Here is a 72,089-nt window from a genome sequence, read left to right on the forward strand (position 1 = left end):
GTCTTTATATTGTTGACTGTATTTTTGCACTGGCATCTACCCATCTCTTCCTCCACTTTGTGCAAGTGCTGTCTGTGTCTGAGGGAGTGTCTTTTTGTCCAGTTGATATTCTTGGTCTAATGGGTAACTCTTGGTAAATCCAGGATCTTGGTTCAATCTGTGCTGTTTCTAATAGGTGATGTCATAGGGAGCTGTTTGCTTGGTGAGGTACTGGGGTAAGAGACAGTTGGCAGGTCCCTGGGGCTCCGATGTCTTGGGGGAGGGTCACAGGATGTGCTCCCAGGGACTAGGGGCTAGGGATCTGGTCTGCCCAGTCCAAAGATGGGGACTTACCTGTTTCCAATTGGTGCAGGTTGGGCTTATGACTCTGGTTTTTACTAGTGTTTCAGGGGACAGTTTTCTTGGTAGGGGGTGGGGGGAGAGGCAGCTGGCCAGTCTCTGGGCTCCAATGCCTTAGGGGAGAGTCACAGGACAGATCCCTGGGACCTTTGGGCTAGGGATATGGTCTGCCAAGTCCAGAGATGAGGTCTTACTTGTTCCCAATTGGTGCAGGGTGTGCTTATATGTCTCCAGTTTTCACTGTTGTCAAGAGGGCTGTTTTCTTTGCGAGGGGGTAGGAGAAGGGACAGCTGGCTGGTCCCTTGGGCTCCAATGGTTTGGGAGAGGGGCATAGCACGTGCCTCCAGGGCCTAGGGGCTAGGGACCTGGTCTGCTCAATCCAGAGATGGCCAGAGATGGGGCCTTCTCTGTTCCCAATCTAATTTTCTGAATTCCGAAAAGTGAAACATGTCCATCTGGCAGATTTCATTCCTCTGAGTACCCTTTGGGTTACATCCTGCTGGTAACAGGGTTTGATTATAAAAAGAACAGGTAGGACATTTCCTTATAATTTACTTAACTTGTTGCCTGGTTATGGATAAATCCCTTTAAAAATTTTTACTATTGACATGATCTTTTTTATGAAATTCTGAGGACTTCAGCACATTTCCTATCAATAGTTTATCAATCTTGTTATTACCTTGTGCTAGAGGGCCTGGCAGACATGTATGGTATCAGGTGTGAGTTACATATAAGGGATGTTTTCTATTCTTGATTATATCTTGTAACTGAATAAATAGTGAAATTATTTCTGACTCCTCAGGGATAAATTCTGCAGTCTTAGGATGTAATATCACTGTTTCAGCATACTGAGAGTCAGTAATTATTGAGAGGTTCTGCAAAATCCATTAATACCAACAAATTAGCATGCAATTCCAATTTTTGAACTGAATTATAAGGACTTTGAACCACTTTACTTAAATTTTCTGACTTGTAACCAGCCTTTCCTTGTTTGTTTGCATCTGTATAAAATGTAAGGGCTCCACATCTGGGTGTTTCCTGTACAATGCAGTGCAGAATGCAATCACTTCTCTTCATAAGTTGAATTCTATTGCTTTTGGGATATTTGCTGTTAATCTTTCCCCAAAAATTACTGCAAGCTCTTTGCCAAGGTTCACTTTCTGCCCCAAATTTGTCGGCTTTATTTTTCATTAAAGGTACTACAATTTCTGCTGGGTCTATTCCTGCTAAATGACAAAGTCTCAATTTCCCTTTTAAAATAAAATCAGAGCTCTTTTCCACATAAGTTTTTGATATTTTACTCTGTTTATTTGGTAGAAGTATCTATTCTAATATATTATCTTACCTCTGAATGAAAATTCCTGTAAGATAATGCTTAGAGGGTAAAATAACCAAAATGCAATCAAGCTTTGGATCCACATGATCTACATGTCTTTCATGTACTTTCTTTTCCACCATGGCCAATTCTCTCTCAGCTTCAGCTGATAATTCTCTTGGACTGTTTAAGTCCACGTCACCATGATTTTGAACACATTACTCACTTCATTATTTTTTACCCCAATAACAGTTCATAGATGGGATATGTCTCTGAATAATCTCTGAAAGTCATTAAGAGTCTATGATTGATCTTTCCTAATTTGCAAAATTTGGGGTCTAATCTTTTGTAGACCTATTTATATCCTAAATAATTAATAGAATCTCCTCTTTGTATCTTTTAGGAGCAATTTGCAATCCCCAAGACAAACTTTTCTTTATTTCTTCAAACATTCTTTCTAAGTTATCTGCCATTGAATCAGCTAGTAAAATATCATCCATGTAATGATAAATTATAGATTTTGGAAATTGTTTACATACTATTTCCAATGGCTGTCACACAAAATATTGGAACAGGGTTGGGCTATTTAACATTCCCTGTGGGATAACACTCCATTGATATCCCTTAACTGGCCGAGAATTATTATAAGTAGGCACTGTGAAGGCGAAACTTTCTCTGTATTTTTCTTGTAAGTGTATTGAGAAGAAAGAGTTTTAAATCAATAACTACAAGAGGTCATCCTTTAGGTAACAAAACAGACAAAGGAATTCCAGATTGTAGAGAGCCCATTGGCTGAATTACTTTGTTAATTGCTCTTAGGTCTGTTACCATTCTGCATTTACCAGATTTCTTTTTAATAACAAATACAGTTGAATTCCAAGGTCTGGTTGATTTTTCAATATGCTGAGCATTTAACTGCTCTTCTACCAGCTATTCTAAAGATTACAGTTTCTCTGTTGTTAAAGGCCATTGCTGAACCTATAAAAGCTTGTCTGTTAACCATTTTCAACATATAGCTATTGCTGTCTTTGAAAGATCAGCAGTTGTTGTGCCCTGTTCTTGTACAATCTGGATGACTAGTGACTGCTCTTTTTATTATCTCCTAATATTTCTCTTAGAAACATATTAGTTTATGGTTTGTTTCTGAGGTTGGAGAAATGTTAATCTGGGTATTCCATTGTTGTAATAGCTCAAAGCCCTGTTAATTCATAACTATATTAGCCACATATGGCTTTAATTTTCTTCTCTGCCCTTCTGGCCCTATACAGCTGAGCCATCTTGCATTCTGTTTCATTTGAGATAATGTTCCAATCCCTAACATCTAAACATTTACCTACTGAAGAGGTTGATTTGGATGCCAAAATTCTGGTGCAATTATTGTAACGTCCACACTTGTGTCTACCAGACCTTCCAAGAGAATGTTATTTATTTGTATTTTTAATTTTGGTCTTTGTTCATTTATAGAAGTTTATCAAACATTTGCTTTATGATTTCTCCTGAATTTCCTGTTCTCTCTGCTACAGGTGTTCTATCACCCCAAGAAGTATGGTTCTTTTGCAATAGGCATTTGGTTATTTAATTGCTCTGAGAAGTGGTTTATTCTAGGAGAATTATCAACAGAAAAATCTCAAATGGCTGAGATACACTTAAAGAATTGTTCAAGATTCTTAGTCATCAGGGAAACGAAAATCAAAATGACTTTGAGATACCATCTTACACATGTTAGAATGGCTAAGATCAAAACACTGATAAGAGATTATGTTGGAGTGGATGTGAAGTAAGGGGATCACTCCTCCATTGCTGGTGGGAGTTTAAACTTGTACAACCACTTTATAAATCACTATGGCAGTTTCTTTGAATACTGAGAATTAATCTACCTCAAAACTCGGCAATACCACTCATGGGCATATACCCAAAGGATGCTCAGTTATACCACAAGGACACTTCCTCAACTATGTTCATATCAGCATTATTCATAATAGTCTTACCTGGATTCAACCTAGATGATCCCCAACTGAGGAATGAGTAAAGAAAATGTGATATATCTTAATGGCTTGTTACTCAGAAGAAAAGCAAAACAAAACAAACTAATGAATCATGAAATTTGCAGGCAGATGTAACATAAAAAAGAATCATCCTGAGTGAGGTAACCTAGACTCAGAAAGACAAACATGATATATACTCACTCATAAGTGGATATGAGATATAAAATAAAGGATAACCAGCCTACAATCCACCACCCCAGAGAAACTATGTAACAAGTGTGACACTAAGAAGGGCTTGTGTAAATCACCCTGGGAAAGGTAATAGAGAAAATTTGGAGGGGGAAATGGGACAGGGATGGGGGATAAGAGCATGAGGGAATGGGATGGTCAAGTACAGGGAATGATGAAGAGGTAGAGGAATAAGAGCAATATCTTGATAGAGGGTGACATTATGGGGTTAGAAAGAAACCTGTTACTATGGAAATCACCAGAAATCCACAAGGATGACCCCAGATAAGTCCCCTAGCAATAGTGGAAATAGTTTCTTAACTGGTCTTCCCCAGTAATCAGATTGGTGACCAACCTAATTGTCATAGAGCTTTCATCCAGTGACTGATGGAAGCAGAAACAGAGATACACATATAGGCACTGGGCTGAGAACCTGGAATCCAGTCAAAGAGAATGAGGAAGGATTGCATGACCAGTGGGTATCAAAGTCATGATAGCTGACCCAAGATAGTGGTAGCTCAAGTACTCTGGATTGGTGGCTGGGGAACCTGCAGTGCTTGAACTAGGCCCTCTGAATTTGGGTGACAGTTGTTTGGTTTGGTCTGTTTGTGGGGCCCCTGGCAGTGAAACCAGGATTTATCCCTGCTGAATGAACTTTTTGAAGTTCATTCTCAATGGTGGGATTGCTTGTTCAAACTTGATGTAGGGGGAAAGGGCTTGGTCCTACCTTAACTTGATGTGCCAAACTTTGTTGAATCCCCATGGGCAGCTTTTCCCTCTCTGAGTAGTGGATGGGGGGTAAGGTAGGGGGAGAGGAGGAGGAGTGGGGGGAGGGGGGACTGTGGTTGGTATGTAAAATGAAAAAAATATATAAAAATATAAATAAAAATAAGTTCACTTGTAAATTACTAAAACTCTAACCCTATGAAAGCTATATTATTACTGTTTATCAGTAAAAACTGTTTGAAATAAATGTGGACACTCAGCATTTAATAAAAAAAAAACTAAGGTGTGAAGGGGTGGGAAAAACTGCTGGAATATCAGACATAAAGGTAAGTATGTTAATATTTTTAATAAGTTGTGATAGTAACACCATTTTAATATGGATAATTCTATTAAGTTCTTGCATTAATTCTTAATTTTGTTATTCCTTGCTACATTTTTGAACACACACAATACTGGCCAAGGCTATAAAGTCCCTGAGACACATCTTATTAGATAAAACTTTTAGGATATATCTGAAACTTATTACACCATTGTTAAAATACTACTTCCTTGAATCAGGAACATCATGACCCGGGATAAATTTTAAACTCATTTCCAAATCCAGTGACTTGTCCCAGTATGAAATTAGACTTTTCTGTAAGATAAGATACATAAAATAGTTATTTTCATTCTGAAACAAATACTGGGGAAAGCAAATCATTCCTCTGGGCCCAGTGACTCATATCAGGGATTTACAATATCAATCAAGTGTGGTGACTAATTCTTATATCAATTTCACACAAACTGGAGTCATCAGAGAACAGGGAATCTCACTTGTAAAAATGACTCCGTAAGAACAGACTGTAGGCAAGACTACAGCTTATTTTTAAAATAGTGATTGATGGAGAAGAGCCTAGTCCATTTTGGTTGAAGACTCTTCTGGCTGCTGGTCCTGGGTTCTATTAGAAAGGAGGCTGAGAAAGCTATAAGGAACAAGCCAGTAAGACACACTCCTCTATGGTCTATGCATCAGCTTCCTTCTCTGGGTTCCTGATTTATTTCAGTTCATACCTTGTTTTCTACCAATGGACTGTGACCCATGATATGTAAGCCAAATAAACTCTTTCTTCCCTAAGCTAATTTTTATCATGGTGTTTTATCATAGCAATATAAATACAAACTAATACAGATAGATAGATAATAATACTAATACTTAGTACTATAAATGAGGTATAGCTTCAATAGAACTGAACATTTGTTTTTGGAAGATTTGCAGAAGGACTTTGGAGCATTGGGAGTGCTGTGGGGTCCGTAGAATTCTGTAGAATGTTAAAAGATAAGCATGTTGAGAACAATTCAGACAGTATAAGGCATGGTCTGTGAAGTTTCAGAAGAAAGCAAAGCCTCTATTGGGCTATTTTGTGTTAGGAATTTGTAGGGACTGGTCATCTTAAGCTGAATCACCTGTAATTAAAAAGTGACCAGGACTACTGAAGTGAAACTGTTGAAGTGAAAATTATCCTTTAATGGGATAATTGATGCTGGTCAGCTGGAGATGAGAATTAACAGTGATTACAAAGAGACCAGCATCATTAAGGTGAAATCTTCTGGGAAGTGTTTCCTCAGTGTCAACACATAGAAGCTATGTTCTAAAGACAGCTAAGGTTCTACCATGTATTGGTAGTCAAACTTGTCAACTGGAAGAGTCTCCAAGGTGGTACTGGTTCTGAAGGCATGAATGGGTCTTGGAGAAAAGCTGAGGCTTAGCACAGTGAGAAGATAGGAAAAGCCATTGAAAAAGGTGTAGCCTCAGTGACAGTTGAAGCCTCAGGATTAAAGGAGTCATAGAAGTTGAGACCTGGCAATATAAGGAATGCCCAGGAGAGGCAATTGGTGAAAGTGCAGGCCAGTTGCAGCAGGAAACCCCAGAATTCTGGAGATGTCAGAACCATGCAATGACCACCATGGAGAGTAGCAGCAAGTTGGCCTGATCCTATGGGACAAGTTGTACATGTTATGTCGAGCTCTTTAGAGTAGCTCAGATGGTCTTGAGTGAATCCTAAGTGACTTATACTGGCGTATATATTGATGGTTTTGGATTTACTTTGATATGATTGTGAAATAAAAAAAAAACATATTTTACTTATTTGGATTTTAGGAGAGCCCACATTGAGATACTTTAAACACTTAAAGAGGTTTTGGAGTTTTACAGAGGAATTATATTTTTTAAGAGGCTGGGCTTTTAAAGCATTTCAATTTATAAAGAAAGACTATGGGACTTTATAAGTTTGTAATATGCCATATTTTATAATATTAATATTGACCTTTAGAAGGCAATGAGAAAGAAAATGATAGATCTATGTGATGATGTTTTTTGTCAACTTGGCACAAGCTACAGTCATATGTGAGGAGGGAACCTCAATTGAGAAGATGATTCTACAAAACTTGGTTGCAGGCAGGCTACCCTTAAGGTATTTCTTAATTGGTGATTAGTGGGGGTGAGTCCAGGACAGTATTTTTTACATAATAAAAAAGGTTGTATGAGGAGCAAGCCAGTAAGGAACACCCCTCCATGGTCTTTGCATCAGCTTATAGCTCCAGGTTCCTGCCTTGAGTTCCTGCCTTCTCTTCTGTGGGTGGATGTGCATGCCATACAAACCCTTTTTGCCAATGCTGCTTTTTGGTCATTATGCTTTTCAAATCAATAGAAACACAAATTGAGACATCAAGTGACAATTTTCATTCATCATTATAACAATTTATTTGTCTGAGGTCAAGAACTCAAAATGGAATTTCTGTATCATCAGGAGGATTGATTACTTGTCTACGACAAATAGGACAGTTAGATTTTTCGGGTAGCCAATTATCAATGCATTCATCATGATATTCATGAGAGCAAGGCAGAATGCGAATTCTACTGCTTTCTGTGTATTCTGTAATACAAATAGTGCAGATATTTAATCTATCATTTTCACAAAAAGATCTTATTGGTAAACTATTAATCTGTTCCTTGGTAAGTCCTTTAGGGTGATTATTATGAATATCATTGAAGTTGGCAAAATTAGGCAAAAATGGCCAAGAATCACTATCATCAGATTCTTCTCGGCCTGCAAAACGTCTTGCTCGCCTGGCCTCAGAGGGTGTATGAGAAGATAAAATTGGTTCATTATAGCTTTCATTAATTTCAAAAGTAGCTGGTAAATTTCTATCCCTTACAATAGTGGTCTGCAAAACAATAGGGATTTGCAAAATTGGTCGGCGGGGTGTTGACAATGAATGTAATGAAGAAATTGTAGAATTGTTGGTAGAATGTGAAAAAGAACTAGAAACAAAACTAGAAATACTACTTTCACCAGAATGAACTCTTGTATTATTTTGACTTGAAGATGAGTCATGGGCCTCTAAAACGCTCTCAGGGCAATTATCATGTTCTACCTCAACAATTTGTGTCAGCATTTGCCCTGATGTTCCATAAGGAACTGTAGCTAAAGGAAATTCTAAACCAGTATTGGAAGTTTGAGCAACAGAAATTATTTCAGAATTCTGCATACCTCCCTCATTAGAATGTGAAAATATGTTTGTGTGTTCGTTTCTATTAATTTCCACATTGATAAAGTTAGCTGGTGTTACAGATGTAGACTGATCTCTGTGTGCAGTGCATCTTCTTGTTGGAGAAGATGTGAAAGAACGCCTTCTTTGCAACTCAGATATGTTCAGTGGAAAAGCTGGCCTACCATTAGACAAAGGTTCATGCATGTTAAGATGTGGAAAAGTTTCAGGTGATACACAATGATGACCTTTTACTAAAGCCACCTGGTGAATAGGTTGAGGTGGTCTACTTTCAGTCATTTCTCCAACTATCAGAACTTCCGGACTTTCGCTTCTTGTATTTTGTCTATCTCTAGTAAATGGGTCTTCCATTAAAATTTCAGTGGTATCTTCTTCTGGTGTAAAGGGAATTACACATGTAGACTCAGGTTGTTGACGACGCAATTGCTTCTGGCCATTTCTATTACTGCCATGACAGCTAAATCCTGAAAGGAATACGAGGTCATTTTGTGGGTTTGAGTTCTCATTATTAAAGGTCAATCCCACCCCTACACTTATATCATCATTGTTTGTTTTACCCTGATAATTTGTTGTCCAAAACCCACACTCACTTTTTCTCCTATTTTCAGGTTGTTGAATGGAGGGAACATGGTCTCGTTCAGAATTACCTTGAGGTACAACATCCAATGAATTTGCTTCACCTGTAAACATAAAGTGGAAGATAATCAGAAAAGAACTGTCAAAACTATAACAAATGCTGCCTTGACACTGTTGCAAAAAGAAAGAAAAGAAGCACCTAAAGATTCAGATATTTAATCTTAATTTGATTCATATTTCACATAGAATCAATACTTTTGCAAAGAATAAAAACCTAAATTGACAAGGAAAGGTAAGAGGATTTCAAAACTTCTTTTGAAATAGCTTATTCTAGACCAATTTTTGGAAATTTTAAGTGAATTAGAGGGCACTTCTGTTCAATTTTTCAGAATCTTATATAGCCCCTTGGAGAGGCATTTAATCAAGATAGTAAACAACCAAAAATATTTCTCAAAGCTTTAAAAATATTTTGTAAAAGTTTTACTTATATTATGCATGTGTGTATTTGTCTGTGTGAGTGTATGCCACATCTGTGCAGATGGCTGTTGAAACTACCAGTGTTCAGATCCCCTGGATCTAGAGTCATAGGTAGTTTTGAGATACCCAGGTCCTTTGGAAGAACATAAGCTGACCTTAACTGCTGAGCAATCTGTGCTGTCTCAAAGAAAGGTTCTACTCAAGATACAACACTCATATCAAAGTTAAATTTTGCTTATCTTCTAATATTCATTAGTCTGTAACTTTACTTCTAGACTCATGGGTTGCAAGCTTTCATTGGAAATATAAGAAGCCATCTTAAGAAAACAAATCATTATAGTGGGCTTGCACCAAGGGAGAGAAACATTAATTCTTAGTTCTGAGTATCATTTTTAAGTGAAGCACCAACTATATTGAGGGCATCTTGATTATTGGGTAGCATTCCTTGTGTTTATAAGATGGTTGATACCATTCTTGGCCTTGTCATACTTGATAGAATTAACATAACCTCAGATACTACTCATTATCACAACCAAAATTGTTTTGCAGATATTAACAGATCTCCCTGGGGAGGGGAACAGAATTATGCAAAGTTTCATTTGTTGATATAGACTTTCTTTTGGATGACTTCTCAAAAGAAGAAATAAAAGTGACCAACAAATACATGGAAAAATGATTAATATCATTTGCCATCAGGAATGTAAGTGCATATCAAAATTACACTGGGATGCTCTCTTCCTGACTTACAATAGATTACTACCACTATTACTAATTACAATAGCAAACAGTTTATAATTTATTATCAAGAGAAAACAAAATGATAGAGGTTTGTAGTTGGAAGTTTTCCTGTGCCTTGCCCAGTCCTTCAGCTTCTCAGACACACATAAACACACAGAGGCTTATATTATTTTTAAACTATATGGCAAATGGCTCAGGCTTCTCCCTAGCTAGCTCTTACATCTTAAATTAACCTGTGTCTATAAATCCATACTTGGCCACATGGCTTGCGGCTTACCAGTACTTTACATTTTGATTCTTCTTGTAGTGACTAAAAATTTCTCCTAACTCAGCCTTCCTCTCCCTAGAATTCTCTTTGTCTGCTTATCCCACCTATACTTCCTACCTGGCTATTGGCCAATCAGCATTTTACTTATCAGCAACACAGAGCAATCAGAGAAATACACATTCACAGCATACAGAATGACATTCCACAGCAGAGGTTCACTCCTATAGAACCATTATTGTTTATAGTGGTCTGATCACATTCCCACTGGAAAAGCCTAAAAAAGACCTATAGTTTGCAACTCAGATATTCTTATATGTTGAGTAAATGTTTGTGCTGCTATTTACAAAAAAAATCACAGACTCATTTACTGTAAGATGCTCAAAAGACTTAAATAATAAATTATGCAGAAATTTCCAAAGTACTGAATTCAGAGAATTCAAAGGACACTGACATCTCATCCAGTTGTTGGCTTTTGGAAGTCCTGGGCCCCTCCTTCTTGTTCTTTTCTGGGAACTATTATATAACATCAATACTTCACATTTGTGTTCTTTTGATACACCTCGTTTTTTAGACGTTGGTTCAGATTGTAGATATTCCATTTGCTTCTGGTTATTTTTCATATGTTCTCCTGCAAGAAAACACAAACAACTGTGTTCACGCAATCAAGCTTGTATCATACAAGTTAATCTCTACTTATGATGGGACTGTTTGAATTAATGTGAAGTGTTTCTGTACAAGATTGTGGTTCTCTTGTTTCATCATCTGCCATATTTTAATAATATAAAAAAAGAGGTTAGCCAGACTCTTAAAAAATACCACTACGCACATCCTGAAAATGATGGTCTATAACTGTGACTATCAAACAAAAAAAAGATCAGAAAGGAACTCTAAAACAAAACGTCAGCATATAACAGTGTTTTGAAATTTTGCTTCTAAAAACAGTAAAAAATGAACGAAGAGGGTGGTGATCATGCCCAATCAAGGACTGATATAGTTTAAAGGGAATAACTGGGGGATAGCTGGGAGGAGGGGGAAGCTAACCAATAAGGTGAGTGATGCAAGTAAAAAAAAAAAAAAACACGATTGTCAGAAGCAAAAAAAGAAAAGTGAAGAGTTCATTCTGATAGGCTCATTGACAATTGAAGCTACTTCTAGTGTGAATATGATTACAACTGAGAGGTTTGGAGATGGAGATCAAGATGAGCAATGAGTCTCAGAAAATTTTCACAATATACTAAATAACAGAAAATTTTCAGGGGAGAGGGAGTGAAGACAGAAGAGCCCCTGTGGTGGCTATATTAGCAGAGGGAGGAGTAAAGATCAAAGTAAAAAAAATCACAGGAAATAAAACAGACTTAAAACACACAATGAACCCTGAACATATCACTATAAAGATTTGAAGTGCAATGAAATAGGAAATCGAAAGGTGCCCAGAAAATCTTTGTTTTCACTAATTTATGAGAATAGTTACAGGAAGTCATTTTTCAATATGGTTGTTTAAACAAGATGCATCCTCATGCCAATGGGAATAGGGTAAGCCTTATAATGTCCCACCCCTAGATGAAGAGCTATAGGCAATCAATGGATATTGAAAAGGTATGGATAGTTTCTTCTAGGGGTGAGAACCCACTCATAGGTCATCCAATCCACAATCAAAAGTATCAAGTCATATACACATGTATATATGAGCAACAATATATTTACTCTGTAGTTCATATATATATATGGAGTCATGAATATGAGAATGAGTCAGGAATATATAGGTGTAGTTTCAGGGTAGAGTAAGAAAGAGAAATGATGTAAATACAAGTATATGCATGTATGAAGTTCTAAGAAAATTTTAAGTTTGTAAAATAAAAAAAAAAAAACAGACTACTACTGTTGTCCAAAACCCACACTCACTTTTTCTCCTATTTTCAGGTTGTTGAATGGAGGGAACATGGTCTCGTTCAGAATTACCTTGAGGTACAACATCCAATGAATTTGCTTCACCTGTAAACATAAAGTGGAAGATAATCAGAAAAGAATTGTCAAAACTATAACAAATGCTGCCTTGACACTGTTGCAAAAAGAAAGAAAAGAAGCATCTAAAGATTCAGATATTTAATCTTAATTTGATTCATATTTCACATAGAATCAATACTTTTGCAAAGAATAAAAACCTAAATTGACAAGGAAAAGCAAGAGGATTTCAAAACTTCTTTTGAAATAGCTTATTCTAGACCAATTTTTGGAAATTTTAAGTGAATTAGAGGGCACTTCTGTTCAATTTTTCAGAATCTTATATAGCCCCTTGGAGAGGCATTTAATCAAGATAGTAAACAACCAAAAATATTTCTCAAAGCTTTAAAAATATTTTGTAAAAGTTTTACTTATATTATGCATGTGTGTATTTGTCTGTGTGAGTGTATGCCACATCTGTGCAGATGGCTGTTGAAACTACCAGTGTTCAGATCCCCTGGATCTAGAGTCATAGGTAGTTTTGAGATACCTAGGTCCTTGGAAGAACATAAGCTGACCTTAACTGCTGAGCTGATACATTTCATTAACATTGAAACAAAATACTAATAGGATGAAGGTAAGTTCAAAGACATATCTGAGGTATTTTCCATGTGCTTCTTTCAGTTTTGATGATTTTGAGTTGACAAAAATTGCCTGTAATACCAAATCAATATATTGGACCTAATACAGTATATAACAGGGTATTCAGAAGAACCTAAGGCATTCTTGTATGCTCTATTGGATTCATTTAATACCACTTTCATGATGAAAACAGTTTCAATCACCCTTGGCAAGGTAGTAATAACCCATATTTCACACTCTGAGAGAAATATAAGTTCTATGGTTAGAATATTTTTCAACATCAGCATTACTGAATTTATGCTAAAATAATTTCACTGGGGAGGTTTTCTTTGCATTTTGTGAAACTGGAAGCATTGTTGGTTGTTCCACAGTAGATAAGTAATATCATGGTGCCTAAACTTAGCTTCAATGGCTCACAATTATTTCTCAAGATTAGAAGTGTCCCCTCAGATAGACACAATTGCCTGGAACACATTCTTTGGTGAAGAAATTGAAAAAAAAAACATAACATTTTACTCTGTGAATCTGGTGGTGACTTGCATCAGGTCAAAAGGAAATTTCAAGTCTACAAACTCCAAATGTCAGTCAAAATATCAAGAAATTAACCCAACCTGAAGTATAGGGGGATTTCTGGCAGGTTGACAAAAGCCAGCATATCTCAGAAATTTGTGAAGCCAGTTCCCTGACTACAAAAGGAGTAACTTCCTATACTTCTAACAAAAGGTTTGTATGGCTCTTCAGTCAGCATAGCAAGGTCCAGGCTAGCCTTCAGGCTACCCTAGTCCCTACTAACAAGTCTATTTCAAAGCCCCAACACGAGTCTCCTGGTGATTCCCTCCCCCATCTACTGATACTCCTTCTAATCTGGCTTTCTCCCTCTTCTATGCTCCTGCTATTCTCACTTTGCTTTTTCTATTTCCTATCCCGTGCTATTTTTCCATCTCTTAGATAGCCTTGGCCATGTCCAGTGTGCTGGCTATGTTCTCTCTACTTCTTTCTCTGTCTGTTTGTACTGTTCCAAATGCCTCTAGCTGCTCTGTCTCTCATATCTATGGTAAAACCTTTCCATACCAATAGAACAATCATGCCATTTTATACAACTTACTTTCCATCCGTGGTCTTTCTCTCCAATTTTGTTGGCTCCTGCGTCCTTTTCTTGTCCGACTTCGGGTAGACGGAGCTGCTATCAATGTGTCAGTTGCATTTGCTTCTGATCTACTAAGACTGTTAAACATAGACTTTGATTGTTCACTCTCCACTAGCCTCTCATTGTTCTGCATATTTTCTTCTCCAAGAAGTCTTGCAAAATACAAATGGTCATATTTTAGATCCGGATTCTCATAATTATCATTAACACTATCTCCTTCCATGAAAGTATGAACTTGTGACTCGCTCGGAGATGTTCCCATCCAAGATTGGCATTCTCTTTTTTCTTCTTCCATAACAACACATTGTTGAAAAGCAGTTGACTGGTAACTAGCAATATCACAGCTAAGTATATTATGCAAAGGGTCACCTTCACCTGATATCAGAAAAGGGGAAGAAGTAGGAAGGAATTCTAAGAATCAGACCCACCATAAAATATTTCTTAAAACATTTGTTTTATAAACCACATGCACCAGGTCCTCTGAGTGTATTTTATGACTGTTAACTTGGTAATTTTGTGAGAATCCTAACAGTGGGAGCAGATATGTCTCTGAAGTTTTCTTTCCTGTTCATGGGCCTCTTTTCCACCTATTGGGTTTCCTTGTCAAGCTTCAATAGGAGGGTTTTGCCTTGTCTTATTGTAACCTGCTCTGTTGTGCTTGCTTGTTGTCTCTTAAAGGCCTGTTCATTTCTGAAGGGAAATGAATGGGGAGTCTATCTGGAAGAGAGAGTGATGTGGTGGGGAGAGCTAGAAGGAAATGATAGACAGGAAATTGACTGGGATGTATTGTATGAGAGAATAATCCAGTTTTAGTAAAGAAAAATAAACCACACGAAGATGAGCCTGAAGAGTTAGATATTTCATGAAGATTCAATATTTTCAGAATCAGTACATTGGCCAACAACACAATCTATATTTAAAAGTAATAAAGGGATTGTTCAAATTCATAGTAAAAGCTTAACAATTTCCTGGATAAATTTAGGAACATCTAAGAGAAAAGCAGAACATGTATTTTTAAATATTCCCCTTAGGAGTTTTAACAAAAATCAATTTCTTTTAGTCCATGGTAAAAATTTTGACATGATCAAGCAAATATATTACAATTAAAATTCAATACTAGTGCTTTAGTTCAAATTCCAATTTTATCTGATTTTCATTAATTTATATTTTTTATTTCTAGGATCTGGAATGATGTACCTTGATAATGCATGGGATTATTTGAAGTATAAGTCTATTGAAGAAATTGGCAAATGAAAAAATATTTTTGATTCAAAATAATATGAATGACTCATATTGTTACCAGGATTTTGAGTTGGCCTGAAATTATAAATCAGAGTAAATGAGTATATTGATCCATTGTACTACATATAAGATCTTGTTAAAATCCCAAATATTATAATAGACTAGTATAAGTGAGTGCACAGTGAATAAAACACTGAAGTGACCACTGCATGACTGGGGAGTGGGCAGATATGAAAGAGAGCACAGTCAGAGGCATCAGGTGAATGCCAAGGCTCTCACTTTGGACCAGAGAAAATAGCAAAAAAATGGTGGAATAGTCCTGTAAGTTATAAGTTATTGAGGAAGAAAGAGAACTGGTTAGCTAGAATAGCCTGGGAATTAACATATTGAAGGAGTAGAGGGGGAGGAGAGAAGTGCCATCAGGGTAGTGTAGGGGTTTTGGTATTCATAAAAAGTATGTTACTAGGGACCAGAGGAGCCTGGAATTTGGTTTTTGGCTTTGATATGTAACCACATGTATATACCAAGGGAAGTGGGACTTTCCGACTGACAGAAACACATTTTAGTTGTTCCAGAGGAATGTCAACTGTAGGCTTTTATCTCTTCACCAGCAAACTTTTATAACCCAGCTTCAGCAGAGCCAAGGGACTGTCATTTAGGGATTGCCATAGACTTTTGAAGAATTGAGATTCCCCTTGGACATGACAACTGTATGTATATAAAAACATGTTCAAGGACCAAAGTATTTTACTTAACTTTTGTTAGATTGTAAAATTTCCTATTTCTCAATGGAAGAGAAACAGCCATCAGGAGGTTAGAGCAAGGTTTCTCAATATAATCACTATTGATTTTGGAGGCCAAGTGGCATTATTTGGAAGCCATCTTATATGTCAAATGACATTTGGTAGCAAGCACTCCTAGAGTCTCATTACTGGGATGTTATTTTATCCCTGAGATATTTATTACTGTAATACTACCCTCAACTGTGTCAACCTATAACTATTTAAAAACGAGATATGCCCACTAGGGAGAGAAATAATTGTTCTCAAATGAGACTTATTGATTAAGGGTATGCAACATTTGGATTTTCTTTTGAAGATCCTGCATTTATGAATTCTCAGAAGAAGAAATATACAACTAGCATATTAAAAACAATAAATAATTTTAAACATTGGGAAAATACATATCAAAAGTACACTAAAATATCATTCCAAGCTATGTTTACTGGATACTACACAAATATGCCATTTCCGATAATTGTGTTGAATAGTTGTATAAGAGAATTTTCTACTGAGAAAATGTTCTTTGTTGTAGAAACTTTAAAAAGTTTCCTGATTTGCAACTTATTGAATTCTTGGCATTTAATTGTATGTAATTAAACCTATATCTCATTCACATTTGTGATAAGATATTCAGAAGTCTTATGCCATGCATCACCAAAATTTATAAAACATTTAAATCAGTCAATCTTGAAGTCACTTAAGTTCAATTCATGCTCTATCAATCAACAATTTGGGGACCCCACTTCCTTTTCTCCTCCTCCTCCTCCTCCCCCTCCTCCTCCTCCTTCTTCCTCTTCTTCCTCCTCCTCTCCTCCTCCTCCTCCTCCTCCTCTTCTTCTTATCTATTCTCTACTAGGTCAACTAAAATAATTGCTTTGGTTATAGTCCTTGAGATATGTATACCTTCAAAAATTTAGACCCTAATTGTGGATTTTCTACTTGTTTGTTTTGGGATTACAAATTATGTCTTGTAAAATTCCATATAAATGACAAATTTTCATTCCATGGGAATTTATTCCATTTTGTAAACTTAATGCTTTTCACTCTTTTGGTCGAATTGCTTTAATCATAATCTTCATGTCCCAAATTTGTCATCTCTATTTTTTCACTTTTTGTCATACTTTCAGATTGTTTTAATGAAAAGAGCTGTTCTCTAGTAGGATTACCCCTTGTAAAAAATACAAATGGTCTTTTCCATAGGTTCCCACAAATGGGAGGAGGCAAGAAAAAGCCTCAAATAATCAGATCTGCTATAAAATAATGTCCTGAAATGTTGCTTCAGAAGCAACTGTCAAAAAAAGTGTAAATTTTCTACATATATACAGTGAACAATGAAACATTTTAAATTCATTTTAAAAGACTGCATAAATTTTGAGAAAATATAAAGGGAATCAATATGAAATCTCTCAGCATTTTACCATTTACATAAAGTTATCTAACATTGTGGAAGGTATGCCAAAAATTTTCTTACAATTCACAATAAAGTGATTAATATGACCAAACAAGTATACTGCAGTCAATATCAACTGCTAATTTTTAGCTAAAGTGCATTATTCTCAATTTTTCATTAATCTATAGCATTCTTTCTATGTTATGGTCTCAAATATTCAGGATTATTTTAAGTTGTGAATATTGTAGACACTGGCAAAACACAATCATCTGTAAAGATTTCAAATAGTTTGAGTAAATCTAAATGCTACAAGAATTTTGAATTTAGATGAATTGCTTATTACTCTAAATCTTTAGGTTAAACATAACATATAAATGCAGGTAAGGGCATTGTGGAACAACCCAAATATTATAGTACAATCTTCTTTGGATGTATGTGAGGCCATGTTCAAGAACAAACTTCTAGGGCTTTTGTTAGTAGTACTACTCATACTTAGTGGAAGAAAAAAAGTAGTACTATGTGTGATTAGAGCACTTTATTTTGCAAAACTGAAACCTTTGACTTTTGGCTCATAAGACTAGTTTTAAGAAACAAAACTAGTGAATTGTGGGAAGTTCAGCCATATTCTTGTCATCATCCTACTAGAACATTCTATATGTAACCTCACATCTTCTTCCTTTGGTTGTGATTATTCACAATTGTCTCCAAAATATTAAGAACTATTCTGCAAGAACAGGTACAGCTATTTTCAGTTCAGATCCACTTGATTATAGAGTTTTTCAGTTTTTTTACCATTACTTTATGCTATTGAAAATGTTGCTTGTCTGAGTTTTCAAAAAGAAGGCATACAAAAGTAGCAGAGATATGTTTTAAAAGGTAGGCAATACCATTACCTAGCAGAGAAATATATAAGAAATGTAGACTAAATGATTTTCAACAACAACAACAATAATAATAATATAAAACTCCATAAATTTCCTATTGCTGGTTGTGTGCAGAGAATATTTTCCTGAAGAGCCCTTTTGCAGAGAAACTGCAAACTAGATTTGTTGTTGAGTTTACTATGATAGTTTGGTTTATCTACATGGCTTTACACATACATACCTTCTATCTAGTTATTGATCTGATATGCAACATAGATTTCTAAGATTTTTGAGTTTGTAGAACAAACTAATCTATTTAGTTGTCTTTGATATTAATAATAATGCATATTTCACATTGTGATAGAGTAAGAAGTAGTGAAGTTAGAGCAAAATTTCTCAGTATCAGTATTTTTGACTGTGGGGTCTACATGACTACATTGGAGAGAACTGTCAGGTATTTGTCAATATTCCTAATCTTTCTTTTGCAGGTGAGTATAACATCAACAATCTTAGAGTTGTCCCATTTTACGGTTATTCCAGTACTAACACATTTCTCCCCCATTTTGGATCCACTTGATTGGCGTTTTCAACATGTCTGCTTAGTATTGAGGATGTTGACCTCTCCAATTTTTAACATAACAAATAATGGCAATTAGACTTATGCAAAATGGCAAATATTGTTAGCCACAACATAAGACATCTCAATATGTACTGAGAGGTCACCTTATCCCATTTTACAACAAAAATAAACTCAACTGTTCAAATTCACAGAAGCACTGCAGGTGGTTCTTGAGTATATTCTACTGAAAAGGCATTTATTGTAGAAGGATACTACAAAAGGTTCAACTCCGGAGTTGCAGCCTACTTTGTTACTATGGTAGTACTGAATTCTATAAAATATCTGACTCATTTTCCCTAAGCTACTGTGAAGACACATATTGTAAAGTGAGACCAGCATAACACTCAATTCAGTAAATTTAGAGGTGACTTACCTCCATCACATGCTTCTTTTTTTGTAAAATCAACGTTATTAATTCTGTTTTGACTTGTGATAGGTGGACATGTAGTCAGACTTTCAGATCTATTTCCTTCTAATTGATACGCTCTTACAAATATTACATCAGAGTCTGAATTTTCTGTTTGCAACTGCTTGTTTTCCATATTTTCTCCTGGAAGAAATATTGTGAAGGACTAGTACAGATTTATTAATTTGGACTCCAATTCTTAAAATTAAGTTATTCCAAGGTATCAGAATTATTTGAATTATTCAGTTTGTTACTGAAAAATACAGTTCTCCTTGCTCCTCATCTAACATATTTTCATATTATTACAAAAAGATTAGCCAGACTCTTAACAAAATTGCTACTAAGTACATGACAGAAGATCAACTATCTCCTGGACCAGTTAACATAAAAAGAAGTAGTAAAAAAGGAATTCCAAAAACCTGAACTACCATAAAATAGTATGCACAAACTTTTTCTATAAACACCATGAATGGAGAAACAAATATTTGGATATTTTACATAGCTATTATTTTCAAAATTAATACAATTGTTAATGGCACAGCATAGTTTTTATAAGTAAAGGGAGAAAGGGAATCTGGTTTCAACTTCCTTTGCAAAGATTTATGATATCCTAAATAAATTTAGAGAAATTTCAAAGAAAAGCAGAAAATATCCTATTTCAATATTTCACTGTACATACAACCTTAGAAACTACTATGGAAGACTCATCAAAATAAAGTCATTTCGGTTTGTAGCAATGATATTAATATGTTTGAAGATACTGTAGCTTAGTTTAAGTGCTGGTGCTTTCTTTAAAATTACATTTTTGTACTGATGTTCATTATTTTAGGATATTATGTTTTATATTTCTTGAATGATATAGTTTTGATAACTCATGAGGTTAAGTTATAAATTTGTTCAAGATACTGACAAAAATTAAATTAAACTTATAGGTTTAAAATAGTTTGAATAATTCTTAATGTTACTAGAATCTGGAATTGACATAGAGTGCCTCTCAAACCAAAAGTATATTGAACCTAAGCTTATACATCTAAGACAACACCAAAGAAGCAACTTGTTATAATTGACACTTCACTGTATTGACATAAGACTATGATGAGAGAAATGCAAATCAAAACGACTCTGAGATACCACCTTACACCTGTTAGAATGGCTACGATCAAAAACACCAATGACAACCAATGTTGGACAGGATGTGAAGCAAAGGGAACACTCCTCTACTGTTGGTGGGAATGTAAACCTGTACAACCACTGTGGAAATCAGTATGGCGGTTTCTCAGAAAATTAGGAATCGAACTACCTCAAGACCCAGCCATCCCACTCTTGGGCATATACCCAAGGAATGCTGATTCATACCATAAAGATACATGCTCAGCTATGTTCATAGCAGCACTATTTGTAATAGCCAGAACCTGGAAACAACCTAGATGCCCATCAACGGAACAATGGATGGAAAAAATGTGGTACATATACACAATGGACTACTACTCAGCAGAGAAAAATAATGAAAGCATGAAATTTGCAGGCAAATGGACGGAACTAGAAAAAATCATCCTGAGTGAGGTAACCCAAACTCAGAAAGACAGTGATGGTATGTACTCACTCATAAGTGGATTCTAGATATAAAATAAAGAACAATCAGACCACAACCCATAGAACCATAGAGGCTATATATATATTTATTTATATAGCATGGAGGTCCCTAGGACGATTGTGGCTTATAATAAATTTCAGTTTTACTCAAAAAAAAAGACTATGATGAGAAATAACTGATTATAGTGGGGTTTCTCACTGGGAGAAAATTGTAGCCTTCTGGCTAAAACTGAATTTTATAACATCAATACTCTTCAGCTTCTGGGCCTAATAGCTGTATAAGGAATCTATCCTCTATGTTGTAGAATAGACATTTCTGGAAGTTCTGGTGTAGACAAGTACATCACCAGCCTTACCCTTAGTTTTGGCAATTAACATTTATTTTATGACATCCCATTGGGGAACACATTTGTCTCCAACTGAGTTCTACTTGATTAGCATTTTATATTTCTATTTGCTGTCAAAGATGCTACATTTCTGATATCTCACAAAAATCAATATGCATGCTACCTAGATAGAAGAAAATGGTGCATAGGATTAATCATTATGTAAAAATACATCAAAATATTTGAAATGTCATCTCAAACCATTTTCAATGATTATTATCAAAATAAATAACATACCAAATTCCATAAATTTGCTAAGCCTGGTTGCATCTGTATCATTTTCTACTGCAAAAGAATTTCTTGTCAGTTCTATAATAATAGTTCATCTCCACAAAATATCTGTGCTTTTACTTGAAAGGTAGGATGACAAATTCCAAGCTACATCTGGGTGGTGCTGTGAATCATTCGAGTTCAGAAAACAAAAGAATAAACTCCTTTCCAAAGAGAAAAATGTGACAAATATTGGTATTATAAAAAATGTGATAGGACATTTGAAAAGTACAAAGGAGCAGAAAGGAACACAGTGAAGCAAGTAGAGCATAGGTTTGTCTATGTTATTAGGGATGGTGGGAAATTATCAAGGTGCCATCCATAGTAAAAATCCAAGAGCTGAGATGAGAACTAAAGACAGTGAAAATTTATTACATGTAATTATGACAGGAAGTTTCCCAAAACCTGGAAATTCACAAGCTAAACCATTTAGAGCCTCGGATAGAAATATACAGATAAAAGCTTCTGTACAGCACATGAGTCATATGAAAATAAAATCATATCTTACCTAAATATTTCACAAACAGGAAAGGAAATTCTAACAGAGAAGTTTATACTAACAAATGTTAACGTTAAAAAATCAGAGAGATCTCAAATAAATAACTCAATGATATGCATTAAAGTCACAGAAAAACAAGAACAAGCCAAAAACCAAACTCAGCATAGCTGAAAGAAATAATAAAGATCAGGGCATAAATTAACATATTTAGACTGAAAGAATACAAAGAATTAATAGAGCAAAAATATTTGAAAAGGTAAAAAAATCAATAAACCCTTAGCCAAATTAATAAAAGGAAATGGAGGACTCATATCAATAACATTAGAGATGAAACAGAAGACTTTTCAACATATACTAGTATAATTCAGGTGAGTATTAAGGAATATTTTGTAATCTATATGTGATACCATAAAACTATAAAAAATAGATAAATCTGAGGACACATATGATGTATTGAAATTGAACCAAGGAAGGCATAAGTATTGAGAATATTTATAGAAACAAGATTGAAGCAATAAGAAAGACTACTCGTAAGAAAAAGATATCTAGATCAGCTGGAAGCATTACTGAGTTCTACTAGACCTTTAAAGAAAAATTTACATTAATGCTATTTAATATATTCTTTGAAATATGGGTAGAAGGAGTATTAAGAAATTCATTCTACACAATTTCATGTCACTATACCAAAACCAGGTAAAGATATATCAAAGAAAAACTATAGAACATTGTTCTAATGAATATATACAAATAATGAAATATTTGCCAATTTAATGAGAAACAGTTTTAAAACTATATGCTGCAATAAAATCTATTTCATTACAGACATATAAGTATGTTTAAAGTATGCAAATCAATAAGGTAATGCAGCACATAAACAGACTACTACAGAAATGATGTGATCATCTTAACAGATACATAAAAGGTCTGTGACAAAGTTCAAAATACCTTCCTGATGAAAGTTTTTAAAAAGCTATGTATAGGAAAATATTAACAGATAATTGTTGCCACATGTGACAAACTTACAATTGTTATATAATAAATAGGGTGAAATCTGGAAATACTTCCTCTGAAATCAAGAGTAAGACAAGGGTATATATACATGTTCTCTATGTACTTTTGTGGAGTGCTAGAATTTGTCTTATAGATTATATCATGCTATATTTAAAACACCCAAAATATTTTATCAGAAAATTTTGAGGTTTGGTAAATACTTTAAGAAAAAAATTATTTTATATATAGACAATGAGCATGCTTTTAGCAAATCAAGGTAAACAATTCCATTTACAATTCCTTCAAAAACTAATAGAATATCAGGAATAAGGTTGAGCAAGGAGATTAAAGGCCATTACAGTGAAATTTTTGATACACTAAATGTAAATCAAAGTTGAATCTAGTAAATGGAAAGACTTCCACATGACCATGGAGTTGGCAAACTCAAAATTATAAAAACTTTCTAAGTTCCCAAGTTGTCTAAAAGTTCAATATAACTTTTGTCAAAATTGAAATGAAATTCTTTGTAGAAAGAGAAAACATGATCCTAAAATTCACATGAAATCTTAAAACATCCTTAGTAGCCCAAGTGATGTTTAGCAGAAAGGGAAATGATATAGATATTATAATACCTTATTTCAAACTATACCACAGAGCACAGAGTCATAGTACCAAAAATATGACACATGTGCTGGAAAAAAAAAAAACCAAACAACACCCCCTCAAAAAAAAAAAAAAAACATATGACCAAATGGGAGAGAATAAAGAGACTAAAATAAGCTTATACAGGAACAACCTTATAAATGCTTTTTGACAAACACACACACACACACACACACACACACACACACACACATCAGAGAGAAGAAAGTATTGACCACTAGTGCTGGGAAAACATGCAGATAAATGAAATTAGATAATTGTCTTTGATCCTGCAAAGAAAAGTCAACTCAAAAGAGTTCGAACACCTTAATGTAAGACTAGTGAAAGCACTGAATCTCTAAAACTCCAAGTGAAAAATACTGCAGGATATAGGCAGTCAAAGTTTTTTTGCAAGGACCCCATTAATATGGAGAATAATCTCAAGAGTTGAAAATAAAAGGTAATACATAAAATTATAAAGCTGCCTACCAAAGGAAACAATATCGTGGAGATACAAACTACAGAATGGGGAAGGGTAATTACAGCTATAAATATTGGAAGGACTTAGTATCTAGAATTCCTAAAAGAATCAAAGAAGAGAATCTTCACAAAATCAAAGGGGCCACTGAAATCAATGGCCACATCTCAAAAGAATATATAAACATGTATAAATGTGTGAAAAAAAATTGTCCCAAATCATTTTCCATCACGGTAATGCAAATTATCACCACATAAGTATTCCATCTCACTCTAGTTGTAAGAGTTTTCATAAAAAAGAACAATAAATTAACAAGCTACGTTTCACTTTCCTCAGGAGAAACTGTCTAAATGTGAATCTGAAATTAGAATGAAAAAAAAAACCTACCTTCACATTACATTAGGGAAGGAATAAATGTCAGTTGTCTTTTATGTTTGTTAGTCTTTTTTTTTCTTTTTGCTTTGTTTTTTTTTTTTGATACTATCAGGCCTCAAAGTCCTGATCCTTCTTCAGCCTCAGGAATGCTAGGATTACAGACCACAATGCCTCTTTATCTCTGCTTTTGTAAGTTATTGAGCCCCAAATTAGTTTCTGTCACTTACCTTCTATTGTGGAGTTATTTACTCTTCCCATCCTAACCCTATTTTTCACCACAGTGAAAAAAAAAAAAAAAAAGCTCCATTTCCACCTAATTCTCATAATTGGTCATTAAACTGCAGTCTCTTCAGCAACTTTTCTTCTGTACTTTCACCTATGATGCTTGGTATGGTATGATGTTTTTCCTCATAAATTTGTGATCATCTCTCAGGTTGTTTAGAAATTGACTGAAGACTTCTTCATGAGCCAATCTCTATTTGACTTTTGTGCAGTGGTGAAGATTCATTCTCTTTCTTGTTAGAACATTTGGACTTTCCATCTTGGTGAACAAGTGGAACAATGACTCTTGTCCCATTTTTTTTTTTAAAGAGTATTGTTGCAGCTCATCCTCTTCCAAATCCTCTCATCTCTATGACCCTCAGCCTAAGGTGAGTTTTCCTGATCAACTCGTAACATAGCATCAATCAATAGGAGATGTCTAGGTGCTCACTATCTTTTGCATTATTACAAAGCATAGACCAAATGCATATTAAGTTTCATCTTACCCATTGCAAGTATTTCCAAGTAACTTTGTTAGGCCAAGCACTGCCCATCGATGACTTTCAATCATGAGCTCTTGTTTTTTAGGAACCCTTTTCAAGTTCTTCTGTGTGTTCTAGTTTTTTGTAAGCTAAATTACAGGGCTTTAATGCCAGTAGTGCATTACATAAACCACATGCTTCAAAATGCCTTTTCAAGGTAATCATAGCTAAATGAAGCAATGCTCATTTTCAGGTACATAGGAACTTCTGGCTTTTCTTGTGAATGCCTCCTATCATATCTGTATCATAATATTTGAAAACTCACCAGGGTTAGAACTAACCCTCTTCAATTGTTTCCTCTCATTTTAAAAATAAGATCTTAATGGCTACATATTATGCAATCAAATTCCTTCAGTACTGTGGAAAAGATTTTAAATTGTTTCAAAAAATGCTATCTGAGGCTTGGAGGATGTTGTAGCCCAGTAGTAGAGAATCTTGTGTCCCCAAGCATGAAAAGAAAGCTAAGTTTTTATTCTCCATCCCAACACAGTATGTAAGTAACTAATAATCAAGTGAATAAATTAATAAATTCTGTGTCAGGCCCCCTAGCACAGGAATTCTGCTCAAAGGCACCATATTTCATTTTTATTTTATTTTCTCATAAATCTAATAAATACTGAAGCAGAATTCTAAAATGCCACAGGCACTTTTAAAATAGATATATAATTGAGACAGGATTGGAAATTCCTTACTGGAATCTTAGGGCTGGAAGAACTTTTGGATGTCTTGGGCAACATGACAATCCTCTGTCAAAACAAACAAAAAACAAAACCCAAACAATGACAACACTAATAGACATGCTGATGTTGAAGGGGAAAATCTCAAGGGGCCTGACCTTAGATAATGAACTACAAGCAATTAATGACTGCTCAGAGACTACCAAGGAAGGGCCTCCTAGTTAGTTATCTAATACTAAGTGGTCAGCCCTGGAATCACATTCATATAAGCAACAATGAAGGGACACAGTGGGTTGTATGAATATATTTATCTTTTTATAAGTCCATGTAGTAATAATAATGAAAGAAAAAGAGGTCATTAATTTGAGAAGTGGTAAGAGTAGGAGGGCTTGAGAAGGTCTGAAGGGAGGAGAGAGAAGTGGGGAGATGTTATAATTATATTTTACTTATGACTTTACAGGTATGGTTCCGTGTGTCTTAGTGAAAACCAGGATGCCTCTGGAAAAATAATGCTTATTTGTAATACCACTACACTTTGAAGAGTTTTTGAACTCATTAGTATTACCTGTTCTACTGGCTTGTTTTAAAATGTGTTGTTTAAGTTTCTTGATAATGGGGACACTGTGGTACTGAATTTGAGAAACACTGCATTATTTTATTGATTCAATGAGTCCATTTTGCATAAACTGACTCAGTTACTATCCTTGATACTACATGTTTTATCTAATGCTGCAGTAGTCTGCATTCTTAATTTAGATTCTATATGAGGGAAATATCACATAACATCAATGTGTACTGTTTGTTCTCTTTATGTCTTTATGTCTCTATAAAGACAAATGGATGACATGGACTACATAATAGAATTTGAAAAAATCTTTCAAAAACGTATTACAATAAATCTGAGTCATACATACAAGTGTGAGTTTCTACATGTAGAATTTGGTTATTATGTATGTGCATGTGTTGTCAGAGAGAAGGAACACACTTTGAAAACTGGCCTAAACTGGGAGCTGGAGATGAGAATGTGACCCTGATTTATGTAGAGACAATTGATGCAGTCTATAATTTTGATTTTGATATTTTCTACACAAAATAATAGACCAATGAATATATTTCAAGTACTTTTTGACAAAAGGCACTTGGTTTTGCCTGCTTAACATCCACTTAACATACATAAGACAATGCCATTCATTACCAAGGGAAAACAATTCACCCTCAAAATCTTAGTCTATTTGACTTAGTGAAGCTGAACCAACTGTCATGATCAAAGAGAGGGTTATAGAATGAGGCACATCTGAATAGCCCTTTTCAATTACAAGTAAACATCTTTGGCTTAAGCATGACATAAAGTCTAATTAAACATAAAATTTAAACTCTCTATCTCAGAACTAACAATCCACAATACCTGGGAATCTGGTAGGAAATTATCCCTCTTTCTCTTTCCCACCACTACAGTTCTTTCATTCTCATCCCCAACCTGTGGCAAAACACTTGCCACCTCCATTTCCTGGGGACTCTGATTCCAGTGGCCTCAGTATTCCTACATCATATGGACCCATCAAGACCACCTCTGTTCCTTCCTGTCAGTCTCAAAATACATTCTACACTGAACTTCCAGTGACAATATTTGGCAGTGACTCAGGTTGACAAATCCCATCATCCTTGTCTTCTGCTAAGAGCTCTTCGTTCTAACCCTCAGCCCAGTAACGACATGTTTACAAGTTTCCCCTCCCTCCCTTTTCTACTTCAGTCATTAGAGAGTAGAGCTCCTGATTCAGACCGAGGGTCCCTCTAGTTCTTTCATCCCTGTTTCTCCAGATGATTCATTGCCTTACTGTAACCTTCATACAGGATATCCTCTTCCTACCATACCTCTGATTCCCTGGGGACCCCCACTTCAAAGGTGTGAGGAGGATACCCTGAATTATTTCCCTTTTCTCCTATCCTACCTCTAGTCCTCCCTGCAACCCACCAACCTGCAAAAGCTCCTCTACCAGGCAATGTAATGAAGACTGTGAAAATACATTGTAATAAAATAATGAAAACAATTTATGACAAAATAGTAGAAATTAGCAAAGAAAGAGATACACTATAAAAAAATCCCACAAACTAAGATAAAATTGGAAATGAAAAACTTAGGAAGCCAAATAAATCTGTGAGAAAAGTCCTACCAACAGATGCATGGAAGGGAGAATGTCAGTTGTCAATGACATGGTAGAAAAAATGGATACATAAGTTAAAGAAACTGTTAAATATGAAAAAAAAATCCAGGCAAATTCAGGAAATCTGGGATACCATGAAAAGACCAAGTCTATGAACAGTGAAAATAAAGAGGAAGAAATACAGGCCAAAATCATAGATGATATCCTCAAAATCATAGAAGAAATTTCCATTAACCTTAAGAAGGAAATGCTTATCAATGTACAAGAAGCACATAGAACACCAAGTAGACTAGACCCGAAAGGAAAGTCCCTTGGGCACATAATAATCAAAACAATAATCATAGAGAACAAAGAGAGACTAAAAGCTGAAAAGGAAAATGACCAAGTAATATATAAAGGCAAACCCATTATAATAACACTTGATTCCTCAACGGAGACTCTAAAAGCCAGAAGGGCCCAGACATATGTTCTCCAAGTTCTAAGAGAACAAAGATCCCAGTCTAGACTACTATATGCAAAAAAAAAACTATCAATCACAATACATGTAAAAAGAAAAACCTTCCATATAAAACTAAATTTAAGCAGTATCTATCTACAAATTCTGCTCTAAAAATGTCACCAGAAGGAAAAACTTCACACAAAGACCCCAAAAAGAGGAAAAAAATTAGAGACCCGTCTCTCTTATGAACATAGATGTAAAAATTTTCAGTAAAATCCCTTCAAACCTAGTCCAAGAACATATTAAAAAGATTATCCACCATGATCAAGTAGTTTTAATACCAGAGGCAAGGGAAGATTAAATAGAGCAGGGTAGTGAAGAGGGTTTATGTTGAGGAGTATAAAGAGGGCAAATTGAGGGGTCATATGGAAACCTACTACAGCAGATATTTCTTAAAATATATACATATAAGCCAACAGTGTGAGGCATGCCTTTAATCCCAGTACTTGGGAGGCAGAGGCAGGCAGATTTCTGTGAGTTTGAGACCAGCCTGGGCTACAGAGTGAGTTCCAGGAAAGGCACAAAACTACATAGAGAAACCCTGTCTAAAAAAAACATTATATAATTAAATAATTAAATATTAAATAATCTGAATGCAAATAATGGGGAAGACAAAGCCTCACTAGACAACCCTTGCTACCAAGTGAAATCTCCAGCACCAGGAATGTGTTACATATTATTGAGTTCTTGGTAAAGGAACCTCACAGAAACTCCCAAACAACTCAGGCTATTGCTGAAGCTATTGGTTGGTCTCGATAACCTGAAAGTAAGGCCTCATTACTGAAGACAACACCCAAATAATTCATTTAACATGGAGAATTTGAGCTGGTACCTATCTAGAGCCTTCACTCCTACTGACTCTTATTCATTGTGCTGGAAGGTACCCTGCATGATGCCAAAGGAGAAAGGTAGACACTAACCCAACAACATTTTTTTAAATCTACTCTGGTGATCTGTCTGCAAGATACATTGGTGCAATAGTGGCATAAAGGTTGTGGGAATAACAAACTACTGTCTGGTTAAATTTAAGGTACAGTCCTTGAGATGGAACCCATGCTCAACACTGCCAAGATGGTAAAGAACCTGAGGCTAGATAGATCACACACCTAAGTTAAAACTATTGTTTTACTTAAGGAACATAGCAATAAATGACTGCTATTGATATTCTACTATATTCATAGATCAGTACCCTGCTCAATCCTCAATAGAGAAGTTTCCTCTTGCACAAGATGGAATAAATATAAAAACTCATGTGGTGGTCTGAATAAGAATGGCCCCTATAATTTCATATGTTTGAAATTTCATATGTTAGTCATCAAGGAGTGGTAACACTTAGAAGTATTGGAAGGTATAGATTTGTTGGATGAAGTATGTCATTGGGGAGGGCTTTGAGAATTCATAAGCCCAAGCCAGGTCCAGTGGATCTCTCTCTTTCCATTGCTGAGAATCCAGAAGTAGAACTCTCAACTATTTCTCCAGCAACATGTCTGCCAGTGGTGTTGGTGCTGTCATGCTCCATGCCATGCTAATAATAGACTAAGCCTCTGAAACTATAAGCAAGCACCATTTAAATGCATTCTTGTATTTATAAGAGTTGCTTTAGTCGTGGTGACATTTCACAATAGAACGCTGACTAAGACAATCCACAATTAGACAATGTGCAGAGAGAAAATTTGGAACACTCAGTCCTAAATAGAATGACTTCATCAAATCACTCCTCTCAGCGCTTAGTGAACTCTGTAGAAGAGGAGATAGAAAGATTTTAAGAGTCAGTGTGGGTGTAAGACTCTAAGGAAACAAGGCCTCCCAGATACAACAGGCTGTTGCACATATGAACTCATAGCCTGTGATAGCATGCAGAGGGCCTGCATGGGTCTAAGCCAGTTGGATTTCCAGACCTGAGTGGGGAATTGGACAGAAACCCCCATTCATAATGCAGAAGCTATCTCTTGTTGATACGCACTCCCAAAGGGAAAATTAATTTTCTCCAAAGAAATCTCATTGGTTATTCAAACCACACTTAATGTCTGGACCCATGCCCAGCAGTAAACGGCCAACAAAAACTAGCTCTGTGGCATTTTTGGAGGTTCTTTGTCTCATGCTCTATTTGAAAATATTTTTAACTTTATAGATCTCGATTATATATTATGGTCTCTAATTTCATATTTTATTGGATTTCTGGGTAAATAAAAGTATTTCTATAACAGTACATATTTCTGATTATATATTATGGTGTCTGGTTTCATGTTTTTATGGGATTTCTGCATAAATAAATATGTTTCTTTAGTAGTATGCATGTCTTGTGTGTTTACTTTGGGTGTTTGTTTTTCCTTTTCTGTTTTTTTTTTGGGGGGGATCTTGTTTTGATGCCTATTGAATCTAATGAGAGAGAAAAAAGGGGTGGTTGGGCACGTGAGGAGGGTCTGGGAGGAGTTGAGAGAGGGAAAACCATGATCAGAATATACTATCTAATGAATGTATTTCCAATTTTAAAACAATAAGGTATTGAACATAATTTCTAAGCAAAGGATTTTGTAATAGTAACCATGAAAAAGAAGAACAGCAATGGACACTAGAACTAGTGTCATCAAATGCAAAGCACAAAGAGAAACGATTCTGAGAGTTGGTTCAAGCTCTGAAATCAAACTAGGAATAAGTGTCTCACAGAATAGTCTTCTGAGACACAAAAGACAGTTTAATAAAGTTTAGGACTGAGTCAGGAGTGGGTTATGTCAACCCTAGGGAGGACATTTATGGGACAATGCCAGAGATGACACTTACTATAGCTTATAAAATTCAAATATTAAAATATGTGCATCTTGAATTTTCTGAAGCATGTTAATCAGTTTTCTTGTTAATTCATTGTAAAACAGTATTTGTGATGGATGATCCCAAAGCGTGTCATACAATTTCATAAAACTAGCACTATATGCATTTTCAAATTTTGGTTTTTAAAACATCAACAAACTTTGAAGTCCAGAAAACTATTATATTAGGGCAGTGGTGGCACACGCCTTTAATCCCAGCACTCAGTAGGCAGAGCCAGGTGGATCTCTGTGAGTTCGAGGCCAGCCTGGGCTACCAAGTGAGTTCCAGGAAAAGACACAAAGCTACACAGAAAAACCCTGTCTCAAAAAAAAAAAAAAAGACTAGCATTATATGCATTTTCAAATATTGGTTTTTAACACATCAACAACCTTTGAAGTCCAGAAAGTTTTATATTAAGGAATATATAATCAAATAAACCCCAAGTTATATATCATTAACTTTCTTAACAGTTTTTATAAGGTCATACATGAAAGTCAATAGACAGTGGAAGTCAAAAGAAAGTAAAAGTCTATTTATTATTTGCCTGATTCTTTGTGTGTACTGCTATACCCATGCAAAGTCAGGGTGACTGAAAGAGGAGTTGTCATGAATTTAATAAGTTTGTTATTTATTAATAAGTTTGTCATTTGTTTCTGTACAACTATATCATCCTTATATACGAGTAAATAGAACACATAAAGTACTCAGTCTGTACTGTAAACACCACATTAGTAGCTAAGTATAATTCCTCAGCTGCTAGAGTTGTGTTTGATACACACACACACATATGAACATTTGAATGGTGCATAATAAATACATTCTTAAAAACTAATTGTAATATATTCATACAAATGAATGTTTTGCTTATCATTTAGACTAGAAAATATATAGCAAATAAGCATTTACAGTTTTCATTGATTTTTAACTTGAAAGGACGAAGACTAAGAATCATATCTAATTACCAAGTTTTAGATAAGAAATAAGAACACACGTTGTCATAGGAAGCTTCAAATGCTGCTAATACTGTATTAACTTTATATTTAAAAAGTGAGCATTCTAAAGATGATAAAGTTTTACTTCAAATAAATAAATAAAAAAATTTTAAATTTCCATACTTTACATGAATTATAATATTCAAATAACAGCAATAAAATGCAATATAAAATTAACTTTAATACTTGACACAAGTTTACAATAAAATCCTAGACAATATATCATTTTTTTCAACTTCTATTGGCTTTTGCCAAAATCTCTCTTAACTCAGTAAGCCTCTTCTCCCTTTACCTCCACCCTTCCCAGTACTCAGGCTCTTTGCTGAGGAATTCTTTTTTTTATTTTATTTTATAATTTAATTTTACATATCAGCCATGAATTCCCCTGTCTTCACGCCTCCCCGTCCCCCCACCCCCTTTCCCCTCCCCCCCACCCCTTTCCCTCCCCCAACTCCTCCCCCCACCCCCCCCCCCCCCCCTCCCCCACCTCCTCCCCCAACTCCTCTCCCCACCCCCTCTCCCCTCCCCCACCCCCTCCCCTCACTCCCCTTCCCCCAACCCCACCCCCCTACCCCCTACCCCACCCTCCTCCCAAACCCCTCCCCCCACCCCAAACCCCAAAACACCTCCCCCTCCCCCTAATCCTCTCCCCTCACCCCCAACCCCCAACCCCCCCTTCCCCCAACCCCACCTCCCCAGCTCCCCCCACCCCCAACCCCACAACCCCCATTCCCATCTCTTCCAGGGCAAAGACTCCCTTGAGGACTGAGATCAACCTGATAGACTCAGTCCAGGCAGGTCCAGTCCCTTCCTCCCAGACTGAGCCAAGTGTCCCTGCATAAGCCCCAGGTTTCAAACAGCCAACTCATGCAATGAGCACAGGACTTGGTCCCACTGCCTGGATGCCTCCCAAACAGATCAAGCCAATCAACTGTCTCACTTATCCAGAGGGCCTGATCCAGTTGGGGGTTCCTCAGTTATTCTTATTTGGGCTTACCTCCTCCTTCGGGACACTCGAAGGCATGTGTGCGTGAAGATCTAGATTTCGATTTCTTTTTTTCTCGTGGACGGTGTCTAGACCTTGGACAGGACTTCTCCGGCAGCTGATGATCGGACATCGATGACTTGGACTTGGATCTTTTTGTTGATGATGATAATCTTCTGTGTGAGCAATGAGATTGAGGCTGCGATTCTGAACGATCTGAAGAAGATCTGCTGTGAGATCTGGATCGGTGACTGGTGGAGGAACAACAGTGTCTTTTGTCGTTACTCTGGTATTCATGGTTGTCTTCTTTAAAATGGTATTGCTCTCCCTGGCCACAGCTAGGCTGAGCATTCTGTGGAACATCATTGTGCACCATCTGCACTCGTAATTTATAACCATCCAATAAAATCCCATTTAAGGCAACCATTGCGGTCTCAGCATCACGTTTGTTGTAGAAATGGATGAAGGCCACTCTGTAAGGCTCTTCGGTTAAGTGATTTTCGGAGATGTACACATCACCAACGGGCCCGTAATCCTCAAACACACGCTTCAGCGTGCTGGATGAAGTGAAGTTTGCCAGGTTGTCTACCTTGAGGAAGGCCATTTCTTCCACATTAGGAAGAGGATGGCTGTAACTCATTTTCCTTGATATTTCAGTCTTATATTCTCTGAAATGAACAGTTATTAGGGGGAAATAGAGCAGATCCGTGAGAAGAGCTCTATGGTTGCGGCCATTTTCTTGACTGCTTGGCTTTGAGTATTCGATTCCCTTGTATTCGCTCACACATTCTAGAATGGTTAACTTAGCCCCGCCCACTCATAGAGTTGAAACTATTTGAGAAATAGAGGAATATAATTGCATACCACTTTAAAATAAGTGGTGTAATCACAACACAATTATTTTAACATTTCTGGTACAAATTCAGACATTCAGAATCAATTAAAGGTTAGAATTGAATTTATTTATACTTAATATACCTTTACCTTCCAATGTTCTTAACCATAGAGTGGAATTATAAATTTACTAAACTTTTTACTGGTTCCATTCAGTAATCTATATAACAACAATATGAAGGTTAAAGAGGGATATCTAAACCCCTACATGAGTGACCAGAACCCTCCCTCAAGGACCACCAAGCACCTCCTGCAGGACCTCTAATTGCCATTTTTCACCCATAGAACATTCTAAATGCCCTAAATGCTGGACCTTGCCCCAACCCTACAGAATAAAAATCCCAGTCTCTGAATGTGAAATATTATGAATCTCTACCCTGGAAAGCTTTACCCTGAACAGTTCTACCCTCCTCCCAAGAAGTTCTATATAAGCCCTGTATCCTGATCAGTTTGCTGATGTTTCTTGCCCGAGCAGAAGCAGCCATGCTGTTTTTGTTTTTGTTTTCCCTCCCAATACATCTCTTGTGTGTGTGGTTGTTTGTGCTTTTTGACTGTGTGATATTTGTTGGCTCCCAGGTCCCAGGATACCTTTCCATCTGAGCTATAATGCTGACACTATGGATTAGAAAATGATTTTTTCTCTAGAAGGAAAGTTGTTGATTTATTTTGTCCATAGACTGTTCTTTTATTAACCTTAAAATAAATATACTACTCATCTTTATTTATTTATTTTAAGACAGTTTCCCCTTGTAGCCCTGAAACTTGAGTTGTAGAACTCAAACTTACCTGCCTCTACCTCCTAAGTGCTGGGATTAAGGATCTGAACCCTAAGTTCTGTCCCCTAAAATATTTTTTTTGCAGTACTAGGAGATGAAACCAGGTCCTAACACATGCTAGGCAAGTGCTCTATCACCAAGCTATACACTTTAAAAATTATATTTAAATAAAAATAAAATAAATATACAGAGAAGTAAAATATGCTGAGAAATATAAGCCACTGAACTTGCACTTTTCTCTCTTTACAGACTCAAAAATTTCTTAAAAGTTTTCATGATCCCATGTCAGCTTAACCAAGTAAATTTATTGCCTTTTTTATTAATAAATTCCACTCAGAAATAATTTTGTTGGTAAGTAGTCTATGCATTTATAAAACAAGAAACCATAAAAAGACACAGACATTTCAAGCTAATCATAATAAAAAGATAAGAACTTGTCTAAAAGTATAGTATCACTCAATTTTGCTTTCCTTGGCTTCTTATTTCCAATAAGAATTTTTTAAGGTCATTGGAGAAATCCTTTTCTTGAATCTATTAATTTAAAAAATACAGTGTATCTGTCAGAGAACTTGCTATTATAACCAACCTCTCTCTTGGGTATTGGAAGTACCACATTAATTATTATAAGCAGGTGAACACTGTTAGCTCTCTCTTATGTGAGTTGAATATGTCTCAAAGTCCATGAGCTTTCATTTTCTCAATCACTCCTCTGAGAGATGAATGAGAGATTCTGTGACATTGGAGGAATATAATAAAGTATATTTTCTTAAGCAAGAAGTAGAATGATTTCTAAATTCAAAGAAAATGAAATATAGAAGGAAAAGAAACTAGTGAGGGATGTAAAAGGGAGAGAAGACTGGAATAATCTTATTTTATCCACTATTATTTTTTTTAATAGAAAAGGGTTTTTAGTAAACATTTTATTCAGAGGATTCCTATTATAAGGATAAGTGAAAATTTAAAGCTGAAGAACAAAGAGGTGAATGGATGTAGGGTTTTTGTTTTGTTTGAGACAGTATCTCACTACACAGCCCAGACTAGCCTCAAACTCACTGAGATCTACTTGTCTCTGACACCTAAGTGCTGGGATTAAAGGTGTGTGCCACCTCTCCCAGTAGGGCCAATAGTTAGGAATCATGGGATCCTATTATCAGTTTTGTAGTAATTCACAGTATGTTGTATGCACAAGAATTTCATGATTATTTTGCATTGATGAATAATGGAGACATCTTTCATGTATATTCTGATGTTTTCAATTGTAATTAATTTTGAAAAAAGTTGTTATATAATATACTGTGATGGTTTTAGAAATCATACATTTGGGCAGCATTTTTAAGGGAAACTCATGATATTTGTTAAAGATAATAAAGCAGATTTTATTAATAGGATGTGATGCATAATACATGGATGTGTAGAAATGTATAGCCAAAAAAGTGCCAATAATATCCGACTAATAACAAACAATACAACAAGAGTCCTTCTGGCATTTTGGCAAATTAACTAGATAGTATTATTGAAAGGCCAAGCTGGAAAGGTACAGAAGGTAGGAGAGAAGTGATTAATATGAAAGCTGGTCAGACACAAGGACAAAGAGGTGAGGCATTTGATAAGCTGTCAAGGATAAGTGATATATATTTCTTAAAACAGACCCAGTAGTACTCTTGCTCAAATTGAAATAAAGATGGCAATGTTCATGTACAAGGTAAATAGCAGTCAGAAAAAGAACACAGAAGACTCCAACTCAAGTTTGGTTTAAGGAAGTTTGGATCAATATTAAATTGAATAATGCATACATTAGTCCCTTTCCTCATTACCAGTCACTTTACTTTCCTGTTATCAGTAGCTTTACTTTCCAAATTTTCAGTTATTCATGCTCAAATGTGGCTTGAAAATATTAAATAGAACATTCCTGAAATCAACAGCTCCTAAAATTTAAATTGTATGCTGCACTGAGAACTTGGTTGAAATCCCAGGCTCTCATTCTCTGCCTTAGTTACAACATGAATCTCTCATTTACTCAGTATACATGTATATTGCATAGACTACCTAGTTGCTAGTCACATTTCTCTTACTTAGTTATATCAGAATGATAGTGTTCAAATACATCATTTGTACTAGGTTATTGCTACAGAATGATGCCTGTCACTTATTTTTTAATAATTATATAGGAAGCATATATCATCTCATATCACCACAAGAAGTATGAATACAACACAATAAAGACAACATTAATTTTAACATTTATTGCAATATAACATAATTTCTTGATTTTAATCTGTTATTGAACTCTTAAACTGTGTTTAATTTCTAAATTTTGTGCTGAGCTATATACATATATGATAAACACTATTAATCCTTCATGATTGTGTGTTCTATATTTGTGGATTCAACCAACTAAGAATAAAAATATCCAGGAAAAAAATGTCTACTCTGAATATATGGATCAGAGAGAAAACTGTATACACATAAAGGTTTGATCTCTGAACAAAGTTTCGGTATCTTTGGGGGGGTGCCACACATTGTGTGTGTGTGTGTGTGTGTGTGTTGTGTGTGTGTGTGTGTGTGTTATTATGGATAAGAAATGATTCCTAAATACTGTTGAGTTCTTTATGGGAACATGTATTGTAAGCCTATGTTGAAGTGTATTTTACATTTAATGTGCTTAAAAATCACTTGGGGGGGTTGTCTTATTACTTTCCTATTGCCATGACAATCACCATGACCAAAACAACATATTTTTATTAATTAAATTTACTCATTTATTTTACATCCCAACCAAAGTTTCCCCTCCTTCCTCTCCTCCAATTCCCTCCCACCACCTCTTCTTTATCTTCCCCCATCCACTCCTTCTCTGCTTATGTTCAGAAAGGAGCAGGTCTCCCATAGGTGTTAACAAAGCATGGCATATCAAGTTGTGGTAAGACTAAGCACCTCCGCTTGCATTAAGGCTGAGCAAGGCAACTCAGTATGAGGAATATTTTCCTAAAAGCAAGCCAAAGCTTTAGGTTCAAGCCCTGCTCCTATTGCTAGCAGTTCCATAAATAGAGAAAGCTACACAAATATCACACATATAGAGAGGTCCTAGATCAGTCCCATGGAGGTTCCCTAGCTGTTGGTCCAGACTCTGTGAGTTCCTATGAGCCAAGATTAGTTGTTTCTGTGTGTTCCCTTGTGATGACCTTGAACTATTTGGTTCATACAATCCTTTCTGCCTCTTTTCAACAGGATTCCCCTTCAGTTGATGGGCATCTAGGTTGTTTCCAGGTTCTGGCTATTTTGAATAATGCAAAGCAACTTATTAAAGCAAATATTTAATTTGAGGCCCATGGTTCTATAGGGTTGGAATCTGTGCCCTTCATGGCAGAAAGAATGGCAACAGGCAGGCAGGCTTTGCACTGGGGCAGAAGCTTAGACTTTGCAACTGATCAAGCAAGAGTTTAAGAAAGAAAAAGCTCACTGGGAATGGCTTGTGCTTTTTAAACCTCCAAGCCCACTCACAGCAATATAACTCCCAAGGCCACACCTCATGATTTTTGTCAATATTTCTACTAACTATAGGCCAATCTTTCAAATATATGAGCCTATAGGGGACATTCTCAAACAACCACAGGTGATTGTTAAAATGGTGATTATGATGCTGTTATGTGGGGGGAATTTATTAGCTATATTTCTAACATGCTCCTATATGAAGTAGACAAGGCCACACACTTACATAGACATTGAGTATCAGAAAATTATTGCTTTGAATTTAGTAAGGCATATTCAAACTGTAATCAAAGCTTACTCATTTACATATTTTGATATATTTATGTCTCAGTTTCCTTATCTATAAACTTCAAGTAAATTTTTGGTGACATGTTTGTGGTGATTAAATAAAATATTATTAAGTAGGATGGGTACTAAATGAAATGCATAAAATATGTGTTTATGTTATTACACAGACCAGATATGATAATTTCATTTAAAATGGCAGTTACTTTTATTTTCACATAAAATATAAATATATTTTATTTATCCTATTGTTCTATTCATATTTTAGGATGTTAGATAATGTTAAGAGTTAATTTTTATGTCAGAATTGCAGATGTTATAATGCATTAATTTGTATAATTTAATCTAAAACACAGGAAATAGAAGTACTAGAAAGTAAAAAAAAAAACTACCACACAAAATGGAAGAATGTCCTTGAAGCACTCAATACACAGAAAATTGTCTACTTTCATTCTATCAAATGGCACTATGCTTGTGAAATCAAAATGAATGCAGGGATACAGAACAGTCAGAAAAAATCTAATGCCAAGAATGTAAAATAGAGTTCTGAAAAAAGAAAAAATATATTCAACAATTTCAAAATGTAATTATTCATGAAATAATCCATATCATAGTCTGAAAAATGAGGCGAGTCCTCACTATTTCCTAAACTAGTAAGCCCTAATGTTACTGTAGCCTGTTTGTTACTAAAACAATGATGAAGCAAAAACAAACCTCTTAGCTCCCTCCTGTGCTTATAAGGGGACTAGACTTTTCTCATCCACCTTTGCTGTCTCTCTAGACATTTCCTAGAGAATATACTTAAAAAAAACTTCCTCATATATCTTTCTAAATCCACAAATAGAAATTAATATATATTTTAGAGAACTTAAAAAGTAGCTGGTTGATACAAGGACATAATTTTATCATGCATTTCCAATATCTATTCAGAATAAAAGATGTATCAATCATTAATTTTCACTTTGGACATGTTGTTTTCATGTATAGAAATTAATGCCAAATAATTTTAAACCTGTTTTGAAGCTATTGACATAGAGTATACGATCTATAACCCTAAAATTAATTTGCCATGAATTTCTCAAGCAGTTATATTCAATTTATCATGTAACCTATCAGAATAAATAAAAGCTTCCATTTCTTCTCTCTTTCAGATTTATTATAATTATATGTGGAATGATTATGTCACAAAATTTCATTATCTTAGCCTTGATAATGAGGAGAATATACTGGGTTAGTAATAAACACCCCTGGAGGGGTTCTTTTTAATAAATGATTTAGTTGGGGATATGTAGAAGAAAATGCATATCTAAATTTGTTCAATATGGAGTATCTTATGGTTTTATCAAAGAGAAACATGATATCATTAGAGTAATATACTATTTGAGTTTTTTAGAAATTAAGTAGATAATCAGGGAAATGTGTACACTTGAAAACATAGATATGATGTTACTATATACCAAAAAAAAACTGAATACAGCATGTAGGAATGCATAGTGAGTAAAATGTTATATAATAGAAGTAAACGCAAATTAATATTGGTAATATACTCTCTATTTCTTAGGAACATATAAGTAACCTAATGCATGGCCATGCTGAAAAGGTACTTTATACTATGAAACTTGTATTGTAACTAAGAAGTTTTACTCAGTGTATATATAAATACAATCTACTGAAAGATTTGTCTTTCAAATTTAATATAAAACTTTGTATTTGAGAAGGAATATATTTGAAGTACAAGAAACAAAGACAAAACAAGGATATCTCTTTTTTTATTAAGAATTATTATTTTTTTTTTTTTTTGGTTTTGTAGAGACAGAGTTTTTCTGTGTAGCTTTGGAGCCTGTCCTGAAACTCACTCTTATCACTGAAATTATTAAGGCCACTCCACGTAATTAAAAGGGAGGTTTATTTAGTTGCCTAACTTACAAATGAAGGGATAGGTAGGTCACAGGGTCTGGAAAAGACATAGAGGAGTCCGGCGGTGTTCTCTGGAGAACTCTGCTTGGTCTACCTCCAGCATACAGGATCCAGGAACCAAGAGCAACAGCACATCCAGATCTCGGGTCTTCAGGGTCCTCTCTTGGCCCTGTCTTGTAGGCGTGACAGTTACTGAAACCTCAATGGGGGTTGGAACTTCCAGAACAAGGTTGGAAGGCTACCCACTGCATCTCCCCCTTTTGTCTAAATAAGAAGGTTCTAACCTAATACAAGACTATATACAAGGAAAGGTTATCAAATATTGTCCAGGGGAAAAGATTGTTAATAACCTAGATAAGATGGAACTACAACCAATGTAAACAATATTAAGCAAGAAACACATACTAAAATCCAGAGAAGTCTAGAGTGTAGGTAAAAGGCTTGTTACAAAGATCATTTTAAAAGGTGTCCTATCCTAAAGAACTGAATCTAATACTTAATATGTTCTAAGATTATATATATATATATATATATATATATATATATATATATATATATATACTAAGTGTAACTATAACTGCTAGTCTTTAATACCATCAAAGACATGAGAAGGAATATAATGGTACCTGAGAAATGGAAGATGGATATAAGCACCTTTCAGGTATCTTACATGAGCGGACAGAGACAGTTGGCAGCCTGGACAGTCACCTAATGTTTCTCAGCATTGTTGGTGCATTCAAATTGGCTACAGGCCTAGAGTATCTGACAGACCATTTTCAGAAGCAGGAATTCTGAAAGACCATTTTACCCTGTCTTTCCAGAGTTCAGAAGTCACTTTTCCTTGTGTCCCACTTGTCTAGAAGGATAGCACTCATATTGTCAGCAGTTGAGGCAAGGGCAGTTCTTTGCCGAATAGGCCATTTTGTGCCAAGAAGACAAACTTCCAACTGGAAATGTCTTAGAAGCCCAATATTCTCTCGGGATCAAATTGGTGCTGCCAGGAGCAATTGTGTCTCACATCAACAGAATTTTAAATTATTTAAATGCCATATTCTCTAGGTCTATGAAGTGTTTGAAGATTACCTGTCCATCTGACCTATGTATCTGTAAATCTGGATAACTTAACTAACATAACTATAGAGATGACAAGCATAGGTGACTATAAATCTATAAGTCTTATCGACTGAAATAACCTAAACTAAAGCTTCATGTAAACAAGGTAAATAGTCTATAAGCAAATGTATGGTAAAGGACGATGACTTCAAAATTGTGACAATACACAAGATATTTATAACAGAGGTAGGAATGTAGTGCGATACACAACATGACAATAATCTTAAATATATATCAATCTACAGAATATCCTAAACAGAAGTAGAACATACATACAGTATGACAGATATAAATATACAAACATTTCAAATAATGGTAGAAATATATTTACATTATAACAAATATAGTTCTGTATTTGTATCAATATACAAATTATCTTAAACAGGAATATAAAAATAGTTTACATTTGTATCAACATATAAGGATCCATAACAGTGCAAATTACAGTGCAAATTATCTAAGGTTGCTATTTTACTAAATTTGTTTACTAGTATATACAATAATCTACCATAATATCTTATACCTATCCATTCCATTTCTTCTTTTCCTCATTTTTTGAGACACTTTATTATGGCCACTCCACATAGTTAAAAGGGAGGTTTATTTTGTGGGGTAACTTAGAAGTAAATGGATATTTTACAGAGTCTGGGAAAGGCATGGCTCAGAGCAGTGGTGTTCTCTGGAGAACTCTGTTTGGTCTACCTCCAGCGTCCAGGGTCCAGGGACCAAGAGAACGTGCATGCATCTGGAACCTGGGTCTTCAGCATCCTCTCTCAGCCCTGCCTTGTAGGCATATCTGTTACTGAAGCCTCAATGGGGGTTGGAGATTCCAGGTCAAAGCTGGAATGGCTACCCACTACACGCTCTATAGACCAGGCTGGCCTCGAACTGACAGAGATCCACCTGCCTCTGCCTCCCAAGTGCTAGGATTAAAGCATGCACCACCACCACCCAGGAAAATCTTTATTCATTTTACATACCAATCACAGACCCCCCTCTTCCCTCCTCCCACCCCTTTTGCCTTCCCTCCTCAATCCCTCTCTTCCCCTCCCATAAGAAGGTAAGGCCTCCCATGGGCAGTCAGCAGAACCAAGTACATTCAATAGATGTTGGTCCAAGCCCCTCCCCCTCCCTAAAGGCGGTGAGAGGTGTCCCACTATAGGTAGTGGTCTGTAAAAGCCCAGCTCATGCACCAGGGATGGATCCTGATCCTATTGCCAGGGAGACCCTTAAGCAGATCAAGCTACAGAACTGTCTTGCTTATGCAGAAGGCTAGTCCAGTCCTATGGTGCTTCTACAGGTATTGGTCTAAATTTCATGAGTTCCCACTAGTTTGGTTTGGTTGTCTCTGTAGGTTTCCCCATAATGATCTTGATGCCCCTTGCTCATAGAATCCCTCTTCCCTCTCTTTGACTGGACTCCTGGAGCTCAGCGTGGTACTTGGCTGTGGATGTCTGCATCTGCTTCCATCAGTTACTGGATGAAGGCTCTATGATGACAGTGTATTCACTGATCTAATTACTGGGGTGAGCCAGCTTAGGCACCCTCTCCACTATTGTTAGTAGTCCAAACTGGGCTCTTCCTTGTGGAATTTCCCTAGCACCTGGTTTCTCTCTATCCCCATGATGTCTCCCCTCTATCATGGTATCTCTTTTATTGTTCTCCCACTCCATCCTAGTTCAAGATCAACCATCCCATTCCATTATGTTCTTATCCCCCATCACCTATGCTCCATTGCCTGCCCCACATCCCCCTCTTTTAATGTTTTCCATTTCCTTTGTTCTACAAAATTGAGACTTGATATCTAGCCTCTGTCTGACACTTGATATCCAGGCTTCCAGTGTATGTATAAGGTACAGAACCTTAGCAGGTAGGCCTAATGGAATGTCCTCATGTTAACAGAGAGTGAGGCTTTCTGAAGCAATTAAGGTTGCTCTTATGGGACCTCTAAGTTCTTTTTCATGTGCGTTAGTTTAGAAGACTGAGTCTGACCCATGAGGCTCGGTTTGGCTTTTTGTCTCAAGATATGAGAAATACCTTCTCCCATACTTGTTCCAAATGTGAGACCCTCACTGGGGATCACTATAGTGAAACTATTCTGTCTTTAACTTTCAGTCCCCAAAACTGTAAATAAAGCTGTATGAAGTTAGTTTTCCTCAAGAATTTCACTGTAGTGATGTAAAAGAGACAGGTGGGGTTCTTAAGGTTTAAATTACAGAGTTAATTACAAAAATGTGCATTGAAAGTAGATGATAAAATTATGGTCAGAGTAGAAATACAGTTGAGAGGGAGGATGACAGGCCAATACTAGGGAAAGAAAACTTAAGTAAACTGTTATTTCTTTCTCTTTTTTTTGAAGTGCTAAATACTCTTTATTTGATATTATACATAGATCACAGTAAGTGCCTTTCAATGGTGAAAGGCAGCATCCTTTCACAGGGAATTCTAATTAAAATGACATCATCACGTCAAGAATAAACAGTTGCTTCCTGGCGTTCCATTGCCTGTAACAGGCTAGTGAATACAAACTGAAGCACAGGTGAGTCTTCTTGTTTCTGAGAGATTGATAGAATTTTCCCAGTGTTTAAACATATCCATATTCCCAGTTATATAATTTTAAATATAAAACTATTCAACAGTTTTGAGGTGATACCCCATCTTTGTAGAAAGTATAACATTAGTAAGTCCAATCCAATCTTGAGAAAGTGAGAGCTGTGATAGTGACTGCAATTGTTATTTTTTAAAAAGATCATATCTACTTTACTATAAGTCATTTTTACTTAAATCAGGACTGTCCTAACAAAAACATTGTTAGCCATTCATGATCTGAATTTTGATGTATGAATTAAATTACAGTACACATTAAAAGCCATGAGACATTTGTTTTGTAATAAATAAGGCAGTGGAATTACTCATTAGTAGCCTTTTCAAGATAAACTATTAGGCCTGCCCTTTCTCCCTTCTTCTTAATTCCAGTGAAGATTATTTTTGTTCCAGGGATGTACTCTTTGGGATTCTGCAAATACTCCATCAGGGTGTCCTCTCCCCAGGTGATGACTTTGTTCTTGTTGGCATCTGTGTACAAGAATCCAGTCACCTGACCAGTCTTCCTCCCAAACAGACCATGGAGATTTGTTCCAGTCTTATGCTTGCCTCCCTTTTCCACAGTGTGGCACTGGACACACTTCTGAAAAAAATCTTCTTGCCTTTCTCAACATCACCCATTTTTATTTCGCTCCCTGGTGACCAACACCTTGATCACTATGACCCGCAGGTGGACGTCCCACTCACTACAAAACTGTTATTTCTATATGAAAAAAAATCAATGTGGCAGCACATTGTATTATGCTGTGGATGGTTGATTGATCAATAAAACGCTGATTGGCCAGTATCCAGGCAAAAAGTATATGCGGGACAAAGAGGGTGGAGAATGCTGGGAAGTGGAGGGCTAAGGCAGATGAGGAGCAGAATGTAAAGTACCCGTAAGTCATGAGCCACGTGGCAAGGTATAGACAATAGAAATGGGTTAATTAAGATAGAAGAACTAGATAGCAAGAATCTTGAACCATTAGGCCAAACAGTTTAAATAATATAAGTGTCTGTGTGTTTACTTTATAAGTGAGCTGCAGGACTGCCGGGGCTTGGCAGGACCCAGAGAGAAACTTTCCAGCTACAGTATTATATACATTTTAAGCTTTATATATATTTGCAATATAAAAATGTAGAAAATATCATACTTAAAACACATGTTTTTCCATATAATCCAATGATAATTTTATAAACCACAGCCAACCTTCTTTTATCTAATTTTGTATAGAAGGTGATTTTTTTTTTAATTTTAGGAGACTGTTTTCAAACACTGATTAATAAAGTCAACATGTATCATTTATACCCTTCTTCTATGTTGGCTTCATGTTTCACAAAATACTTTGGAGAATTATCTTATAAGGAGCTTGAAAAGTATGCTTTGATTTCAGTCTGTGGTCAGTTGGCTTTTTTGTTATATCGTTTGAGGCAAAATAGTTCCTAATGTTGTGAATTTATGGTAGAGGAAATTGTTTCTTCTGTGGATGGAGGTAAAGATAGAGACAGGAAAAGAACAAGATCTCAATATCCCCTCCCAGCACTCTTTCATGGCCTAGCTTCCACCCACTAGGTCCACTGTTCAGTGTTTCACAAATTGCAAGTTCTGCATATCATTTAACGGAGGGATCTACAGAGGTTACTTATGTCAATAATGCAACTTTTTGATTTGATCAAGATTGATTCTTGCTTTAAAGTAAAAACAAAACAAAATATCCTTTCACAGTAGTTGTTTTTCTTTTATCCGCTACTCTTGACATAGAACTGACTAGGAATTCTCCCTGTTTTGTCAGTTCCTTCCCACACACTTTGCCTATTCCACCTTTTAGAAATTGCTTGAGTATATTCTCCCCAATCTCTGCCAGTCCATTCTCTAAATCTTGGCTCTTGTTTCAGTCCTGAAAGATTTCTAGCAGACCACTTATGAGCTGCTATTGAATAGTATTGGTCGGGTGGTATCTTAAGCCTCACAATCACAAAATATCAGCAACAGTGGAAGAAAGGACAAGGGACCTTGTGATATGAACTACTCTTTACGTATAGCTACCTTTGTTTTGCCTGTGGTGAGGGTGAGGATTTAGTAGAAATTTGTAAGAATCATAAACTAAGTTTTGGAACTGAATTTTTAAAATGAATTAGCAGTAAAACTGTTCCTAATATGTGTGTAGATTTCCTAGAACTGCCATAATACATTATCATTAGTTTTACAGACTAAAGTAAGAGTAACTTATTTCTCACAATTCAAGATACCAGCCATCCAGAATCAAAGTACTGGTAAAGTTTCTTCCTTCTCAAAGCTCCCACCAATTGTTGCAGGCACCTTTCTTACATTCCTCTGGTTTTTTGAAAAGTGTTGTGGCAGCATGACTCCAATCTCTAGACATTGTCTTCTCACAATTTTCACATTATTCTCTGTGTCTGCAAACATGTATCCAATTTTCCTTTGCTTTTTCTCTTATAATGATACCAGCTACTAATGTACTACCTACTTCAAATCCAAAATGAATTCGTTTTGAGGCCTTCAAATACAACTACAGATATCATATAATCAAATAAGGCTACATTCTAATATTCTCAGTGGATATGAGTCTTTTGAAGACACTGAAGAATCTATTTATATTTGTAGTTTTCAATAATTGTTTTTTGGATGAAAATTCACATAGAATGAAAAGAGTAAAATTTACAAATACACTATTAAAATTTGCTCTGTAAACATAAATTCTGTGCACTAATTTTTCCTGAGGTTCTGTTTTGAAATTTCAAAACAAAACTCATCGAAATTTAAAAGTAAGACAATTGTAATACTGTTTAAAGAATGGTTTATTCTTTTTCAAAAAAATTTCAACTACTTTGGAATTAAAACTGTAAACATGTATAAAATGCCCTACTGAAATGAATAATGTTGTATGCTAACTAGAATATAAAAGAAAAATGTCAATCAGACTTTACATAGATAAAATTTAAGCACTGATTGATATTAATGGAATATTAAGTTTCTACTGCTAAAGAATTTTATTATTGTTCAGTGGCACAATGAGATTTCAATATATTTGTGAATAATCAGGACCTCTTTGACTCAAGTTATGGTTTCTAAAGCTAATTCAAATTTAAAAATGAAATAGTAATATTCTTACATCTTGATTTTATATCTCTAATATCAGGTTTAATAATTGACTTATGCAAAAGATTCAATAAAAATGAATATACATTAGTTAAGTAAGGAAGAGATACAATAACATGAGTTTCAGATATTAAATTCAAACTTGTCAGACTAGAAACTGCTGAGATAACTTAGGCATATCTTCCAGGTAGAAAATGATATTGTATTTTGTAATCATCTAGTTTCTGATTCTTTCCATATATTGCACAGTAGCATTGCTTCAAAATTGTCAATATTAAGATTTTTAATTTTAAAAGGAAGACAATATAAAATCTTCACTCTTTTTATTGCTTCTTTTTCCTTTACTGCTAATGATGCCTGAAAAAAAAAATCAAGAACCTCATACATGCCGTGAAAACAATCACTCAATGAGCTATTTAACAAACCCCTCATTGATCTGTGTTTTTAAAATAACTTAAACTAAGTTTATTCTTTAACATTTCATACTTGTATATAGTACACTCTGATTGTTGTAACATACCAATTGCTTTCATACTACTTCTACCTCTACTACAACCCATCCTCCCTATAAGTCCTTTCCCCATATCCATTCCTTTTTTTTTTTTTTTTTTTTTGAGGTCCACTGAGTCTAACCAGGGTTGTTTGCATGGCTATGAGTTTGGAATTATCCACTGGAGGGTGGAGGGCTCCTCAGGAGGTACATTATGATGATGATGATGAGTGTATCTCCCCATAATTCAATAGCAATTAGTGATTCTTCATGGAGAGGTAGGATCCTGGGCCTGGCCCTATCTGTAATTGACTCTTGAAAGGCTCACTCTTATGGAGGCATATGATAGGTACCCCAGGCATTATGTGATCACAGCTGCATAGGCTATATCATTCACAAAAATGTTTTCAAAGATTCTACCCCTAACATTTAATTATTTAAAATTCTGAAATTTAAACATGAAACACAGAAATGCTCTCCAGGCTACATTGATGCATCGATGACCCTCCAGGAAACTTGAGCTTTTCAAATCTGTTAATTGTTAGCATCCTGTCCCTAGGTTAATGATCAAATAAAACTATCACTCTAGCTGTGTCTGTATGGCTTGTGGAATGTGAGAGCCATTGACTCTTCAAAATCACAGAATGAACTGCTTCTCAAGCATCATAGCTAACATTAAAAACAGCTATAATGTGATGCAAATTAACAGTTCCTCATCCTTATCAGTCACTTTAGAAAAAAATGAAACAAACAAATAAATGCACATAAATTTCATATGGTTACCAGGTAGACTCCGGGTGTTAGTAGGGCACACAAACAGTACATCTAACATGTACTATGAGCACCACCCAGTGGCAGAAACATATACTGGAAACATTGAATGCAAAATTTTGTATTTGGGGTTCCCAAATGCTGGAGAAAGAAAAAGGATGCTGCCAAAATCCAACTGATATTAAATTTAGGCTAAAATTATCATCAATATCTGAAAACAAATTTTCAAAGTGTACACTTTTCCCTACTAGGCTGAACTAAAAGCAAAGAGAGAACAAAACAAATGTTATATTGGAAAGCATGCTTTTTTAAAAAGAAAAACAGTACAGTTCTTTCAGAATTTCACACAATTTATTTTAATCCACACCCTCTTCTGTATCTGCTCAATGTTGTGTCCTCTTTGATTTCTTTGAACCTAGTAAGTCTAGTTTGTGCTGTCCATAAGTTATTCTTAGATTTGTAACTCTTCACCAGAGCTTCACCATGTTTTAAAAAGGAGGTAAAGTGCAGATAGGAGGAGCAAGAGAGAAAAAGAGAATGAATTAAGAGGCGTTGAAAGGATTGGATTTAATAAGGGGCATTATAAATAAAATATAAGAGAAAAATTGTATTTTTTCCTTAACAAATTTTAAGGGAATAGTTCATTTTACATTTTTTGTTCATTTAATTTTATATGTATGTGTGTGTTCCTGGTGTATGCATATTTGTATACATGAGCCTGGAACTGGAGTAACTGTGTTGCCATGTATAAACGGAGTTTCTCTGTCTCACCTGTTTCACAGCCACTTCCAAATAATCACTCAAAGGCTTATATTAATTATAAATGCTTGGCTTATGGCTCCAGCTTATTACTAACTAGCTCTTACATTTAAATTAACATATTTCTGATAATAATTTATTGCTACGTGGTCTGTGGCTTACTGGTTCTCTTGAGCATAATCCATAGCAACCATGTGGGTTCTGGAAATGGAAACCAGATCTTCTGGAAGAGTAGTCAGTGTTCTTAATGAATGAGGCATCTCTTCAGCCCCTAAACTCTTATTTTTGAAGTTGTACTTTGAAATTATGTTATTAACTAGCAGGTTTCTATAAGGTTTCTTCATACATCCTTAGTTTTGGTTAAATCACCTACTAACTTCCTTTTTTAACAATTCCTTCCTGCCATCTCTGTTTAATACTTTAATCCTCGGTGCTCTCCAACCTTCTTTATTTCCACATGTGTTTTATTATCCTTCCACTTATTTTTGAAGTTGGCTTGTGAGATGGAAGGTTTCCGTGTGTTTTTTCATATACACATTATTTGGGGGTAATCTCCCCTCCCTTTTATCTCTCTCTTTTAATTAATAAAATTTTATTCATTTTACACACCAAAGATCCCCCTCTTCCCTACTGCTGCCCCTCGAGCCTCCCCCTCCCAATCCACCCCCTATTCCCTCCTACAAAAGGTAAGGCCTTCCACAGGGAGGTACATTTAGTAGAGGCAGGTCCAAGCCCCTCCCTCTGCCTCAAGGCTGTGAGAGTTGTCCCATCACAGAAGTGGGCTCCAAAAGACCTGCTCATGTACCAGGGATGGATTCTGATCCTACTGCCAGGAGACCCTTATGCAGATCTTGCTACACAAATGTCTCGATTATGCGGAGGGCCTAGCCCAGTCACATGCAGGCTCCACAGCTGTTGGTCTAAATTGCATGAGTTCCCACTAGTTTGGTTTGTTTGTCTCTGTAGGATTCCCCATCATCATAATCTTGATGCCCCTTGCTTTTCTTTCTCTTCGAGTGGACTCCTGGAGCTCGGCTTGGTGCTTGGCTGTGGATCTCTGCATCTGCTTCCATCAGTTACTGCAGAAAGGCTCTATGATGACAGGGTATTCACTGATCTTATTCCTGGGGTAAGAAAGTTCAGGAACACCCTCCACTATTGGTAGCATTCTAAGCTGGGGTCATCCTTGTGGATTCCTGGGAACTTCCATAGCACCAGGTTTCTCCCTATCCCCATGATGTCTCCCTCTATCATGGTATGTCTTTCATTGTTCTCCCATTCCATCATCTGTTCCAGCTCGACCATCACATTCCCTTATGTTCTCCCCCCCTGCCACAACCCTCCTTTGACCACCCCTTATCTCCAGTTTACTCATAGAAATCTCATCTATTTCCCCTTCCCAGGGATCCATTCGACCCTCTTTGGGTCCTCCTTGTTAGCTAGCTTCTCTAGAGCTGTAGGTTATAGTCTGGTTATCCTTTGCTTTACCTCTAGTATCCACTTATGAATGAGTACATACCATATTTATCCTTCTGAGTCTGGTTTACCTCACTCAGGGTGATATTTTCTAGTTCCATCTATTTGCCTGCAAATTTCATGATGTCATTGTTTTTCCCTGCTGAGTAGTACTCCATTGTGTATATATACCACATTTTTTTATTCATTATTTGGTTGAGGGACATACACATTGTTTTCAGGATCTGGATATAATGAATAATGGTGCTATGAACATGTTAATCCTACCTATCCATGAACATGAGAGATCTTTCCATTTTATTGGACCATCCTTGCATCCCTGGGATGAAGCCTACTTGATCATGGTTGATATTTTTTTGATGTGTTCCTGGATTCAGTTAGCCAGTATTTTATTGAGTATTTTTGCATCAATGTTCATGAGGGAGATCAGTCTGTAGTTTTCTTTCTTTGTTGCATCTTTGTGTGGTTTCGGTATCAGAGTAACTGTAGCCTCATAAAAGGAGTTTGGTAATGTTCCTCTGTTTCTATTATGTGGAAGAATTTGAAGAATATTTGTATTATCTCTTCGTTGAAAATGTGGTAGAATTCTGTGCTGAAACCATCTGGTCTTGGACTTTTTATTGGTTTGGAGACTTTTAATAACTGTTTCTATTTCCTTAGGGGTTATTTGTCTATTTAAATTGTTTTTCTCCCTTTTATCTCTTGATTTCCCCATACACTCCCTGCTTACACCTTTCTGCCACCAGTGTAAAGTCACACTATTTTCATTTTATCTGTGTTCTACTCTTTCTCCTCCCATAAATAAATTCTGCAAATTTCTCTTTCTGCTTGTCTATTTTCTACTTGTACTCCAAGTTAATATGGAATACAAAAGGTTTGAAGCTAGAAGCCTCATTATAGAGCTTGTCTTTCTGGGCTGTACCAACATAATTTCCTATGACTGTTTCACTTCTATTCATTTTCTTGCTAGAACAGTAAAACTACTAATGTAGATCATGTGAATAAAAACAGGAAAGGAAAAAGTCAAAGTATCTTTAATTGCAGAGGATATGATTTTATATATAAGTGACCATAAACATTTCACCAGTAATCTACTACAACCAATAAACACTTTCAGCAAAGTAGCAGGACAAAAATTAATAACCAAAAATCAGTAGACATCCTATACATTAATGACAGTCTGAAAAAGAAATCAAGGAAACAAATCCCCTTTAATAATAGCCTCAAATATTGTATAATACCTTGGACTAGCCATAACCAAGCAAAGAAAAGACTTGCATAATAAAAACTTTAAAACATTGAAGAAATTAGTTGAAGAAAATATCACAAGATGAAAATGTCTCCCATTTGCACAGATCCCAGGATAAATCCAGTAAAAATGGCCACCCTATCAAAAGCAATATATAGATTCAGTGCAATCCCCATCAAAATGCCACACAATTCTTCACAAAATTTGAAAGACCAATCCTCAGCTTCGTATAGGAACACAAAAATTCAATGATAGCTAAAAAACAATCCCAAATAATAAAATAACTGGATGAGTTATGACGATCCCCAATCTTAAACTGTACTACAAAGCTATAGTAATGAGTATAACATGACATTTGTATAAAACAGATACACTGATCAGTTGAATCAAATTAAAGATGTAGATATAAGTCCACATGTTAACAGACATGTGATTTTTGATAAAGACACTAAAAATACACACTCATGAAAGAACATCTTCAACAACTGGTGCTTGCCAAACTGGATGGCTGCACTGAGAAGAAAACAAATCAATAAATACTCATCATCCTCCACAAAACTCAACACCAAATGGTCAAGACCTCTACCTAAACTCAGATGAATGGAACTTGTTAGAAGAAAAAGTAGTTTGTTGGTGGTGGCACATGACTTTCATCCCAGATGCGTGGAATTTATTAGAAGAGAAAGCCTGGTGGTGGTGGCACATGACTTTCATTCCCGCACTCTGGAGGCAGAGAGAGTCAGATCTCTGAGTTTGAGGCCAGCCTGGTCTACAGAGTGAACAGACAGTAAGGGCTACACAGAAAACCCCTGTCTGAAAAAAACATCCTTAATAAGAGAAATTATTAAATGCATTGGCACAGGAGACAACTTTCTGAACAGAATACCATTAGCATAGGCACTAAGATCAACTATTAATAAATGGGACCTCATGAAACAGAAAAGCTTCTCTATGTCAAAGGATACAATTATTTGGATAAAGTGGCAGGTTACAGAATGGAAAGAGATTATTTTTTCTTTTTTTATTAAAACAAATTTATTCTCCCCTCCTGCCCCCTCCCCCTCCCCCCAGCACACACCCCATTCCTTCCTCCTCCAGATCAAGGTCTCCTCCGAGGACTAGGATCAACCAAATAGACTCAGTCCAAGCAGGTCCAGTCCCCTCCTCCCAGATTGAGCCAAGCGTCCCTGCACAAGTCCCAGGCTTCAAACAGCCAATTCATGCAACGAGCCCAAGACCCGGTACCACTGCCTACATGCCTCCCAAACAGATCAAGCCAATCGACTGTCTCACCTATTCAAGGGTCTGATCCAGTTGGGGGCCCCCCAGCCTTTGGTTCATAGTTCATGTGTTTCCATTCATTTGGCCATTTGTCCCTGTGCTCCATCCAACCTTGGCCTCAACAATTCTCGCTCATATAAACCCTCCTCCTTCTCACTAATTAGATTCCCAGCGCTACACCCGGGGCCTAGCCGTGGATGTTGGCATCCAGATTCCTCAGTCCTTGGATGGGGTTTATGGCACAATTATTAGTGTGTTTGGCCATCCCATCACCAGAGAAGGTCAGTCCCAGCTGTCTCTAGACCATTGCCAGCAGTCCTTTGTGGGGGTATCTTTGTGGATTTCTGTGGGCCTCCCCAGCTCTCTGTTTCTTCCTTTTCTCATGTGGTCTTCATTTACCATGGTCTCCTATTCCTCGTTCTCCCTCTCTTTTCTTGATCCAGCTAGGATCTCCTGCTCTCTTTCCCTCGAACCTCACCCTTCATTGCTACCACTCATGTCCAGGTTGTTCATGTAGATCTCATCCATTTCTCCGTGTCTTTCTTGGGGTCCTGTTTTCCAGGTAGCCTCACTGGTGATGTGAGTAGCAGTCCAGTCATCCTTGTTCCACATCTTGCATCTTCCTATGAGTGAGTACATACCATATTTGTCTTTCTGAGTCTGGGTTACCTCACTCAGGATGTTTTTTTCTAGATCCATCCATTTGCCTGCAAACCTCATGATGTCATTGTTTTTCTCTGATGAGTAGTATTCCATTTTGTATATGTGCCACAATATATTTATCCATTCTTCAGTTGAAGGGCATCTAGGTTGTTTCCAGGTTTTGACTATTAAAAACAATGCTGATATGAACATAGCTGAGTAAGTGCTCTTGTGTTATGATTGAGCATTTCGTTGGTATATGCCCAGGAGTGGTATAGCTTAGCTGGATCTTGGGGGAGATTGATTCCCAATTTTCTTTTTTTTTTTTTTTTTTTTTTGGTTTTTCGAGACAGGGTTTCTCTGTGTAGCTTTGCGCCTTTCCTGGAGCTCACTTGGTAGCCCAGGCTGGCCTCAAACTCACAGAGATCCGCCTGGCTCTGCCTCCCGAGTGCTGGGATTAAAGGCGTGCGCCACCAACGCCTGGCTGATTCCCAATTTTCTAAGAAAGCGCCATATTGATTTCCAAAGTGGTTGTACAAGCTTGCATTCCCACCAGCAGTGGAGGAGAGTTCCCCTAGTTCCACATCCTCTCCTGCATATAGTGTCTTCAGTGTTTTTGATCTTAGCCATTCTGACAGGCGTAAGGTGGTATCTCAGAGTTGTTTTGATTTGCATTTCCCTTATGATTAGGGATGTTGGGCAATCCCTTAACTGTCTTTCAGCCATTTGAGTTTCCTCTGTTGAGAATTCTCTGTTTAGTTCTAAAGCCCATTTCTCCACTGGACTGTTGGTCGTTTTGATGTCTAATTTCTTGAGTTCCTTATATATTCTGGATATCAGTCCTCTGTCAGATGTGGGCTTGGTGAAGATATCTTGCCATTCTGTAGGCGGTTGCTTTGCCTTGTTGACTGTATCCTTTGCTCTACAAAAGCTTCTCAGTTTTAAGAGGTCCCATTGATTGATTGTTGTCTCAGTGTCTGTGCTACTGGTGTTATATTTAGGAAGTGATCTCCTATGCCAATGCGTTCAAGACTACTTCCTGCTTTCTCTTCTAGCAGGTTCAGAGTAGCTGGATTTATGTTGAGGTCCTTGATCCACTTGGACTTAAGTTTTGTGCATGGTGACAGACATGGTTCTATTTGCAACCTTCTACACGTTGATATCCAGTTATGCCAGCACCATTTGTTGAAGATGCTTTCTTTTTTCCATTGTACACTTTTGGCTTCTTTGTCAAAAATTATATGTTCATAGGTGTTGGGTTAATGTCAGGGTCTTCAATTTGATTCCATTGGTCCACATGTCGGTTTTTATGCCAATACCAAGCTGTTTTTTTACTGTAGCTCTATAGTAGCGCTTGAAGGCAGGGATTGTGATGCCTCCAGAGGTTGTTTTATTGTACAGGATTCTTTTGGCTATCCTGGGTTTTTTGTTTTTCCATATGAAGTTGAGTATTATTCTTTCCAGGTCTGTGAAGAATTGTGTTGGTATTTTGATGGGGATTGCATTGAATCTGTAGATTGCTTTTGGTAAGATTGCCATTTGATTGGAAAGTCTTTTCCCAGCCTTTTATTCTTAGCTGGTGTCTGTCCTTGAATTTGAGATGTGTTTTTTGTATGCAGCAGAAAGATGGGTCCTCCTTTCGTATCCATTCTGTAAGCCTATGTCTTTTTATAGGTGAATTATGTCCGTTGATATTAAGGGATATTAATTACCAGTGATTGTTCATCCCTGTTATTTTTGGTGGTAGTGTGTGTGTACTTCTCTTCTTTGGGGTTTACTGCTGTGTCTTTATCTATTGCCTGTGTTTTTGTGTGTGTATCTGACTTCCTTCGGTTGGAATTTTCCTTCTAGTGCTTTCTGTAGGGCTGGGTTTGTGGATAGGTATTGTTTAAATCTGGCTTTGTCTTCGAATGTCTTGTTCCTTCTGTCTATGATGATTGAAAGTTTTGCTGTGTATATTAGTCTGGGCTGACCACCATGGTCTCTTAGTGTCTGCATTACATCTTTTCAGGTCCTTCTGGCTTTCAAAGTCTCCATTGAGAAATCGGGTGTTATTCTGATGGGTTTGCCTTTATAGGTCACTTGGCCTTTTTCCTTTGCTGCTCTTAATATTCTTTCTTTACTCTGTACATTTAGTTGTTTAATTATTATGTGTCGAGGGGACTTTTTTGGGGGGTCTAGTCTGTTTAGTGTTCTATAGACTTCTTGTATCTTCATAGGCATTTCCTTCTTTAACTTGGGAAAGTTTTCTTCTATAATTTTGTTGAATATGTTTTCTGTGCCTTTGAGTTGGTATTCTTCACCTTCTTCTATCCCTATAATTCGTAGGTTTGGTCTTTTCATGGTGTCCCAAATTTCTTGGACATTTTGTTTCATGACTTTGTTGGTTTTAGTGTTTCCTTCGACTGATAAAACTATTTCTTCTACTGTATCTTCAATGCCAGAGATCCTCTCTTCCATCTCTTGCATTCTGTTGGTTATACTTGCATCTGAAGTTCCCAATCTTTTCCTCAGGTTTTCTATTTCCCCCATTCCCTCTGTTTCTGTCTCTTTATTTTTTCAATTTCCCTTTTCAGGTCTTGGACTGTTTCCTTTATTTGTTTCATTGCTTTTTCAAGATTTTCTTTCAGTGCTTTATTGTTTTCTTCCAGTACTGTATTGTTTTCTTCCAGGACTTTATTGTTTTCTTCTAGGACTTTATTGTTTTCTTCTAATTTGTTTGCCCTTTCCTCTAGTTGTTTACAGCGTTCTTCTAATTTTCTTGTCTTTTCCTCTACACAAGCCTCTTCCTTCTTCATGATGTTACTCATAAGGCTACTTTCTTTTGCTTCTTCCAATTTTTGATGTTCAGATCTAGATGTTGGAGGTGGGCTAGGCTCTGGTGATGCTGTATTGTTCTTCATTTTGTTGTATGTACTTCTGCCTTGACATCTGCCCATCTCCTTGTGGTTCCTTCTTGGTCTTATCAGTGTACTTGGTTCAGAAAGAGCTGACAGATTCAGGAAGTCTCTGTCTCTTGTCCAGATGGGAGTTCTCTTGTCCAAATGGGAACTCTGGGGCAGGATGGAAGCTCTTATCTGGACCGGAAGTCTCTGGTCCAGAAGGGAAGTCAGGAGCAGGATGGGAGCTGGGGGCTGGTCTCTAAGTCTCAGGAGGTGTCTGGGGACTCGGGCAGATGGGCGTGCGGGCAGGGCGTAGAGATTACAGGGGCTGCTGGGGGGGCTTGGAGAAGGGGATCCCTCCTGGTGGGGCTAGAAGGGGACCTTCCCGGTGGCCAGAACCTGGGGCCAAGTTGGGCAGGTCTTCTCAGAGTGGCTAGTGCCCAGGGATGGGATCTGGTTTGGCCCCGGATACTCACCTCTGGTCCAGAAGGGAAGTCGGGGGCAGGATGGGAGCTGAGGGCCAGTCTCTATATCTCAGGAAGTGGCTGGGGTCTCAGGCAGGTGGGCGTGGGAGCAGGCCATGGATGTTGCAGGGACTGGTAGGGGGGCTTGGAAAAGGGGATCCCTCCTGGTGGGGCTAGAAGGGGACATGCCTGGTGGCCAGAACCTGGGGCCAAGTTGGGCAGGTCTTCCCTGAGTGTCTGGTGCCCAGGGATGGGGTCCGGGTTGGTCCCGGATACTCACCTCTGGTCCAGAAGGGAAGTCCGGAAAGAGATTTTACCAAGTGTACATATGATAGATAAGTAATATCAAAATATGTAAAGAACTAAAAAAAAACTGGACATCTAGGAAACACACAATCCATTTAAAAAGTGGGGTACAGATTTCAACAGAGAATTCTCAAAAGTAGAAACACAAAGGAATGAGTAGCACTTAAAGAAAGAAATGTTCAACTTCTTTATCCATCAGGGAAATGCAGATTAAAAGTACTTTGAGATTTCATCTTATACCTGTCAGAATGGCTATGATCAAAAAACAAATGACAAGTCATACTGGTTAGGATGTGGAGTAAAGGGAACACTTATCCATTGCTAGTGGGAATGTAATTTTGTACAGACCCTGTGTATATCAATGAGGCACTTCCACAGGAAGATCGGAATCAATTCACCTCACGATCAAGCTATACCAATATAGTCATTAGACATATACCAAAGTAAGCTTCATCCTATTATAGAGACAATTTCTGAATCATGGTTATTGTTGCTCTATTCATAATGACAAGAAATTATGAACAGTCTAGATGACCATCAACAGATGAATGGTTAAGTAAATGGGATACTTTATACAATAGAATAGTACTTTGCTGTTAAAAATGAAATTCACAAGTGAATGGATGGAACTAGAAAAAATTCATACTATGTGAAGTAACCCAAACTCAGAAACACACATTGGTATGTACTTGTTTATATAAGAATGTAAGCACTTAGTCTTCAATAATCAAGTTACAATTTGTATAACCACAGAGCTTAGGAATAGAGTAAAGGACTAGAGAGTAGGCATTGATTTCCCTAGGAAGGGGAAATAAAATAGATAGTTATGGATGCATGATGGGTACTAGAACAGGAAGATCAAATGAGGAGGGGAGGGTAGAAGTATGGGGAGTGACTTTGAAAACTAAGGGTCATTTGAGGGGTCATATGGAAATCTAGTTTAATAGAAGCTTCCTAAAATATATACATATATGAAGGTGATATAAAAGAAATCACCAAATAATAGGGGGATATGGAACCCCAACATGATGTCTATCATGACCCAATGCATCCATTACTGGGAATGGGTTACCAATACTTGAGTTGTTAGACAAAGAAGTCACATGGGAACCTACAAACAACCAAGGCTATTGTTTGTTCTGCACAACCATGCTGCTAAAGGAGAAGGGTAAACACCAACTCAGCTACAAAGCTTTCCATTTATAATTGTTACCTGCCAAGAACATGTGCTAGTACAATAATGGCACAAAGCCTATAGAAGCAACCAGTATCCACTTGGACTTAAGATGTATACTACATAAGGTGTAACACATCCCTGACACTGCTCAGGTGACCCAAAACCTGAAACTAGATAGACAAGGGACCTAATGGAAAATAAAATATGACTGTTTTGATAAAGGGATATAGAAATAAAGTGACTCCAAACAATGTTCTTCTGTACTTACATCAGTTATCAGTGTCTTGAGAAGCCATTGTGAGAGAAACTTCCTCTTGCATTAGACGAGAACAAATGCAGAGACCCATGTTCAGAGTGAGAAAATTGGAACACTCAGTCCCAAATAGGATGATTCTATAAAATACCTTCCTTCAGGATTCAAGGAACCTTGCAGAAGAGAAGGTATAAAGTTTGTAAGAACCACTGGGGATGGAGGACACTGAGAAAACAAGGCCTTCTATATACAGCAGGACTGATGCACAAGTGAACTCACACAAATTTTGGCAGCATTCACTGGGCCTCCAGGGGTCTAAACCAGATGAGGTCCCAGAGATGAGGAAGGTGGAAACAAGCTTCCATCCCTAACTCAGAAGATATTTTTAGTTAATAACCACTTGCAAATGACAAATTTGTTTTCTTCAACAAAGTCTCACTGGTGTTCCAAAGCACACTTAAGGGCAGGTCCCATGCCCAGATTGCCATCACAAAATGATCTCAATGGCATCCTTGGAGGTTCTTTGTCTCATAATGTCAGGGCTTTTATTTATTTTTAATTTAATTTATTTGTTTTTTATATTTACATTTATTTATTGAATTTATTTATTTTTTACTTTATAGGTTCATTGCTTCTCTATTTCTATATTATGGCTTTCATATTTTTATGGCATTTCTGTATGTGCTAACATGAAACTGTGTGTGCATATCTACATATTTTTCTTGAGCTTTTTCTTTAACAATTTTTCTTACGCTGGTTTGTTTTTATCATATTTGCTTTTCCAATTTATTTGTTTTTATTTTATCATTTTTTGTTTCATTTTTATTATTTAAATATCTGTTTTCTAATTAGAGACAGAAAGGGTGTGGATTTGAATGGGAGGGAAGTGGGAAAAATCTTGGAAGAGTTGGAGGATGGAAAATCATAATCAGAATATATTGCATGAAAAGATTATTTTCAGTAAAAGAGAAATAGAAAAGAAGTAACATACTGGAGAGCCTTTGTAAATTTTGTTTGTACATATATTTCTGATATACAAATTACTAAGAACAAAACTAAGCCATAAATATATCCTGGAGTATACTATACATCCTTCCTTCAAATAACTTAATGGTTTTACCCAAGGTTATATATTAACAAAACCTTCATAATGTATGTTGGTCAGTTTTATGTCAACTCGACACAAGCTTGAATCATTTTAGAAGAGGGAACATGAATGGAGAAAATTTCCACACCAGATAATTCCGTGGGCAAGCCTATGGTGCATTTTCTTGATTGATGATTGATTTGGGAAGACAAAACCCTGTGGTGATACTGTGTTCCATAAAATATTGTGCACTCTAATAAACTTATCTGGGGTCAGAGACAGAACAGCCACAATACTAAACATAGAGGTTTGGCTGTGGTAGCACATACCTTTAATTCTAGCATTCCAGAGGCAGAGCTCTACCTGGATCTCTGTGAGTTCAATGATACAGTCACACATGGTTACTCACACCTTTAATCCCAGAAAGTAAGCCTTTGATCCCAGGGAGTGATGGTAGAAGGCAGAAAGATATATAAGGCGTGAGACCAGAAACTAGAAACTCTTGACCTGGTTAAGCTTTTAGACTTTTGTGCAACAGTTCAGCTGAGATTCATTCTGTATGAGGACTCAGAGGTTTCCAGTCTGAGGAAAAAGGATCAGCCGAGGAATTGGCAAGGTGAGGTAGCTGTGGCTTGTTCTGCTTCTCTGCTCTTCCAGCATTCACCCCAATACCTGGCTCAGGTTTGATTTCATTAATAAGACTCTTTAAGATTCATGCTACAAAGCCCATGGTGTGCAGTGCCTTGCCTTCACCTGGTTATTCTAGGTGCTGTAAGAAACCAGGGTGATCAAGCTATGAGGAGCAATCTAGCAAGCAGCACCCCTTCATAGCTTCTGCACCAGTTTTTGCCTTGAGTGCTTGCCTTGACTTCCCTGGATGATTGGCTACAAACTATAAGGGGAAATAAATCCTTTCCTCAAAGCAATAGCAATTCTAACTGTGACACACTGCTTATACAAATCATGTTATTAGGCTCAGAGTTTCTCTAGTGTTTTATGTGGAGTGAATAAAAAAGAAACTCAGTTTTTTTGAAAAAATATAATGCAAAATTTAAAAATAATATAATTGGGTATCTTACTCATAATTTTAAAAGAAAAATTAATGTGTTTCTTGTGATATACCTATGAAGAAAGAAAAATACATTAAGAATTATTTTCTGGTTGTGTGGTGTTCATTATCGACTTAGACTCTTTGTAGAAGGTGCTGAGTCTTTTGTCCTTGGTGTGTTCTCATGTGTCTGTGGGCATAGGCCTCTTCTACAAACATACTCTGTCTGATAACTGTTCAGGTCAAGGAGTATCCAAGCTTGATTCACCTTATCATGTTTATTGGAGCAGGAGGTACTGGGGCAGAAAGGTATGTTATGTGTCTGGCTTTGTTCAACTCAGATGCCAGTTACAAAATAAAGAATAACTTCAGAGCCTTGGCACAAACTGGACCCCATGAGTAATGTGAGTTTTACTTGGTTATTCTGAAGACAAAACAGAAGAAAGAAAGCACAAATTTGTAAACCACATGTTTTATCATAAAGCTTATAGTGGAGGTCTTTCAGAAACCATCCATATAATTTACCACTTAACCTGGAAATACTTCTCCAATGAATACAAAGTATTGTGTTGATAATTTGGAAATTATTTTGCTGATCTATAATCTCCAAAATTTGAAAAACAAACTATATTCTGTACATGAACAGAATTTTATGAACAGGAAAATTTTATGTGACATTTAAGTTAAATTTTCCATAGCTTTGTTTCCAAACTTAGAATAAGAAAAATCTTGAAGTTGATCACTCAATATTCATACTACACACACACACACACACACACACACACACACACACACACACACACACCCGAGATCCTATAAGCAAGCTCTTGTGAACCATTTTTTTTCTAGAAAACACTTTTTAAATTGGGAAATGGTGGAATACAGTTGTTGAGCTCTTAAGAAAGGAGGATCAGAGGTTCAAGGTCATTCTTGGCTCCACAATGAATTAGCAGTACAGCAGAGTTGCCATAGCCATGGTGTCTCTTTACAGCAATAGAAGAAACCCAAACTAAGAAAGGGGGCTGTTGTGGTAACCTAGCACAGTGAAATCTTCTTAGAACCTTGAAGAGTGGCCCTATTGAAGACTCCTAGTAATGGAGGATAAGTGGTCTAAACTGTCCATCTTCTGTAACTAGATAAGTCTTTCAGTGGTGGTACTAGGACACCAACACAACCACAAAAACCGTAGACCCACAACTGTCTTGCCTACAAGATGTGCTGGGGCAATGATGGCTCAGAGCTTGTGGGAGTGGCTAACCAATGACAGTTCTAACTAGAGACCCAAGGCAGGGGAGGGATTCCATGCCCACACTGCCTGTATGGCCTGGAATTAGAAGCAGGATGACTCAGAGACCTAGGGTACAAACAAACAACCAAATAAATAAATGAATAAATAAAAACAAAATAACAAAAACATCAGAAAATAAATTATTACTAACCATATTCTTCTCTACTCATAGATAGTGCCTAGCACAATCATCATCAGTGAGGCTTTCTCAAGCAGCTGATGGGAGCATACACATAGAACTACACACAAACATTAGGTGGAGCTTGAGGAATCTTACAGAGGAGGGGGAAGAAGGATTGTAGGAACCAGAGGTTTTGAGGACACCAGGATAACATGACCCACAGTATCAACTAATCAGGGCTGTAGTTGAAGTTTTCCTGTGTCCCACCTGGACTGTGGTCAAGACAAATCTCTCTCACCCACCAGTGTTGCAGCCGCTTGGACCCAAGTAAATACACAGAGGCTTATATTAATTATAAACTGTATGTCTGTGACAAGATTCTTGTTAACTAGTTCTTATATCTTAAATTAACCCATTTCTATCAATCTATAAGTTTCCATGTGGCTTGTGGCTTACCAGGACTTTTATATCTTGCTTCTCATGGAAGCAGCTTGCAGCATCTCCTGACTCATCCTTCCATTCCTCAGAATTCTCCTCTCTGTTTGTCCCACCTATACTATACTTCTTGCTTGGCTACTGGCCAATCGGCACTTTATTTATTAACCAATCACAGGAACACATTCAGAGCATACAGAGTGATATCCACATTCAAATCTCCTTCTCTTTCAAAAAGAAAGGTTTTAACTTTAACATAGTAAAATTACAGATAACAAAACAATTATCAAGCAATAATTACAGTTACAATATCTAGTCTATTTATAATATCTAAAGAAAATACCCTATGTATCCCGTATTTGTGAATATAAGGTTTCACAACTGACTTATCTTTTATCATAACTAAGGAAATTATAACTATCTAGTCTTCAACTACATCAAAGACCCCAGAAAGATGTAATATTACCTGAGAAATGGGAGAAGGACACAAGCAACTTTTGGGAGTCTTGTGAGAGTAGACAGACACAGCTGGCAGCCTGGATAGTCATCCGAAGTTCCTCTGTAAAGTTGGGGCATCTGTCTTCAGCCCACAGGCCTAGAGTCTCTCAGTCACTTCTCTCTATGTCTTGTAGAATGTCTGGCAGTTTGCTCTGTGAAGCAGGAATCTGAAGGACCATTTTTTCAAGCAAAGTTCCCTGCTCATATTTCTATGGGTCCTGCATGTCCAGTCGATCAAGAAGTCCAGTCCAGAACAGTTTCTTGCCCACATGGCTATTTTTTGTCAAGAAGAAGATAAACTCAATATAGAATATCTTTGATGCCCATCCTCTTCTCTGAAGTAAATCAGTGCTGCCAGGAGCAGACATGTCTCACTGTCCAGAAAGTCTAAGTTTTAGTATATGTGCTGCCGAAGCGAGCACAAGTCTAAGTTTTTATAACATTTTAAATGCCATATTCTGTAGGTCTTTGAAGTGTTTGAAGATTACCTACCCAATTGAATTATATCTATGTATACCTAGAAAACTTAATATGACTACAAGTTTGATTATTATAGATGACTAATTATCAATCTGTATTTTTAGCTATACACTACAATTTCAAATGAGTTGCACAAACAAAATACTTTAAACAAGAGTAGAAATATACATACAGTATAACAAAATTAACTTTAAACTTGTATCAATAAACTAAATCCATAGCAATATAAAACATTTCAAACAAGTTGTTACTCTTTAAAAGTAGATTCAATTATCTACCCTTTCATCCTATCATATGTATATCCTATATTTCTATATCATATCCTCCTTTCTTCTTTTAGAAAGAGATTGACTATGACCAATATCAATTTGTAACTAACAACCTAAAGAAAGACAAACATCCATAATCCTGTTTGGGGGGATGTGTGCATAGTTTTCTAGGCTACTTCCTTCTGATAGTGCATGCTGGCAATCTTATGGGGATCCTGAGAAAATTTTAGGATTATGGTCAAGTCCTGACTGGAGTAGTCTGTGAGGTTGTATTCTCTGAGCCAGTTGCCTTGAAGTTGATTTTGGATGTTGGATGATCTGAGCCATGGTGTCACTGGAGACCTTTCAGTGGGTCTTGGCCGGTCAAACCTGATGTATCTTAATCTGGAACAAATCCTTTGCCTTTTGCTTCCTGTGGAAACAAAAGCAGAGCCTCCTTTCCAAAGCAGCATATCTTAGATCCAAATTTTGAAGTAAAAATACCTTTAAAATATACATATTGGTTTAAATGAGCAGCCTTTACAATCAAATGTCTTTCTGCAGTTAAAAATCCCAAAGACAACACAATCCAGATTCTCTATGTGATATCCATTTTTTTTTTTTTTTTTTTTTTTTTTGGTTTTTTCGAGACAAGGTTTCTCTGTGTAGCTTTGCGCCTTTCCTGGAACTCACTTGGTAGCCCAGGCTGGCCTCGAACTCACAAAGATCCACCTGCCTCTGCCTCCCGAGTGCTGGGATTAAAGGCGTGTGCCACCACCGCCCGGCTCATGATATCCATTTTTATGTGACTTATTTTTATATTATCTTTACTATCTCTTTAAAGACTATTTTTAAACTATTTCTTTATTTAACTGTCTATCCTCCTTTTCCTCTTTCTTTCATGCCTCTCTACATTTTCACACACATTGTAAGCTGTTTAAAGTCTTATTCCAGTTGACTCTGCCTTATTGCGAATCTATAATCCTTCTCTGACCAGGAGAGATTTAAAACTACTAAACTGCCTGGCTAAGATTGAAGCCACAGCACTGGCTGCTGACTCCACCAATTTCAGCTTTTCAACATGGCAAATGTAATTCATCTCCAACTCTAGCCATGTGTACCATCAACTCTCAGAAGCAGTGGGCCTATGCCACCATTAAAGCAGTGTGTAGCTCATAAACTTTTTTTAAAACTAGCAAAAGCTATATCCACCATGCAGCATAGTGCACAGCTTGGAGACATCTCTGTGCACCTTGTTGGGAATTCACAGCCATGATGCAGGTCAACCCTGCACAACACAAACCTGCCATAAAGTAGCTTATGTCTGCATGTGGCGACATCTTGCCGCCTGCACGTGACATGAAGCAGGAACCTGTTTTTGGCTTCATTTAGAATTGCTTATTAAGTATTCTCAGGTTTTAGGTGGAAACTTGAGCCATTAGACACCATCTATAGTTGGAGTTTTCCTGTACTCACCCAGCTCCTATAGCCTCTCAGACCCAAGTAAACACACAGAGACTTATATTACTTATAAACTGTATGACCTGGCAGGTTTCTTGCTATTTAGATCTTATATCCTAAATTAACCCATTTCTATAAATTTTAGAGTTGCCACGTGGCTTGTGGCTCACCAGTGCTTTACATCTTGCTTCTCATGGTGGTGGTGGCTGGCAGGATCTCCTCACTCAGCCTTCCACTTCCCAGTATTCTCCTCTCTGCTTATCCTGCCTATACTATACTTCCTGCCTGACTACTGACCAATCAGTGTTTTATTTGTCAACCAAATCAGAGCAACACACATTCACAGCATACAGAAAGACATCTCCAGCACAGGGCTCATAGGGTCTCTGAGAGACTGAAGCAGCATGGAGACTGAATCAGATCACAGAGTTGGCATGGGTCTGTACTAGGTCTTCTACATATATGCTGTGGTTGTTTAGTTGGGATTTTTGTGGAACATTAGGAGTTGTGATGTCTCTGACTCTTTTGTCTGCTATTTGATCTCCTTTCCTTGTACTGGGTTGCCTTGTCCACTATTGATATGAGTGTTCCTAGTTCTATTGCACCAGGTTTAGATTGTATCACTGGCTGGTCTGCTATTTTCTGAAGAGAAATGGAAGAACAGAGGATCTAGAAAGAATGGAGGTGGGAGAAGTGGTGAGAGGGGTGGAGGGAGCAGAAGCTGCTGAGATTTGGATATATTTATAAGATAAGAATAAATAAAAAGAACCAAAAAAATAAAAAATAAAAACAGATACATTGAACCTGATAGAAGATAGTAGGTAGGGTACATACCTTCAGTCTTGGTCTTGCAGGTTCTCAAATTGTCATCTACCACAGTGAATATTTTGATTATTTTGGAAGATTTTACATGTCTAGCCTTTGAAAGTACACAGAGTCTCATTTATGATCTCTTTTGAAGCATAAAGAACTTGAGATTGTTCTCAGTGTGGGGAAAACAATTACCTTTAGATTTTTATAGGAAGAGACTTTAAAATGGTTCAGAGGTGGCCCCCCTCAGAAGTCTAATTTGACTTACTATAGGACAATTCAAGAGGAGTATCGAAAGCAGGGAACAATGAAAGGAGAAAGTTAATGAGAAGACATAGTTGAAGATGCTAAGGTGTAATTCCTGCTCTATGGTTAACCATCTTAAGGCTTTCCACAAGGAAAGGTGTACTTATAGGAACTGAGCACTTCCATCCAGGAACCTGTGCCCTTCTCACTGCACAGTCAAGGGAATTTAATAGTTGAGTGAATGTGGGATTTGAATAGTGGCCCCACAAAATGAAAACCGTTTCCATTAAGGGTTAATTCAGAAAAGGACCATATATCTAACTATGTTTCTGGTTCTTTCCAGGAGTTATGAACTATAATTTTGTCATCATAGATGACCTGAATTTGTAGGATGAAAAGAATAGGAAAAAGAGAAATAAAAGAAATTATGGAACCATTTCAAAGAATGGTGGTAAATACCTTTTGCTTGAAAAACAAATTCTCTTTAAGAACAAATATCTGTGACATGTTTAGCTTTTATAGTGATGATCCCCTTTATTTATTACAAATCAATTTATATTAGTAACATAGTAAACAGAAAAAGAAGTGAATGTGTCTGGATATAGTAAATTATTATGAGAGAAAACATTTCTATTTAACTAGTTATTATATAGCCTGAGGATAGAGCAGTCAAATGCTATTTGTAATTATTTTGTGTGAGACAAAAAGGCTGTTTTTGACACAAACATCTATTTTACCAGACTGAAATATATTACATTGATAGATAACTTTGACTAAAAACAGCTGATTGATACATAAAAGGAAGTTCTACTAATATTGACTGAGTATAAAAATACCCAGGAGGATAAACAGTGGTAAAGAATGAACTGATAATAACTACTAGTACATTTCAAAACTCAACTGAGAATCTAGTTGACAACAGATATCAGCAGGAAATTGTTACAGCCCTAACCCAGTCTTCTACTGGTCAGTATCTATATAACAAATATCTAAACAATGACACTATATTTTGGTGGAAGTAATACTGAGATTATATTTCTTATATTTTTGGTTGTGAGCCTAGCTTGTAATGTCTGAGCTATCCCTCCAGCCCGAGATTGTATTTCTTATGACTAGTACCACCAGACAGAGTCAGAGTTTGGAAAGCAAAATTACTTTTGTTCAAACTATCTCAGGTGATATTTTAAATTTTAATTTCTTATACAACTCTGATCCAATGTTATCACTGTAGGTATAATATACAGAAAGCTAGTTTGCAATATTAATGGATGTAGGAATAGATGGGTAGAAAGAGAGGTGGATATAAATAAACGTGTTATATATATATATGTGTGTGTGTGTGTGTGTGTGTGTGTGTGTGTGTGTGTGTGTCTGAATACATGGATTTTTGTGCATACAAATATATCTCTATAAACAATTGTAACTATGAATAGGATCAGAAAATTTCTTCTCATAAATCTGAATACTTTTTGCACTCAAAAATGAAATGGAAACATCCATCATCTATTATTGAAATGAAAAGCTTTTTAACAACAAATAAAATTCAAAATGGAACTTTATGTTATAAAACATTCTGTTATTCCAAAATATTAACCTGCAAATGCTTTAAAAATCACTCTCAATAACTGAAAAATATAAGAGTGAACAAAGCATCATTACTATATCCACAAAGGCATATGCTATTATTTTACATAGCTGGGATCAGTTTGTTTTTTATACAACACTGAAACACCTGCCCAGGATTGGTACCACTAATACTGGATTAGGTGTCACTAATCAATCCTTAATCAAGGAAACACCTCAAATACCTGCCTACAGGACAATCTGATAGAACCATTTCTCAATTTAGGGTTCCTTTTCCCAGTTAACAAATATTTATCAAATATATTAAAAGTTGCTTAAGTGACTCAGAACATTATCCTTGAAGAACCAAAACACCCCCATTTCAAGCAAACCCCTCACCCCAGCTTGAAACAGGCCAGAGTTTCAAAATTCTCAGAGCTGTTGACATAAGTCCCAGGACAAAGGCAGGATGTTTGAAGAGCCATCTGGTAGCAACTGATTAACCATAGAATGCCTCAATGCCGGAGATGGTCAAAGTACAAAGTCAGGATGTTTAAAGGACTATCTGGTAACAATTGATTAACCACAGAATGCCCCAATGCCGGAGGTAATCTATAAAGTTTGACAAACAATCAGTTAAAACTACAAAGTAAAATAACACAGAAATTCTGAAAAGCCCCTAAAACTTGAGCCAATCAGAATTGTACCCATACTAGCACCCCTAAATGACATAATCTTGTGTTTTTTTGCCTTTAAAAACTGAACTTGACACCCATGAAAGGGAGATGTGATTTATATCATCTGATGTCAGATTCTTCTTACTGTTTAAACATGGAATAAAGGAATTATATGAGCTTGGTCTGTTCTCAGATCTGTTGTATATATCTGTACACAATTTGGTGAAATAATTCTCATGTTGACAAAACATGAAATATACCCCTTAGATTTTTGTAGTGTCCAACCTGCACAGTGGTAAAATGACACTTTGAATATGATCATTCTTCTAGCTACTCTTCAATTGTCTTACATTCACATTTTATACCTGAGTCAATTCCAATTATTCTTACTATCTAGACCAGTGGTTTTCAACCTTCCTACAGCTTTGACCCTTTAATATAGTTCCTCATTTTGTGGTGATTCCCAAAAATAAAATTATTTTTGTTGCTACTTCATAATTTTAATTTTCCTGCTGTTATGCACCATAATATAAACTATCTGTGTTCTCTAGTGGTCTTCAGTCATCCTGAAGTCTTCAATGTTTACCTCGGAACTTCACTGCGAACCTCTTTCACTTTCATAATTTTATTGTAGCCAACTCCACACATTCAAAGTAAATGACTTTATCACATATTTGTATAATAGTTTGGCTACACTTCTATTAACTCATACCATAACTGCTTTATTTTGATCTTACACAATAACCACTTTTGCTTCATATAATAGATGTATATAATTGGGAATTAATAAAAAAGAACCTAGTACACACCTTATATACACTTATCTAATCTCTTTGTCACTCTATAACTTTGTCATTCAGAAACCACTGAATGTTTCAAATTTCATAGTATTTTGAGTTTTCAACTTCCAATCATCACATAATTCTAAGTACAGCAATATTTACTTCATTCACTGAATTGCTAAATACCAGGAAAAAACAAAAACAAATCTCAGGAATTTTTTGTGGAACTGGAGAGATGGATTAGTGGTTAAACAGCACTTGTTGCTCTTGTAGAAAACTTAGTTTTTGTTCCTAACATTAATATCAGGAATAACAATCATTCACAATTCCTGTTCTGAGAGATTTGATATCTCCCCCTGAACTATGAAGCCACCAGCTATGCATGGAGTATACATACATACATGCAGACAAAACACTTAGATATATACCTAAAACAAAAAAATCTTAAAAACTTAGAAATGATTATATCTACAGTAGGGTTATATTGCATAGGAAAAAAAAAAACTCTTGCAGTAGTAAGCAAGCTATGGTCATAATATTTGTAAGCATATAAAATGTGTTTTATAAGAAAAACTGAGAATATGGGGAATGGAAATAGAATCAGATCATGTATAAGATAACATTTTCCAATGGCTCTGCTTATTCTCAGGAGTAGTTATTTATTGGCACATTTAAGAATATGTTTAGAATTCAAAGACGTAGAGGAAAGTGAAAAACAGCAGTTGTACAAGTGCAGAAAGCAGTTCACATGCTTATATGTATAGTGATATATTCTATTTTCTTTTGCAATATCATAAGAGTTGAGCCTGGGTGATTCATAATGAAAAACATAATTACTTAGCTTATAGTTGTGGATTTCAAAAAATGCAAGATCATAAGGCTGCAACTGATGATGGCTTTGTGATGCATCACAACCTTGCAGAATGTATCAGGCAGTGGGAATAAAAGAGTAGCAAGCAGGCAAGTGCAGAAGAAAGGCGGGATTTAAAGAGCAAGAGCTTCACTGAATGATTCTCTCACTAAGTTGTGTCACTCATTGCTGTGAAAAGAGTTTGTCAGCTCAGGTGGGCTCTGCTCCATGATGCCAGCAACTCACATTAGATTTCACCTCCAGCATTGAGGCTTGAGGAAGTAAGTACTAAGAGAAGTTTTGATAGGAAAACCCGTATTAAAAACATAGCACAAAGTACAAACAATGCTGATATAAACATAGCTGAGCAAGTGCTCTTGTGGTATGATTGAGCATTTCTTGGGTATATGCCCAAGAGTGGTATAGCTGGATCTTGGGGGAGATTGATTCCCAATTTTCTAAGAAAGCACCATATTGATTTCCAAAGTGGTTGTACAAGCTTGCATTCCCACCAGCAGTGGAGGAGAGTTCCCCTAGTTCCACATCCTCTCCAGCATATAGTGTCTTCAGTGTTTTTGATCTTAGCCATTCTGACAGGTGTAAGGTGGTATCTCAGAGTTGTTTTGATTTGCATTTCCCTGATGATTAGGGATGTTGAGCAATTCCTTAAATGTCTTTCAGCCATTTGAGTTTCCTCTGTTGAGAATTCTCTGTTTAGTTCTAAAGCCCATTTCTCAATTGGACTGTTGGTCATTTTGATGTCTAATTTCTTGAGTTCCTTATATATTCTGGATATCAGTCCTCTTTCAGATGTGGGGTTGGTGAAGATCTTTTCCCATTCTGTAGGCTGTCGCTTTGCCTTGTTGACTGTATCCTTTGCTCTACAAAAGCTTCTCAGTTTCAAGAGTTCCCATTGATTGTTTCTCTCAGTGCCTGTGCTACTGGTGTTATATTTAGGAAGTGATCTCCTATGCCCATGCGTTCAAGAGTACTTCCTACTTTCTCTTCTAGCAGGTTCAGAGTAGCTGGATTTATGTTGAGGTCTTTGATCCACTTGGACTTAAGTTTTGTGCATGGTGACAGATATGTATCTATTTGCAGCCTTCTACATGTTGATATCCAGTTATACCAGCACCATTTGTTGAAGATTCTTTCTTTTTTCCCCTTCAACTGAAGAA

The 72,089-nt window shown here is 36.5% G+C and overlaps 1 protein-coding gene and 1 pseudogene across 1 annotated transcript; both read right to left on the bottom strand.

The window, feature by feature from the left end:
• Positions 1-7,350: 7,350 nt before the first annotated feature.
• Positions 7,351-34,128, bottom strand: LOC119086640 (E3 ubiquitin-protein ligase RLIM-like). Its single transcript, XM_037199101.1, has 7 exons — positions 33,405-34,128; positions 19,201-19,377; positions 13,890-14,306; positions 12,104-12,193; positions 10,653-10,829; positions 8,733-8,822; positions 7,351-8,606 (listed from the first exon to the last, which is right to left on the bottom strand). The coding sequence occupies exons 1-7, from the start codon at positions 34,030-34,032 to the stop codon at positions 7,354-7,356; spliced, it is 2,832 nt and encodes a 943-aa protein (XP_037054996.1). The 5' UTR covers positions 34,033-34,128; the 3' UTR covers positions 7,351-7,353.
• A 10,643-nt stretch (positions 34,129-44,771) lies between these two features.
• LOC114701662 lies at positions 44,772-45,088 on the bottom strand (annotated as a pseudogene).
• Between the last annotated feature and the right edge of the window lie 27,001 nt (positions 45,089-72,089).

The sequence above is a fragment of the Peromyscus leucopus genome, chromosome X (assembly GCF_004664715.2).
Source record: "Peromyscus leucopus breed LL Stock chromosome X, UCI_PerLeu_2.1, whole genome shotgun sequence".
NCBI classification, from domain to species: Eukaryota; Metazoa; Chordata; class Mammalia; order Rodentia; family Cricetidae; genus Peromyscus; species Peromyscus leucopus.

What these genes read in the sequence shown, in the direction of transcription:
- LOC119086640 (XM_037199101.1), bottom strand. Translation starts at nt 34,032, where the DNA reads ATGAGTTACAGCCATCCTCTTCCTAATGTGGAAGAAATGGCCTTCCTC. An exon ending in AAAAGAAGCATGTGATGGAG is followed by an intron (nt 14,307 to 19,200) that starts GTAAGTCACCTC and finishes TTCTGATATCAG; the next exon opens with GTGAAGGTGACCCTTTGCAT. An exon ending in ACCTGAAAATAGGAGAAAAA is followed by an intron (nt 10,830 to 12,103) that starts GTGAGTGTGGGT and finishes GTTTTCTTGCAG; the next exon opens with GAGAACATATGAAAAATAAC.